Consider the following 72,089-nt stretch of genomic DNA (forward strand, 5'->3'; position numbering starts at 1 on the left):
ATTCTGAATTTGGTAGTGCTTTTTAAAGTTCTTCCACTTATAAGGTAGTTTTGTAAAATAAACATGATATAAGGTAGTTTTTTAAAAAAAAGTGTCTTTAATGGGTAGTTTCTAACAATTTTTCCTTATTATTATTATTATTATTATTATTATTATTATTATTATTATTGTTGTTGTTGTTGTTGTTTGTTGTTGTTGTTGTTGTTGCACTTTGTTGAGAGGGTATTCGAGTGACTGTCTTTTTGCAAGGTCAACTAAGGTTGATCTAAGGAAAACATATTATACTGTGAAATGGGATCATATGAGCTGATTATATGGTGGGTTTTGAGAGGTTCTATTTATCATGTACTGGGATGAGGGATCCTATTCTTAAGTTTTATGGTGCATTTAAATTGCTTTTGGCATATTAAAAGCTAGAACATGTATGTTTTTATTTATTTATTTGGTTCTGCTGGGGCACAGAAACTTGTTGGATTCCTGTCTAATGTCTAAACAGCTTCTGTTTAAGGAGGACTTGCCTAAATTTTGGTTGTCCAATCAAAAGTGTGGTGGTCAAGACTTTGTTGATCAGTTTTTGTTTCCTTGAATACAAATGTGCAGATTATATATCAGATTATTTGTGATACAATGCTATGGAAATCGAACATTGACAGCTAGAAAATTCTTCGGAAAATAAACAACTTGGTCCAACTTCCAAGGCACCAAATAATATTGTTATTTATAATGTAATACCTCAGTTTGTATGTGATATGGGTAATATGATTTTACTTGGGATTGAGGAAATTATGGTCTTGGATAAGGGGGAGTGGAGGGAGAGAATTTATGCCGATGACACGACCTGATTTTGTTTTTCACCATATTGGTTTCTTGTATGTTTTTTCCTTGTATTTCACAAACTTTTTCCTCAAAACAATTTATCGATCTTCCTCTAAGGGTTTTAGTCTTTCAATTTCCTTTTTTCACATTTGTTTTTCTCTTTACCTCTTGTATAAAACTTTTCTGAAATTTTATTTTTATATTCGTTTTATTTTTTCTTTTAATATCTCAATTGGTGTTTTTGGTTCCTTATGTTTTCTCTCATCTTAATCCTCTCACTTTTACTCCCTCATTTTTCTTGATTTAATTATTTTTATACTTTTATCGTTTCTTCTATCACATAAACTATTTCTCATGACAATTCATGTCAAACGACCCCAAACCATTTTCGGATTGAGGCAATCACTTGAGTATTCTCTTAACAATTCCACTGACAAAAGTTGAATGGAAGACTTTATTAGCATTCATTATGCATTATGAGCTTTATCAGGTAAGAGTTTTTTAATAGCATTGAAACATATCTTTTCTTACTTCAGGCACTGTCTGAAATTGAGAGTCCAATCCATGAAGAACTGAACTCTGCATTATCTGGGAAAATGGGTATTGCATGCAAATCTGTTCATTCAGAGTTTATGGAGTTGGTTTCTATGTTTGCAGGCCCTAATGAGCAGATGAGAGCTAATTACTTGGTCGAGCTTCTTAAGTAAGCTTTTTCCTTACCCGTGCTCTCTGCAACGTGATGCAGTATACTATTTTCTTGATTTATTGGTCCTCTGCTTGTCTTTTGGTTGTTAAATTTTTATTTGCTTTTTCTTTTAGTTTATTCTTTTTTTTTATTGAATTGCAATAGTGCAAAGTTGAAAATTTGTTCATCAAGACTTTCACTTTATACATGTCATAGAGCAATGCAATTATATTTGTAGCACTACTTGAAAACTTATGAAAATATCAATTTTTGGCGAGAACTTGGTCCGGGAAAGCCCAAGTTCTGTTAGAAGATTGTAGAGACCAGAGACGTGAAATTTAACCTCAAAGACTGATTGATCAATGGAAGGTATTATATAATACTTGAAAATCGAGGATTGGTCTACACTCTGGAGTAAAGTGCTCTCCTTAATTGCATGTTGGGTCTTTGCTACTCGTGTATCTCTATGGATGGTGGTCACTTTCAACTATTCAATGACTCTAAAGGCATTATCTTATCCTTCAGTTGCTTATCTTAGCTTTCTATGGCTACCTGGGTGTTTTAGCCTTCTTGCTAGTTCTTCCTCTTTTATGGAATCCCTGTTATTTTTTTTTTTTTCCTTATCGTACTAGAAGGATGAAGTTTTCTCATTGATGCACAAAAGTTGGTTAAAGGGAGCAGGGGAATTTTACCATCTTTTCTTTGTTTTCCCTGGTTATGAATGCACAAATAATCTGAATGCAGTTATGAATTTCACCATTTCAGAAGTGAACTCAGTACTCACTTCACCCAGGTAGATATTGCTTTTTGTGGAGGTTGGCTCCTAGACCAGAAATTTGTGAGAAAATAGAGAAGGCTTGAAGCATAAGCTGAATAGAAGAGGCATCAGCTCTAGAAAACATCAACAGGTCATCTGCAAACTGAGTAATGTGAAGTCTTTCACATCTTGGATGGTAATTAAAGTTAGGATTGATCTTTAAAGTAGCAAGATATCTTGACAAATATTCTGTCCTAATAGCGAAAAGGAAGCGTAGATATGATCTCCTTGTCTGAGGCCTTTCTTTGCCTGAATAGGCTCACAAGGCTTGCCATTAATCAAAATGGAGTAAGAAACTGCCAACACAAAAGCCATAATCGATGTCCACAGAGTTCAGGGAATCCTAATTCAAGTAGTAACTTTGAAGAAAAGGCCACTAAATGGAGTCATAGGCTTTTCTGAGATCCACTTTGATAATGCATCTAGAAGAAGTCATGACAAGTAGGGTTTCTCCCCACCTTCTATCTACTGCATCAATTCCTCCTGGTTCTTCACTTTCTTCCTCATTTTCTTCAAGAATGAATTCAGAGGTATCTTCTTCACATGGCAACAATTACCCTCTTGCCCTTGTTTTTCCTTGTAACCATCTCCCACTCATTGATTTGTATAGGTTGCACAGGAGTGTTAATGAAACTTGGAAGATTTGAACTAACTGGACCAGTTTTACCACTCTCCTTAGTTGTATTGTTAGTCAACACATCATCAATAGGGATAGTGGCTTGGGTGCTTTAGACAATTTGAACAGTCTTTTGGCACCCATTTTTAACCACCTTAGGAGGCTTCTTCTGTTGTCGGGGGATAGTTTTTCTTCAGAGCACAGTCATGCCCCACTTTCTGACAAGAGTTGCAATTAGGAGGCATCCGATCATAAGTGACTGCTTGCTTAATTGTAGTACTATTAGAGTCTTCAAACAGGACATACTCTGGCAACTCCTTAGTCACATCAATTTCAGTGAGAATTCTTGCAAAGGAGATTCTCAACTGCCTTGAAATACATTCATCAGTAAATAAAGGCACCCCCAAAAGACTTCCAAGTCTGCTAAGAGAATTGGCAGTCAACAGTTGAGTGGCAGATTAGGAAGTCTAACCCAAATAGGAATTACTTTCAGAACTTCCTCATTGAAGTTAATAGTTGGAGTCCATGGTTTGATGATCAATGGTCTACTTTTGTAACTATGTGGACCAGCATATAGCACGTCATTTCTGTCATCAACGGAAGTAAACTTCACAATAAAGAAGCCATCATCATGCAAGAAGATTTGAGGCTCTCAAACAAAATTCCTCTCTGTTGCAATATACGAGTAAGAGTTCCAATAGATGGGGTGTCACCAACCACATATATCACCAAGGATGTTGCCCAGATTTCGGATAACTTGTCAATTTCAGATTGCTCTAAACAAGCTACTGATTCACCATTTTTAACCACAGGCGCTACAAACGTGACGTACCTTTGGCTGCAAGTCTACTGCCAGTGAAGAGATTATTCCATGGATTCTCCTTAGTAGAGTTGTTATGATGCTGCTCCTTGTTACTATCATCGATTGTAGGAGTCAATGATAAAGGTTGATCTGGATGAGGCATATGACTGCTATATGCATCGCATTAATGGCAGCTTGAAGTTCTGGAGAAAGTGGTCCTGCACTAGGGTGGGGAGAAATACACTTTGAAATGATAGCTACAGAAGCCTGTTGTGACGATGAAGCCATAATCGACTGATTCTCGGTCGAAATGAAGGTTCTTCGTCTTTCGTGCCATGGACGTCAATTATGGTAGCAAACCCCAACCATCGGTAAATTGCCATGTCAAGAGAGAACTTGTTGGAGACTTGGAGGAGATTTCTTTATTAATGTGGTTTAATTGGGGTTTCATATTGCCTTTGATGTTGCCTTCTATGATGTCCTAAGCTTCTGATTGTTTTACTTCTTTTGTGAGCCTCTCTCGGAATTCCATATCTCTCTGGGGTCGTCTATGTTAAGTCGTTACAGGAACAATTGAGTTGAAAGTGATGTTAAATCAGTTTTGGAAAGTTAGGGTCCAGATAATTACTAAATATTTAGGGTGCAGGTCAGGAAAACTGGATTTAAAAGCTCCTCAAATGTCTGGATCGTGGGAACCATTTTAATGTCTATTGTCTATAGTAATTCTCCTTTAGAGGTCAAAAACAGGAAGGGGGGGGGGGGTTGAATAGGGTACTTGTATATCTTAATGGAGCTAAAAGACGTCAAGGTCCTTAATTGTTGTTTTAACTGTGATTGAAAAAAAAAAGGAACACATAAGTTCAACTTCTTTTTAATTGTAAGCTTCTTGTAACTTGTAAAAAATTTTCCATCACGTAGCTATCTTTTGTTGCGGTAGACTGGCATTACATTTGTGTTTTCATGATAAGGACCAGTATGTTCAATTTTATATAAGTTCCAATGAGCTCAGAAAACCAAATATGCATTAAGTTTGATTTGGATTAGTTCCAAAGAATTAGGAGAGAAGAATGCATTCACTACCTGGGTAGGGTGGAACATAGCTGAACTCTGTTTTTCTTTGATGTTTGTTGTACTTTTATTGATAGTCGGTAATGGTCTTCACAGGGTTGTCCCTGATAATCCTTCACCACGTATGATGTCCCTCCCAGTCACCAGGAAGCTAGCGATCAAGAACAAGGTTGCTTTCGGCACTGGAGATTCCTGGGGTGCTCCAACTTTTACAGCCAACATGGGATTTGTGAGAGCCGTCTCCCAAACAGGGATGTCCCTATTCACTATTGAACACAGACCACGGGCGCTTGTTGGTGACTAGAACTTTCATAGCTATATGGGAGAATATTGTCAGATAATGTTCATTTGCCATCTGCTATCAGAAGCCTGGTGATAAGATCCACACTCCTGTAAAGTATCAGTGCTTGGCACTTGGGAATTACCAGATTTTTGAGCACAAATGCACGTAGGTGTGACTTGTGAGTGTGACCTCCATCTAGTCATTGCTGCTAAGCCTGTCAGAGAGAGAGAGAGAGAGGGGGAGGAGAGTTCTTGTTTGTATAGTCTAGGAAAGAGATGGAAGTATCATCTTTCATAGCATAGGGCCTAGGGGTATTTCTTTTTTTTTTTTTTTTTTTTTTTTTTTTGACAACGAGGAAATTTGCATTAATGAAAATTTGGAGTACAACCTAATGGTAATACTACCAAACGAAACAAAAACAAGAAACAACTAACGCTATGAAAAACAACACTAACTCTTACAAACAACTTAACATAAACACTAACTAATAACAGTCCAGTCCGAATAAAGTTTGTCCTGAGCGATAAGGAGTGAAGTAGGATATGATAGGAAATCTGTTGAAATACACAACTCTGACGATCTTCATAAAGAGATTGTAGTACAAACCCTAGTAGATCCCAATGTCCACTAGGCACGAAATCCCAAGGTCCTTGACGAGCCTCCTGGGATTCTCCTGATTCGACGAACAAAGAAGTCACGTTTGAGAGTGACTTCGAGCCCTGCTGCGAGGGTATTCGAAAATCAGTCACATTAGACTGAAACCCGAAAAACGAGGTGGAGGTCTTAACATGCCCCAAATCAAGTTGGGGGGCCTCCCACAAGATGCGTTTTTTAGGTGTGATGACACATGAAGGCATCACGAGAATTTTGGGCGAATGAACTACGCCCCACTGACAGAAAGATCCAAAATGACAATCCCAAAGCCAGAAGACCGACGAGCAACAGATCGGAAATAAACAAACATGAAAATAATGAAAACAGAAATACCACCCGACACATAGAGCGACGCCGGCAAAACACACCGTCAAAGAACCTGCACCGCATGCTTCCTTGGTACGCTAAGAAACTGACACCAACTAACACTAGCGGGGGGACGGGAAGGGGACACTCGACTACTCCTAATCCTATCCAGGGGACGGGGAGGGGAAATGAGCCTAAACTACCTTGAGAGGGGGGACCGGGGAGGGAGAACCTTGACCAGGGAAGCTGGGGGTTGACCACGCAGACGAGCCAAAACGGGTGGGTGGAAGACACAGAAGGCAGAAGAAACAAACCACGAAAAAAAAAAGGGGAAAAAGGAATTAAGACTCACCAACCAGGGGGGAAACGCTCGGACACGACGACGGACTGGGAAACTACGACGGACCGGGGAAAACAAAAAACAACGACGCTTGATTACCTACTGTGGCGGACCGACCACCGCGACCCCAACACCAAAGCAACCCGAGACCACGAAACAGGGGGGGAGGGGAAGATGATGGCGCTATGAAGGGAAGGTGCGTCCGCGAGATGGTGGCGGAGAGGAGGCTGGAGGGAGCAGCAACAACCGGAAAAACCTCGACGGCGAGGCGTTGAGGCCGACGAAAACGAAGAAAATCGACAAAAGCGAAGAAAACCGGCGAAAATCGACGGAAAAGGAACAAAACCGACAGAAAAACGAAGGAAAACAAACGAAGAAACTCGCCGGAGACCCGCCGGAAACCTTCGCGGCGCCGGATCTCCGGCGAGCGTTAGGTTACAGGGAGTGTTTTTAGAGAGAAGGCAGAGAATATGAGTAGAGAGAGAAAGATGGTGTTTTAGAGCAAGAGAGATATGGCCTTGGGGTATTTCAAGAATTTGTTTGGTATTAGTAGTTTTCTGGAGTAAATCTTGGTTTTAATTAGTAGCTGTTGGTCTACCATTTAGTTATTACCGAAATTGGTCATTGAAGTTGTTTACAAAAAAATACTGGGCAAAACTTGCATTTGAATTGGAGAAAGTTTACGATTTGTACAAATTGGTGGAAATGAAGGGACTTTCATGAGGTTTAATGGTAAATAAATACTCCTTCCGTCTCAAAATATAGTTCCTATTTCCATTTTGGGTGCCCTAAAATAGTTCTCATTTTCATATTTAGTTTCATATTTTTCCGTAATTTGTCTAGAAAAACCATGTCTCGTCATTTATTTGCTTCTTGAATTTTGTTTTTTCCTTTATTTATTCAACCAAAATGTTACAATCAATGCTCTTTCACCAATTATTCTCCACTATCTCTCCTAAAATCATCTTTTCTCATACAACATTTATTTAAATAAACAAAAAATCTTTACTATTCCTCTTATATTCTACTTGCATAAATTATCGTGAAAAAAGAAAAATAGGAACTATATTTTGGGACAGAGGGGGTACTATTCTCTATGTCATTCTTCAGTTCGCTTGCTTTTTAAACCACTTTTAATGTGCATCTTTGATAATTATATTTTTAAATACACCTCGAAACGAATTGATCAATATTTCACAAGAAATTAATATTTTATAGTTCCTCAATTCTTTTAATTACATCATTTTAATTTTTTAACTACAATTCATTTACTTAACTTTTACCAAAACTTTTGCCTTATACAAAAATGAAAATTAATATCTAACATGTTAAGTATATCTCAATGTATTTTTTCAAAAGTTTACTCCAATTTGTTTATTTATATTAATTGATAATAAAAGATATATCATATATTATTGGTTCAAGTTGTGTGTTGTTCCCCTCAAAAAAAAAAAAAAAACGTTGTGTGTTGTCAAATTTGTAAGGCAAAATGTTCCTTTCTCCGTTTTTTTTTACTTGCAACACTTTTCTAAAAGAGAAATAATTAATTACTTGCACACTTTCTACTTTTGTTTTTCCTTTCTCTCTATCTCTCCCAATCACATGGGATCCTCTTTTTTCCTTTCTCCTACCCAAATTTTGCATTGGAGTTGATGAAAAAATGTTGCAAGTAAAAAAAAAATGTTGCAAGTAAAAAAAAAATGTTGCAAGTAAAAAAAAAGGAAAAATTGTTTTAAATAAGTCAACCTTTGCGTGGTCTTCCAATTTCAAGTCTAACTTTTGATTATTCCTAGTCAAGTTAGGCTTGTAGGGCTATTTTCTTCAATTGATTTTTAACCTGTTTGTGACCTATTTAACAGATTACATGTGCCATGTGTCGCCAACTGATTGGTTTGCTATTTTTTTGTTTTATTTTCTCACTAATTCCCTCCTCCTGTCATCTTTCTCTTCCCTCTTCCTTAGACCACCTCCCACCCAACGCCCACCCCTCCCCTCCCCTGCCCCAGCACCCCCATCAGCAGCCTCCCCCACCCACTCTTCCCCTCCCCTGCCCTTGCTGACTTTCCACCAGCAGCACCCCCACCCCACCCCTCCCCTCCCCTCCCCCCACCTCGCCCACCAACACTATTCCTCCTCCCCACGCACCCCATCCCCACCACTCCCCCACCTCGCCCACCAGCACCCTTCATCCTCCCCACACAGCCCCCCGCGCCTCCCCCTCTCTCACCCTCGCCGGCACACTCCTCTCCGTCGTCCTCCCTCACTCTCGCCGGAAGTCCGCAATCGTAGTTCTTTAGATTAACCGCCTCCTCCATTTCTTTCTGGGCAGAAACAAGGGTGGGAGTGGGGGAGGCGCGGGATTTCATTCAAAGGGGTGAGGAGGGGGAGGCGTGGTCGGAGGGGTGGGGGAGAGGAAGCGATTTTCCGGCAAAGGAAGGGGAGGCGCGGGATTCGAAGGGGGAAGGGGAGGGAGAACGATTTTCCGGCAGGGGAGGGGTAGGCGCGGGATTCGAAGGAGGAAGGGGATGGGGAGCGATTATTCCGGCGGGGGAGGGGGACGGGGTGGGGGAGCGATTTTCCGGCAAGGGAGGGGGTGGCGTGGGATTCGAAGGGGGAAGGGGAGGGGGTGGTTGGGCTGTTGTTGTTGTGGGTGGGGTGGGGATGGTGTTGTTATAGGTTAATGGGTGATTTTCAATTTTGGGTGGGTTAATGGGTGGGTTTTCAGTTTGGGTGGGTTAATGGGTAGGTTATCAGTTTTTGGGTGGGTTAATTGGTAAACTTTTTTATTTACCAATTTATCAGGTTACCGGTCATTTATCCTAATTAAAGTTAATGGTTTTACAAAGTTGACTTGACTAGGAATAATCAAAAGTTAGACTTGAAATTGGAAGACCACGCAAAGGTTGACTTATTTAAAACAATTTTTCCAAAAAAAATGGAGGAAGTACAATTTTTTTTTATAAAAGCTGTACTTTGTAGGAATTAAAACCGCTAAGAACATAAATTTAACTTATCTGGAAAACCGTGGCGTGAAGAATTCACTGCCCTAAAGTTGAATTTGCCCCGCTACAACACACGGCCTCATAGCAATCAACCTCCAGGGGTATACGGTCTCTGCATTTCCAGTGTAGATGGAAAAACAGATTGAAAACGATCTTGAATATTGCCCAGAAAGAGAATTTAGAGAGAGGAAGAAGAAAGTGTTTATGATTCTTTTTTTGTGTGTTTAATGAGAACAGTAACCTCGGTATGAGGCCGTGTAGAAAGTGGGGAAAAACGTGGTTACCAACAAACACTTAGTAAAAACTAACAGATTTTTGACCCAAAACTATAGTTAAGTTAAGTTTATTCCCCAAAGCCCAACAGACACTTAGTAAAAACTAACAAATTTTTGGCCCAAGGCCCAAGCCAGGCACGTGCGTGGTAACCACACATCACCACAAGCCTACTAAAATCCTCATTGCTACTCAACTCAAAGAGTAGTGGAAGTGCAAAGGTTATAAACCTTTCCTCTCTCTATTATATTTCCAATGTGGGACAAGAGACTTCAAGAAACCCACATTGACTCTTCACTTCTTTTGAAGCAAAAACATTATAAACTCCAACATACTTTAGCACTGCTATAAAATACAGTGGAACCAAGACATAAAAAATCAGGTGATTATTACATATATGATTTATGATAGTGACGTTTCTCTTCGAAACTAATATAAGTTTCAACGTCAAAAAAGTTAACATGAAACATCACAATATAAACATCTAATTTTTTTCACTTGTGTCAAATTAGGTCAATGATTGTAATCTGTGTTGAGTCTGTTGACTGCAGTTGGATTGGGTATACTTGGGTCGGGATCTTATTATGACAGGTCCAATTTACCCATTGACTCAACCAGATCAGTTTGCATCCAACCGGGGTCAGCATATGGAATTGGGTGGGTAAGCTCTTTTTCGGGTCAAGCCTAATTGATTCAGATGGGTTTGTGCGGGTCAAATTTGGTTCAGGTGCACTTTGGTGAGTTTGCTCGGGTCGATTATGTTCGAATCATCTTAGTATGGATTGAAATCTCAGATCATCTCAGTATTAAGTTTACATCATTTGACATATTTACTGCTATACTGAATTATCTTTGAAAAAAATAAATATAATGGATTCATTATCGAATGATTTTAGAATCATTACACTAATATTAAGAAATGGCTAACTCAGAACTTTAAAACTTGAAACTCAAAAGTGCACCGTCCAAAGATTAAGAAAATAAAAACTCTAGGTTCTCAAGGCAGGAAATATCTCTATTATATAAGCTAAGGGAGGAGGTGTGGCCGTGTGATGTCCTTTTTTGAAGTGACTAAAATACCCTTTAATTAATAATTTAAAATAATATTTTTTTTTTTATAAAAAATTGAAAATGAGAATCAATGAAACTTGCCATATGAGTAGGTCATAAATGGAATATACAATAGCATTAATAACTTGACAAACTAGATTGATACAATCAATTCATGAAATCAATTAGAAACTTCAATCAAAAAAAGTTAGCAACATACATATCGTGATAACATAATATTTCATATTTACAAAGTTCAAACAATATGGTTTATTAACATCTATACATGTTAAAGAACTTTGTCAAAAAAAAAATTATAATTGTTAAATAACTATACTAAAGTCGCTGAAAAGAAAATTATTAAATCATCGACCAAAATTTACAGTGATGGTATTGAACAGTTAAAAATCATTCACCTTTAATTTAAAAAGATAATAACATCTACAAAAGAATCTCAATAATTTACATCACTATCAAAATAATTTTGTAATCCCTCGTAATTTTATGAATTTTATGGAACGCCCATAGTTGGGACTGTTCCTATCAATTTTTCCTTTATAATATTCCTGAGTTTGCCTACCTTAAAGTTTTGAAAGAGAGTTTTCTTAAAAGTTTTGGTTTTCGTGCCCAAAGTTTCGGGACGAAACTTCTTTTAAGAGGGGTAGACTGTAATCCCCCGTAATTTTATAAATTTTGTAAGTATATTTAAAGTATATTTATAAATAATTTTAATATTATATAAGCCGAATTATATTAATGTTAGACTATTTTGAGGAGTTAAAAGAGTTTTATGGTTTTTATTTCTTTAATTAATTAAATATTTCATTAAGTGGAACTTTAATTATTTAAAGAGTAGTATTTAAATAAAGTATATTTAATTATTAAATTAAGCTTATAGGTTGAGACCGGAACCCAATTTGTAGCCTTTTGAGCCCATTTAAAAGCCCAAAGGAGTAATCCTTTTCCTAATTGTTAGTCTTGGACGAACACTTAAGCAACTCCAAGAGGGGGGGGGGTGAATTGTAGTTGGAGAGATTTTCAAACTTTTTGCGGAAATAAAAGAATGATTAAGTAAGAAAGAAATAATTGCATGAATTAAGAAAGAACTAGGAACACGAGAATTTTTACAAGGAAAACTTCCTAGGCCCAATAGGAAGAAAAACCTTAACCACGAGGGATTTTGACTCAATTTTCTTTAATAACTTTTAGGCCAAAAGACTCTCTTTTGTACAACCTAAACTTGGACCAACTCTGTTCCTCTAGGAACTGGTTCCCTGTCAGCCTGTTCCCCCTGAACAGTTGACTTCTCCCTTGACTTTACTCAAAGTCTTTTCTCTTTCTCTCTTCTCTTTCTCTTTCTCTTTCTCTTTTTCTCTCAAAATGGTTACAGACTTAGATTCACTCAACCCAATCTATAATACATCAATTTCTAAGAAGAAGAAAACCGAATGTACTTTCTCTAAGAATATTACATAAAATTCTAAAAGTATATTTTGAGACCATTACAAAAACTCTATTTGTAGGGATCTTTTTGTTCTCCGTCTTCTCCACGATCTTCTCCATTATCCCACGTAGCTTCAGCCACTTCTCCACAATATGTCCGTTGATAATTCCGTTGCAGTTGGCTTCCTTAACGTAGCCACTTATCCACGTTCACACGCCTTAAAAATAGAGTGGTTGTTGTGGTTCCTAAAATGTAGGAACTACCTCAACGTTTTTTTTAAGCGCACCTTAGGTTAGTGATTTGCGGCTCCTAGATTGTAGGCAACCGAAAGATGCTGCACACACACTAACTCAACACAATATTATGGAACCTTAATATATTCAATTTTGTTACATCCATAATATTAACCGGATATCACAAATAAGTTATAAACAACTTAATTTTGATTAAACACTTAATCAATTCTTCATAAGTTATTTAACATGTTATTTGTGAAATCTAAAGATAACTAAGCTAATTAAAACTAGAAAGAATAAATCATACAAAATAGAATGAACAAAAATAGAAAAACAAATCTAAGACATATAAATATTACTTCTAACATAATAAACTAAAAACCGAATAAATAAACAAAAATCATGTAAAAGTTAATTATTTGTCATTATCAAAATAGTGAAATAACACTAATAAGACTCCTATTCTTATGTACTCCTAATTTTAATAGAATTAGAAAAAGGGAACCTATAAATACTTCATTAAATCTCCCATGATTCATATTTTCAGATTTGGCTTTTGTTTTCCACTAATTCTTCTTTCATCTTTCCCTCTCTTCACTCGTTTTTTTCTCACCCGAATCTGATTATCCAGATTTCTCATAGTTTCGTTTATTTTTAGCCAAATATTCCTTCTGAGAAATTGTAGATCTCGAAAAGTTATTGAACTTAGGATCAAGAATCACTCGATTCCGATTATTATTCTATCAGTTATGACCTCTGGAAGTTTCACAATTTGCTGCCATATTCCACTCGCGATTTCTGTATTTCACTCTTTTCCCCCTTTTTCTTTTGATTCTTTTCCTCGTTTTCTTATATATTGATTTCATATATATCGATTTAATATTCCAAGTACTATTTTGTTAAATTATTATTTAAAGATTGTATCTTTAATTATTTCAGATTATATGTTTCATATTATTAAGCAAAAAAATTTCAGATTTAATATTTTATGTTCAAGGAGAGATTTAAATGTTAAAGTCTTGATTTTTGAGGTTTTAAAAGCCTATTTTAGTAGTACCATATTTTAGGGTTTGAAATATTTAATCTTTGGTATCAAAAGAATTTTAGAAAAGGTTTTGATACGTTTTTAAGTAAAGTTTTATTGCTGTAAATTTATTGGTATATTGATATACCAATGTTTTGTATTTTGTTATTACGCGGAGATTATTCCCTAGGCAACTTTTAGAGTTGAAAAGTGGCATTTCATTTCATACAAACATAACAATCTTTAACTAATAATAAATCTCATAATTAACATGCTTGCACACAGGTATAAAACATGTAAAATTCAATCATACTAGAAATCACATATGAACTTATAAAGTTCCTATACATTATACTACAATTTTCTTCTTAAATCATGATACTATATCACATAGCACATAGGTATGTACGTACCTTGTGTAGACAAACTGAAAGGCCACTTTTCAACTCTAAAAGTTGCATAGGGAATAATCTCCGCCTAACAAAATACAAAATATTGGTATATCAATATACCAATAAATTTACAGCAATAAAACTTTACTTAAAAACGTGTCAAAACCTTTTCTAAAATTCTTTTGACACCAAAGATTAAATATTTCAAACCCTAAAATATGGTACTACTAAAATAGGCTTTTAAAACCTCAAAAATCAAGACTTTAACATTTAAATCTCTCCTTGAACATAAAATATTAAATCTGAAATTTTTTTGCTTAATGATATGAAACATATAATCTGAAATACTTAAAGATACAATCTTTAAATAATAATTTAACAAAATAGTACTTAGAAATATTAAATCAATATATATGAAATCAATATATAAGAAAACGAGGAAAAGAATCAAAAGAAAAAGGGATAAAAAGAGTGAAATACCGAAATCGCGAGTGAAATATGGCAACAAAGTTGCGAAACTTGCAGAGGCTATCACTGATAGAATAATAATCGGAATCGAATGATTCTTGAGCCTAAGTTCAATAACTTTTCGAGATCTACAATTTCTCAGAAGGAATTATTCGCTAAAAATAAACGGAACTATGAGAAAACTGGACAATCAGATTCGGGTGAGAGAAAAAAGAGTGAAGGGAGGGAAAGAGGAAAGAAGAATTAGTGGAAAACAAAAGCCAAATATGAAAATATGAATCATGGGAGGTTTAATGAAGTATTTATAGGCTCCCTCTTCCTAATCCTAGTAGAATTAAGAAAGATTGAGATTAAAATAAAGTAATATTGGATTGTAAGTTTTGTGATCACTTATTAAATCATAAGATAAAAGAGAAGTTTAGTTGTGAATGTTTGATTTAATATTCATGTGTTAATTGTGTGTGTGTGTGTCATAACAAGTAATAAAATGTAAGTCATGTAAAGTGTAACGAGGATAGTCATAGACTTTAGACTGATGCACGTCTAAAGTTGGACATTAGGAGTTGGGGTACATGGTGAGCGAGCCATAACTTTTTACGGAAGATGGATTGATCACCTCACTATTATTTTTCAAAGGTTCTTCGACATCGCAGGTCATTTTGAAATGCGTGGTAGCTCCCGTATTTCGTCTTCTTAGGTGAAGACATTAGTAGATAAGACAACTCAAGTCCAATAAATATTCTATTAAAGTAATAAAAAGATGTTTAGAGTTTAGTTCAATATAAGTTATCTGCAGGATGTTATATGATTATATTATTATTTTCCCTGCATGTTATTTATTTAGTATCATGTTAGGAATGTTTATTTATAAGTATGTAGTACTCATCTTTGCTGATTACGTGCTTTATGTGTGATTGTTGATCATGGCTTTGCCTCATTGATCATGTGGTGACCCAATTTTGGTGAGCAGATCCTTTAAAGCATTGACATATACAAGTTTGCAGATGTGCGTTATTGGGAATCTGAGAACGTACTTTAATAAGTTTGTTCGAGTATACTTATTTAGAATGTTTGGTTTTAAAGTACTTATTTATTTATTTATTTATAATAATAAAGTATGAAGTTCAATTAGATGTTTTCCGCTGCAAAATTCTGAATAAGCCGATACGTTATCACACGGGCGATCGTACTTGGGTAATTCTCTTAGTTTTATATTAAAAAATTATTTCTGAAAAGAGAGAATTATCGGGGTGTTACAAATTTTAGATAAAAAAAACACATCCATTTGTATATAAATACATAAGATTGTCGACGCACGCATCGCGTGAATATGCAACTAGTATGACATGAGCAATCCACAATCCGTGTGATGGTGAATCCAGTAGTGTCAGCAAATCTCCACCTTACATTAACTTCATCATCAACGGTCCCTTCTCTCCTTACCCCTGTGTATAAAACCCCATTCTCCTCCAAACATCTTAGGGGACGTTTGTTTCATTTAGTGGTATGAATTTGGAATTAGGAATGAAATCAAAGTGGTATAGGTTTGGAACTTCATACCTAATACTATGTGTTTGGTTTTATTTGAGAATGAATTTTTTTTTTTCTATTTAATATCTAGAGGTAATGGTATGAGTCAAACCCACCTACCCCATTGGGTTTCTAAATCTCATACTTTATGGATTTGAGGTATGAGTTTTAAATCTACCATCAAACACTAGTTATAGGTTTTAAATCTATCATCAAATACTAGGTATGGGTTTTATTCATTCTAAACCCATACCTCATACCAGAATGATATGAATCAAACACTCCTAAACTAAAAACTTCAAAAATTCCCTCTCAATATTTCTCCCTCCTATATTTGAATTTCGGAAGGCCCCCCATAAAGCAGTTGTAGCCTTGGATTAGCCATTGCTCTTTTTTTAGATCTTACAGTTAAGAATATTTATTACATATACGTTTAGTAACTATTCACAACCGGGTGCCCGGTTTTTGGGATACCTGTACATGCGGATACCCGCATTCGCGGGTAGTTAAAAGAGCGGCCCACGACCCGTCCCGTAAAAACTGAGTACCCGCATATCGAATACCCGCTTTTTCGAGTCGGGTCAAGGTTACCCGCTTTTATTTGCCTGCTTGCTGCCCTGTTAAGTGTTAAGTCCCCTGCTTAATTCAACTTATACAAAAGAATCATAAACCCATTGCCCTTATGCAAATTCACTCAAAACAAAAGTTTATGATTCCAAACATTTTCACCTAAAAAAGAAATTGCAAACATTTTGAACAGAGACGACAAACACATCTTGAACAGATCATCAATTCAACAAATTAAATAGTAAATGAAAATTAACAAAATCAATCATATTTTGGCACTTTGCGTTGTACCACATGAGTAAAATGAAAATTTGAGGTAAGTAATATCATTTTTGGTTACAAAAACCAAATCATTCATGAAAAGTAAAGATTACAAGAAAACTGAAAATTGAAGAAGAGAGAGAGTATAAGGGACTATGGAGGTGCACCAAGCAGTTGGCTCTTCAATGTTGTGTTAATCAGGCGTGATTATAGTGGTGTCAAAACAGGTTCTCAAACAGGTTATGGGTATACCCATGGTGAACCAGGTCAGATACGGACAGGTCAGGATTCTGATTGTCAGTGTCCCAGGTCATGATTGGTCAGGTTTTGTTCAACTGGGTCCAACACATTTGAATCATTGGATTCGCGGGTGCCGAACATGTCTGAGCGTTCCATTTACAAGTCGATCCATTCCCGGATATGATCACCCATTGACATTTTTTTTACCGGGTTTATGCAGGTCATATTTAGGTTTCATGTACGGTTGCATTAAGTCAAATGTATTCAGGTTGAATTAGTAATGACCTTAGTTCGATCATTATGAAACATCGGGTCCATTCGCTATTGAACGTCAATTCAACTTCGGGTAACTCTTGATCGGGCCATCTTGATTTTGTTATGGATTTTGTAAACGAATCATATTAATAGAAGTATTAAGATCGACATATATATATACATATGTGTGTGTACGATAAATATATGGATGACAACGAAAAACCAATAAAAACACGATATCGATTACTGTGGTGTTTAGTGTATTCTCTTGGTCAACTCTTATTTCGAATAATTAACTGCGTAAAATCACTCTAATGAGTAAAGGAGTAGAACGACTCTTCATCATATGTTTTAATATTATATATTATAACTAACGACAATAATAACGAGTAGACGATTAATTCCAAACTTTATATAAATGATTTATTATTATAAGCATTATGATTGATATATAAGTTTGTAAATAGCTATGATGGTAATGAGAATAATAATATTAATAAACATAAAGCGACAATGATAATAGGTAAAAATAAAAATAATAACAATAATAGTAACGAGGCTAACAATAGCAATAGTAATATAAATAAGAAACAAGAATACTAACAATAAAACTAACAATATAAATACTAATATGTTGAATCATTTTAAATGAGATTGATATTAAAATAATTGTAAAACCAATCTAATACTTTATTGATTATAAATTAGTATAACGACTCTTAATATGTTATAATACTATAACAAATGACAATCATACATTCATATGTTACAACGACGGTTCATATGAGGCCTAAGTGATTATAACGAGGTCGGGTTCATAAGTTGCACAACCATATAGTAACTTAACAATTAGTCAGTTACTTAGTTATTTCCTTGTCCATAAACACTATCATTTCTTAAATCTCATATCATAAAGCAAAAAGCAATACGAGTATAATGTGATCATAATTGGTGATAATGATGATTAAAGTCGATCAACACAAGCTAATACGAGTATAATGTGACAGAAGCCAGTGTAGGGGGTAATCACTAGGGTAAACTAGATTAGTATATAGATTAATGTATTGCATTTCGACTATATGTCAATGTATCGATAGTCTATAGATCAATGTATTACATTTCTAGCTAGTATACATTAGTATAAACACAAAGTAATACAAATGGATTAGTGTATAGATTAGTCAATGCAAGTGGGTAATCATTATGATAATCGTCCTCTAGTGTAATGCGTTTCATGAACAAAAAAATCTACTTGAATGCTTTAAATTACATATTATACTAAATGAATGTGTCAATGGTAGTTGATAGGCTAATTAAGATAACAATACAATATTTGAGTTAATCATTTTTATAAGAAACACATTTTGAAACAAAAAACATCTACTTGAGCTATATGTCTTAACTTTGTATATAGTGACTATAAACAAACTATTTTATCAGTAGACTTAAATACTTTAGTACGATATAATAATATTGGAATCATTATAACTAATACGCGATTGATTATTAATGAGTATAGACTCTTAATATGCTTTAATAGTATAACTAACGATAATAATAATGAGTATTATATATTAACTACAAATATACGATCAATTAGTGGATATGAGATTACTACTATAAATAATTATATTATTATTTGAAAATGGGGTTATAAGGTATGAGATTTGGATTTAGGGATGTGGAGCATGGAGATTAGTTGTTATGAATAATATTTTGGTAGGATGATTTGTTTTCTTAAGGCAAAATCCAAAATCATCTAATGGGCAAAATCTAAACCGTTAGATCATCATAATCAATGGCACACAAGAAAGTAATACAAAGCACACGGATCATGAATATTAGCCGTTGATACATGTCGTAAAACAATTTGAACCGTTAGATCGTCTCTTACCCTATTACCTTCTCCCATCTCTCCTCCAAACCTAAAACTCTTATTTCTTTGCTCCTTGCATTGCTTTTCTCTGCGCCGCTCCTTCCTTCCGTTTCTCTGTCCTTGCCGGAATTCGACCACCACCAACCGTTCCTCCCTTTTTCGCTGCTCTTTCTCTCTCATCTCTCGGTCTCGTCTGCTAGCGTCTCTCATCCTCCACAACCAATGTGTTCGTTCGCCTCTCATCATCCTCGATGAACATCAATGTCATTCTCGCTGCACATTGACGAAATCTTGGTAGAAAAATGGTAGAAAAATGAGGAAATTTTGGTAGAATATTAACTCTCTGTTTAATTTCAAATTCTCTCTCTTCAACCTCTCATTTTCGTCGATTAAATCTCCTCTATTGTTATTGTTGCTATAATTATGATTGTTGATGTTATTGGTGTGAACTGAGGTCGAAATTCCTAATGGCGGAGAATTGGAATTCGATATCACCTGTTCTTCGCCGGAATCTTCGCCGGAAATCTGCTTCTATTACGCCACTGTTACAACCGCCGTCGTTTTCCGGCGTTGAATTTCACACAACAATTGTTTTCTCCTCGTCGAAACGCGTCGTCTGACTACCTTGCGAAATCCCTAAAAAATCGAAATTTAACATTTGAATTCAATTTAAACGAATTTAAATGATCCTAGTTAAAAAAAATTTAAAAAATTAGTCAGTTATATTTTAATATTATTTGAAAATCGAGACATTAGGTAATTAAATGAAAATATAAACAAGTACATGATATTTAAAGTTTAACCCTTAAATTAAATATAATTTATTTATTTATTTAATTAATTATTAAATATAAGAAAATTTATAAATTTATATATTTAAATGATTTTATAAATATAAAAAATAATTGAATTTTAGTATATCTGGTTGAGTACGGTCGGGTTCGAGTTTGAATGCATGTCTCTCTGATCAGGTCAGCATATAATCTTGCCAGCTGCCGGTCAGGTTTGGGTAATCCTAGGTTAGGTTTCGGTATGGTCTGAGGACTGACCCTCACAGGTCGAATCAGGTTCAAGCCAGGTCAGAATCAGGTTGACCCAGCGGTCAGATCTATTTCTGACACCACTAGGTGTGAATGGCAGTGTAAGAGGGCCAGAGCCCAGATGGGAGAGTTCTGTTATTTCATTATTTTGATAATGACAAATAATTAAAGTTTATTTGTTTTTAGTCCGTTTTATTTTCTTTTGTTAGATTTAATTTCGTATGTTTTAGATTTATTATTTCTGTTTTTATTATTTTATTTTGTTAGATTTATTCTTTCCGTTTTAATTAGTTTATTTATTTTTAGACTTCACAAATAACATGTTAAATAACTTATGAAGAATTGATTAGGAGTTTAATCAAGATTAAGTTGTTAAACCTTGTTTGTGACAAACTGTTAATATTATGGAGGTAAAAATTTGATATATTAAGATTCCATAATATTCTGTTTAGTTAGTTTGTGTGCAGCATTTTTGTTTTCCTATAAACGAGGAGCCGCCAAAAACTAACCTAAGCAAGCGCCGCAAAATCGATCGTTGAAGTAGTTCCTACAATTTAGAAACCACAACAACCAACCTATTTACAAGGCGTGTGAACATGGAGGTGCGTGTGTGTTAGTGGCTGAGATTATGGAAGCCTAACTAACCAACTACTAACGGTAAAAATTGCAACGGACATATTATGGGAGAAGTGGCTGAAGCTACGTGTGATCATGGAGAAGATCATGGAGAAGATCTTGGAGAAGATCGTGGAGAAGAATTCGAGAAGATAGGTCTCTACAAATAGATGTTTGTAACGATCTTTTTAAATATACTTTCAGAATTTTCTATGTAATAATTTTAGTGAAAGTACATTTGGTTTTCTTCTTCTTAGAAATTGATGTATTATAGATTGGGTTGAGTGAATCTAAGTCTGTAATCATTTTGAGAGAAAAAGAGAAAGAGAAAGAGAAAGAGAAAGAGAAAAGACTTCGAGTGAAGTCAAGGGAGAAAGTCAACTTTCAGGGGGAACAGCTGACTGGGAACCAGTTCCTAGTGGAACAGAGTTGGTCCAAGTTTAGGTTGTACAAAAGAGAGTCTTTTGGCCTAAAGTTATTAAAGAGAATTGAGTCAAAATCCCTCGTGGTCAAGGTTTTTTTCTTATTGGGCCTAGGAAGTTTTCCTTGTAAAAGTCTCTTGTTCCTAGTTCTTTCTTATTCATGCAATTATGTCTTTCTTATTCAATCATTCATTTATTTTCGCAAAATGTTTGAAAACTCTCCAACTACAATTCACCCCCCTCTTGTAGTTGTTAAGTGTTCGTACAAGACTAACAATTGGTATCAAAGCCTAGTTCCTCCAAAATCAGTTAACACTGAGGAGCTAGTTCCTGGAAATGATGAACACATCAGGAGAAAGATTGGAAGAAGGTTACTCAACTCAGCGTCCACCCATGTTTAATGGCAAGTATTATCCATACTGGAAGAATCGTATGGAAATTTTTATCAAGGCCGAAAATTATCAAGTTTGGAGAGTAATAGAGATTGGTGACTTCGAAGTCACAAAGAAAAATGAAAAAGGTGAAGACATCCCCAAGCCTCTCTCCAAATATGATAAAGATGACTTCGACAAGATGGAGATGAATAACTTGGCCAAAAAGATTCTCCACTGTGGTCTTGGTCCCCATGAACACAATCGAATCATGGGATGCAAATCAGCCAAGCAAATGTGGGAACTTCTTCAAGTTACTCACGAAGGAACAAACGAAGTCAAGAGATCAAAGATTGACATGCTCATGCACAAATATGAGCTATTTCAAATGAAGCCTAAGGAGTCTGTTCAAGAGATGCTCACAAGGTTCTCCAACATCATAATGAACTTGAATCTCTAGGAAAGATCATCACTCCGAGGAACAAGTACGAAAATTCTACGAAGTCTTCCTCAGGATGAAAAATGGATGGCAAAGGTCATGCCTGCTTGAAACAAAAGATTTCACCACATTCAATATCGAGCAACTTTCCGGTTCCTTGTTGACTCATGAAATCCATCTAGGAACTCATGAAGTTGACTCTAATAGCCTAAGGCTTTGGCTCTCAAGTCCGATGATATGGAGTTCAGAAACTGATGATGAAGAGGCAGCACTGATCGTGAAAAGATTCAAAAAGTTCTTCAACAAGAATACAAAGGAAAGAACTTGAAAAAGCCAGGAAGCTAAGCTGTCACAAGTGTGGAAGTCCGGATCACTTCATAAAGGAATGCCTCTCTGGGAAAATGAAAAGAGCAAAGGAAAATACAAGGAGAAGGGAAAGGAACAACAAAAACCTTTCTCAAAAGTTGATATGAGAAGGGCCATGGTTGCTGGGGAGAATCGATTCAGACGAGGAGCAGGAACAACCAGAAGAGGAGACAACTCATTTATGTCTCATGGCAAAAACAGACGAGGAAGAAGACTTGCCAAACAACAAGGTACGCATAAATGTTAGAAGAGTTAAAAGAACTTTCAAAGAATCAATTAATAAAACTACTTTTGGAAACTTTGGATGACTACAAGGCCATTTGTGTTAGAGAAGAAAATTTAGAAAAAGCCTTAGAAGTCACCAAAGGACATTCAAATTGGTTTAAAACAGTAAATGCAAACATTGAGGAAAGATTCTTTGAAGTCTTTGATGAAAACCGACGTATTCGAGAAGCTTTTGAAAATGCTAAAAATGAAAATTATTTCTTGAATATGGAAATGGCTGAATTGAAACTATTCGTTCCTGAAGGAACCAGTTCCTCTATAAATACCAGATCCGAGTTCGAAAAGTTAAAATTCGAACATGAAAAGTTTTAAGTAAATATCTGGTACTTAAAGAGAAAATGGAATCTTCAAGAACGAACTTCCTGATCCAGTAGTTGGATACAAAAATATAAAAATGAAGGAAGAAGTGGGTTAGGTTTCAATCACAAGAAGAAAAACAAAATGAAAAAATATGTTGATCTTCCAAGCAGCCGAATATGCTCTTACTGTGGGAACAGTGGACACTTAGTGTCTGACTGTTCCTCCGAGAAGAACATATTGAAATGAACACCCACTTAGTTAACAAGTTGGAAAGTTAAGAGAAATACTAGCCCGACAGAGGAACCCAAGTCAAACTGGGTTCCTACCACTGACTGATTGCTTTGATACAGGCTAAAGTGAGGGGGAACAACCTGTGGTACCTCGATAGCGGTTGTTCTAAACACATGACAGGAGATAAAGAGAAATTTCTCTCGCTTTCAGCCTATGATGGAGGAACTGTGACCTTCGGAGACAATCTTACCGGTAACTATGTTGCTAAGGGAAGGTAGGAAAGTCTAAGTCACATTCCATAGACAATGTATTTTTGGTCGAGGGTTTAAAACAAATCTGCTTAGTATTTCTCAATTTTGCGACAAAGGGAACAGTGTAAATTTTACTGATGAATGTTGCGTAGTAAGTAATGCAGGAACAGGTACCAAAATTCTGGAAGGAACAAGGAAAGGGAACACCTACGTTGTTGATCTCAACCTTGTTCCTAGGAACAATCTAACTTGTTTAAGTGCCGTCGACAATGAACCACTTCTTTGGCATAAAAGATGTGGTCACGCAAGTATGGCATTGCTCCAGAAGCTAAGTGGTAAGGACTTGGTGTTGGATTACCAACTATCAAAGTCTCAAACATGAAGTTTGTGGACCATGTGCAAAAGGTAAACAAGTTAGATCCTCGTTCAAATCAAAGAAAATGGTAAGACACAAATCCTTGAATTGATTCATATGGACTTATGTGGCCCTGTTCGAATCCAAAGTCGATCTGGTAAGAGATATGTGCTTGTATAGTTGATGATTTTTCAAGATACACTTGGTTATTTTTCTCATAGCAAAGATGAGACATTTGATGAATTTGTTAACTTTGCAAAAAGAACTCAAAGAATAAGTGGTTTTAAAATTAAGCACTTGCGTTCTGATCATGGTAAGGAGTTTGAAAACTCCAAATTTGATGAGTTTTGCAGAAAGAAAGGTCTTGATCACAACTTCTCAGCTCCTAGAACTCCACAACAAAATGGCGTGGTAGAACGGAAGAATCGCACTTTGGAGGACATGCAAGAACAATGATCATAGCAAGCAATCTTCCGAAAATTTCTGGGCTGAAGCAGTGAATACGGCATGCTACATAATCAATAGAGTCATGCTAAGACCTATTGTCTTGAAGACCCCTTATGAGCTTCTCAAAGGAAGAAAACCCAATATCTCGTATCTTTGGCTGTAAATGCTTTGTACATAACAATGGTAAAGACAATTTAGGAAAGATTGATGCTAGAAGCGATGAGGCTGTTTTTATTGGATATGCTTTAAGTAGTAAAGCATATAGAGTTTACAACAAAGAACAATGTGTGTTGAGGAAAGTGTCCATGTTATTTTGATGAAACTAACTCTCTGCAGGAACTAAGTCATGAAAATGACTTTGAAATAGGACTGACTCGTATTGAGGAGTCAGTAAACATTGATGAGGAACTAACACCTGCAGGAACCGACAAAAACATATTCTGAAGAAGAGATAGTGTTCCTGATCCTGTTATACAGGAGGAACAGCACCAGAAATTCATCCAGTAGAGAGACGAATGAAGCTCCTCAACTGGAGGAGCAGAGACAAGAGATTTGAACCAAGACCTGGAAACACTGAAATCCCATCCATTGGATTTAATAGTAAGTGATATTGAAAAGGGAACTCAAACGAGATCCCAACTGAAAAATTCTGTGCTTTCCATGCCTTTTTGTCTATGACAGAACCACGAGATCACAATGATGCCCTACTGGAGTCTAACTGGATAAAGCCATGCAAGAGGAACTGAATGAGTTCCAGAGGAACAAGGTCTGGCATCTTGAGACCAAGCCTAAAAACCAAAAGGTGATTGGACTAAAATGGGTCTTCAGGAACAAGCTAACGAACATGGAACAGTCATAAGAAACAAAGCCAGACTCGTAGCCAAAGGGTAAATCAACAAGAAGGTATTGACTTTGATGAAACCTTTGCTCCTGTAGCTAGAATAGAAGCAATAAGAATTTTGATTGCCTTTGCATCATTCATGGGTTTTAGGTTGTACCAAATGGACGTCAAATGTGCCTTTTTAAATGGATATTTGATTGAAGACGTCTATGTGGAACAACCTCCTGGTTTTGAAAACCCGGATCTTCCAATCATGTCTATAAGCTAGATAAAGCTCTTTATGGGCTTAAGCAAGCTCCTAGATCATGGTATGAAAGACTTTCAAAATTCTTACTTTCTAATGATTTATACGAGGAAAGTTGATAGGACCCTGTTCCTTCGATCCAAAGGAACAGACATCCTAGTGGTTCAGATTTATGTGGATGATATAATTTTTGGTGCAACTAACGAATCTCTTTGTAAAGAATTTGCTGAGTTAATGCGTAGTGAATTTGAAATGAGATGATGGAGAATTAAACTTCTTTCTGGTTTGCAAATCAAGCAAACTGAAAAGGAACAATGATCCATCAACAAAAATACGTAAAGGAGTTATTGAAAAAATATGGACTGGATCAAGCAAAAACAAACCATACTCCTATAGGAACAGGTACAAGGTTAGATGAGGATCAAAGTGGTAAGTCCGTAGATCAGAAACTCTATAGAGGTATGATTGGTTCCTTACTTTATCTAACTGCTAGTAGGCCTGATATATCCTTTAGTGTTGGTTTATGTGCTAGATTCCAATCAAATCCTAAGGAATCTCATTTGACAGCTGTTAAAAGGATTCTTAGATATTTGAAAGGAAGTGATGATCTTTGTTTGTTCTATCCTCGAAGTGACATCTTTGATCTAGTAAGCTATTCCGATGCTGACTATGCTGGAGACTTGGTGAATCGCAAAAAGTACTCGGGTATTATCCAGTTCCTAGGATCAAGCTTGGTTTCTTGGAGCTCAAAGAAACAAAACACTGTTGCTCTTTCCACAGCGAAGCTGAATACGTGGCAGCTGCTGCTGCTGCTCTCAGGTATTATGGATCAAGCAACAGGTACGTGACTTTGGCATAAAATTTAAGTGTGTTCCTATATTTGTGATAATACTAGTGCATTTGCATTTCCAAGGATCCAGTTCATCACTCTAGAGTCAAGCATATTCACATTAGACATCATTTCCTAAAAGACAATGTAGAAAGAAGGGATTAGTCAAAGTTGATTTTTGTCCAACTGAAAATCAAATAGCTGACATATTGACTAAACCTCTATCTAGGGACAGGTTTGAAAAGATACGCTTGGAACTAGGAATGATAAAAATTGTTTAAATGTACACATGATGTTGATTCCCCCAAATTGTTTCTTACTAAGTATGTCCTGCAACTTCATGAATTAAATTTCATACACCTAGGGTCAAGTATAAGGACTCACATATGTCTTTCAATATTACCCTTAGTGTCCTTGCACATATTTGGTACGTATGTAGTTTGCACTTTATGGACAAAATTTTATCATATGCAAGAGTAAATTTTTTTTCTATTTCCTATTTTCCCTCAATTTCTGTTTCTTTTTTCACACCTTTCCGTCCAAAAATTAAAACATTAATCTGAATTATGCACAATTACGCGTTCAATTAATCTAAGTTAAATGAAGAAACTTCATTAATGCCTTCCAAAACCCATAAACCGTTTCATTAAACCTAACTCTCCATTTCTTTTCACACGGAATCATGATTACTTTATAACCCAACCATCACATCACTGACCCCTCATAATTTCCCTCTCACATCAACTCATCTCTCTCTCTCTCTCTTCTTTCTCATCTTCAACCTCACTCCAAAACACTTTCACCATGTCTTCCAAAACCCAAAATTCCGGTGATCATGAAAATTTCCCAAGAGAGAAAAACCATCCCATGATGAATAATGCTCAAGAATCATCCAAGAATGAAGCAGATTCTACGGGTCAAAATCGGCATCCTCTGCTCCTGTTTCTCTCTCTCCGAAAAAGAAGATGGTGAAAACGAGTTGAAAGCGATCAAGAAAAGAGATTACATACCTACAAAGCGAGGTAAGAAAACAAAATCTTCACAATTTCTTGTGGGCTTTTGTGTGATGTTCATGGTGCAAAAAGTCAAGTGGAATGAGTTATTGAAAATTTTAAAATTTCAGAATGGTTAAAAATTGTTCAGTGTGATGAGGGTCTTTATGAAAAGAAATGAAAGCTTTTGTTCTGGGTTTACCATAACGAGGGGTTGTTGTGTCAGTTAATGGGTCTGTGTTACTTAACTGAGAAAAACTGGGGAATGGTTTGATGTTCCCAATGAGGGTTACAAGGATACATTAAGGGAGGGCTAAGCTAACATAAATGGAGTTCAAATGCTCAAATTCTTGCTTTCTTTAACGGCAATTCAATGCTTTATCTTTAGATCAAAAAGAATTGTCTCCATTTCATAAGTTGTTATTCATTGTTTGGCGTTTATTTTACCCCGTTCCTCAAAAAGAACCCAGCAAGTCTAATGGATCTTTCGTACTGCCTGCAAAACATAAAAATCAACCTTCCCTCCTTGATAATTTCACATCTCTCTCACTGCATTACCCATAACACCAAAGTGGGTTATGGAAATCTTCTCTCCTCGTTTTCAAACAATGCAAAGTTAAACTGCCTCCAGTCCCTCTTTTCTCTTGAGCCAGAAAATTATCTTACAAAGAAACTCTGACAGGCTAGTTTGAGGTTGGTAAATGGGAAGATAGATTTGGAGAGAAAAACTCCGTAAGGTTGAGTGGGAAGAAGAGAAAGTTGGATGAAGAGGGGTTCCAAGTGGTCTGTGAGGGAGTCAAAGGTTGGCTGGGTCCAAGTCCTGAAGGAGCAGGATCAAGGTGACACAATGTTTTTCACCTAGATTCTGATCCAGTTCCTTCTACTGCTGTGGATTTTCCGTTGCTGTACAACTGGGCTAACAAGCTACTCCGGGAAATTCAGGACTCCTTGACCCTTCTGCACACCAGGATCAATGCCATTAAGCACTGTCAATGTTCTGGACTCTCAGCAGCAATAACAAATGTTGCCATCAAGAATGCTGATACTGGGATCAGGAACAAGGTGGATGGTGTGCTCTCCAAGATTGATTTGTGGTCTCCTCTCTCTTCAAACGCTCAACCCTAACTTCTCTTAACTTTGGAAACATTAACAAGTTTTTTTTGTGCTGTAATTATTAAACAATCTTTTGGATTTCTCTTCTGTGTCCTTCTGAGACACATGAAGTACTTTTAATTTCTCTTTAATTTCTTACTTCTTCTGCTTACTCTGCATATTGCTATATATCTGTTGTCTATAATGTTGCTTTTGCATGCCTATTTTGTTTTGTGTTTGGATGGCTAATATTATGAGATCTATGTTTGAGCAACTTGCTTGTGCCTAGACTGTTGACTCTCTAGTGCTGCAGGTACATTCCTTGGTTTTGATAATGACAAAGGGGGAAGAGATATAGTGTCTAATTTTTTTTTAATCTTAGTTCCTAATTTTTTTAGTTCCTATGCATGTTTTTCTCATTCCTGTTCCCAGTCAAGTCTCATCCTGTTACCAGTCTCAGTAGAGTTTTACTTAATATAGTTGTGTATTATATTTTTTAGTTTGTGAGTTATAGTCTTAGTCTTTAGATTTTCTTTCAAAACATAAAAACATAATTTTTTTTAAATTATTTGTCATAATCAAAAAGGGGGAATATTGTTATTTCATTATTTTGATAATGACAAATAATTAAAGTTTTTTTGTTTTTAGTCCGTTTTATTTTCTTTTGTTAGATTTAATTTTGTATGTTTAGATTATTTTTTCTGTTTGATTATTTTATTTTGTTAGATTTATTCTTTCGTTTTAATTAGTTTATTTATTTTAGATTCACAAATAACATGTTAAATAACTTATGAAGAATTATTAGGAGTTTAATCAAGATTAATTGTTAAACTTATTTGTGACAACGTTAATATTATGGAGTAAAAATTTGAATATATTAAGATTCCATAATATTTGTTTAGTTAGTTGTGTGCAGCATTTTTGTTTCCTAAAATAGGAGCCGCCAAAAACTAACCTAAGCAAGCGCAAAAATAGATGTTGAGGTAGTTCCTACAATTTTAGGAACCACAACAACCAACCTATTTAAAGGCGTGTGAACGTGGAGGTGCGTGTGTAGTGACTGAATTAGGAAGCCACTAACCAACTACTAACGGTAAAATTACAACGGACATATTATGGAGAATGGCTGAAGCTACGTGTGATCATGGAGAAGTCATGGAGAAGATCTGGAGAAGATCGTGGAGAAGAATTCGAGAAAGATAGGTCCTACAAATAGAGTTTGTAATGATCTTTTAAATATACTTTCAGAATTTTATGTAATATTTTAGTGAAAGTACATTCGGTTTTCTTCTTCTTTAGAAATTGATGTATTATAGATTGGTTGAGTGAATCTAAGTCTGTAATCATTTTGAGAAAAAAGAAAAGAGAAAGAGAAGAGAGAAAGAGAAAGACTTCGAGTGAAGTCAAGGGAGAAGTCAACTGTTCAGGGGAACAGCTGACAGGGAACCAGTTCCTAGAGGAACAGAGTTGGTCCAAGTTTAGGTTGTACAAAAGAGAGTCTTTTGGCCTAAAGTTATTAAAGAGAATTGAGTCAAAATCCCTCGTGGTCAAGGTTTTTCTTCCTATTGGGCCTAGGAAGTTTTCCTTGTAAAAATCTCGTGTTCCTAGTTCTTTCTTATTCATGCAATTATTTCTTTCTTATTCAATCATTCATTTATTTCCGCAAAATGTTTGAAAATCTCTCCAACTACAATTCACCCCCCCTCTTGTAGTTGTTTAAGTGTTCATCCAAGACTAACAAGTTCAAAGGCTTGGAGAGAGATTAAGAAATATTATGGCTGCAAAACTAAAGTAAGGGAAATTGGAGTAAACAAAAAAAATTTGTTTTTAATAAGTCAATCTTTAGTTGATCTTCTCAAAATAAGTCAATCTTTTGATTATCTCAGAATAAATTAACCTTGTATCTAGTTCTGCTGTAAACAAGATAACGATGTTGAAATTAAGATTTGTGTCACATTTTAATAATATGACATTGTGATTTAACTCATTTATAGCAAAAGTGGATACAAGGTTAACTTATTCATAGTTAATCAAAAGATTGACTTAAATGTTAACTTATTTAAAATAATTTTTTATTTAAAAAAACGATCGGGGAACTTTGCAATATTTCTAATAGCCCACTAATTTATATACTAGTGAGTAGTGAGTTACTAAATCTTATTTCCTATGAACACGTCGAAGTTGAAACAACTTATATATGTGACACTCCATCTCTAGTTCTACTAAATTTAGGGAAAAAAAGATATTTCTCTATATATAATTTTTGCAATAAAAATACAAAATAAAGTCTCCTTCTTTTAAGGGGTACAAAATAAAGTCGAGTTTGTCTTGTAAGAAACTGCCTATTTTTAAATTAAAATTAGGCAACGGTAAGCTCAATACTAAAAAAAGAATTAGCCCAATAGTGACTAGGTTAATTTATTTCGATGATTAGTTTAATCCATCTAGTTACTAGGTCTACTTTTATATTAAAATTAGACTGTCTCTTTTGATAGCTTTTCAATAACGTCTGCTTCATCTAATAACATTCAGAGTTTTGGACGCTTGCCGAAGTCTCAATAAATAGACCCTTCTTCGTTCCTATAAATTAAAAACATCCCGTGTTGTTTCTCCATACTTGCAATCCTTTCCATTCATCAAAGTCATATTCTTATAAGGCGAGTCTAAAAACATCATAATCTCAATGAACATACCATTCTTCACTCCCATACTTATCAGGGGCGGTTCAATTATCAAAAAGGGCCTGTGCATTTAAGATTATATTGGACACTTTATTAATATATTAAAATTACATACATGTTTCAATTTTTATTTAATAATATAAAATATAAAAATGTTCATATATTTAGGCCGATTAAGTTATCAAACAGGTCATGTACATATTAAAAGTACAATATGCGTCAAATTTAAAATTTTCGATTATAAAATAAAAAAAATATTCACACATTAACATCATTGATATAATATAACATCAAAGTCGCCTTTTCAATAAGTTCTCTTTTTAATATTGGTCTTCATTGACTTTAATTGATTTGCATCTGGACAACAGTTTATATTTTGTATTAGTTGTCTTAGAGAATAGCCATGTGTTATAATCTTATCTTATGTACTATATATTTTAATAGTTAATACACTCATGATTTTACCATTACCCTTAAGTTAATGTAAGTTGGGCTTGTTTAAAATCCAATGAGTTATATTCAACATATGATTTAGTTTGTTATTAGTATAAACAAAAGGTGTCTAACCTCATTAAGGGTCCCATAAAAAAAATCTCATTCAAGGTTAAAAATTGTAAAACATATTCTTTTGAAATGTTTGAGAGGTGACACAAATCTTTCATTCAAGGAGTATTAAAATTATTGCTTGATTACTTAAATTAGAAGATGTTTAAGTGAACTAAAACCGTAATATGATGATCATGAATGATGTTTGGACTAGTTTACTATCCAGTTACATATCTATCATATTTCTCCAATAAAGACGGTGCGTATATGATATATGAGTCCGACACCAACAATTCAATATATTTTATACAATTAATTAATCAATATATATCCATACCTATTAAAAAGTGGGAAGTGAAGTTACTGTAGCTTAGTAACAGTAAAATGACATTTCTGCCCTACCAACTTCCTCAAATTACTAGCCTGCCATTAATCCACACGTGACTTCTTCATCACCGGGAAGTTTTCATGTCACCTTTGCCATCTCCATTTCCATTCCTCTGCTTCCTTCTGCCTTCGCCATCTTCATTTTCATTCTCTAACTTCCTGGTACCGGCGATCCACCATCGTCACCTTCCAAAAATCGCTGGCAAATCACCCCCACCATCATTCGCACATATTTCTTCTGTCAAACAAAAAAAAAGGGCAGCGATTCGCACATATTTCTCATGTCAAACAAAAAAAAAAAACAGCGAAAATTAAAATTGCGCGTGTGGTTTAACACAACCATGGGTTCTGCCATGCTCAGCTGTCCTCGGAAAATTAATTGCACAGTTGAATACTTTGAAGCCAGTTCTGGATGTGAATACAATCGAAAAAAGGTATCTTCTTCAAATCAAATTGCAAAATTAATTCCTTTTGTTGATGGCTTCTAATTGCAAATTTAGTACCAGTTGAATGCTTAGTTGGCTAAATATTGAACATTCTGAATTTTACAAATTGCGAAATCAAATACTGTTCAATTGTAATAGATTAGTTGTTACTGTTTGTTCTTCAAATCAAATTGCACAATTAATTCCTTCTCTTGATGGCTTCTAATTGCAAATTTAGTACCAGTTGAATGCTTAGTTGCGTTAATATTGAACATCCTGAATTTTAATAATTGAGAAATCAAACACTGTTCACATTGCCTTAGTGAGGCGTTACTGTTTGTTACTAAAATTATTGTGGCTTTTATGTATTTCCCAGAAAATGTACTCCCGTCTATGCCTCCTTGCCACAATTACACACTATAGGAATGCTCTATTAGTACTATTAGTACTTTAAAACTACTCTTAGAAAGAAACAAAAAAAACGTCTTTTATGTAGAACTTCCTCATTTCTTTGTTCTACCAACTCCAAAAGCCTAAGGTGGGGTGATCATATTAACCCTTGGTTTCCTTACTCTTTGTTTTGTGGTTGAAACTAAACTATTTTTTTGGTGGAAATGGTAAAATTAAGTAGCTTTGATTAGTAAAAAGTATAAGCATCTAAACTTTGCTTTATTTGGTAGATTACTAAAATTAACAATGTCTTTTGTATATTTGATTAGAAAAAAGTATAAGTATGTAAGCTTTTTTGCAAAAAGAAAATACATGATAGTTTAATGCTCTTGTTAAGAGTTAAGCTTCATAATTTTAATTTTTACAAAATTAAATACATGATATTTAAATGATTCTGTTAAGAATTATGCTTGATTATTTAGATTTATTGCTTCTTGATGCTGTCATTCATGTTAGCTTTACTTTGGTAGATTTCGAAGTGCAATAATCATGTTACTATGCCTTACTTGCTGTAGATTTGTTGTCTTTTGTTGCTGTCCTTATACTGTTTAAAGTATTAAAGTCTTACCTCAAGGTTTCCTTAAAGGGGAATGCCATAGTTGATATTAATGCCATTTTTGAAAGAGCAACTTATGCTTTTAGTGCATCATCTGTTGGAAAAAGTGGAGATCAACTACTTTGGTTTGTTTGTGAAGTACATATAGCTGTTTGTCTATGCTTACATGTCTTAGAAAAGTTATTCTTCATACTTTTACCTTTTGGATGATTATTTATTTTATTTCTCTAATGTTCTTACACATTTGTAGGCCTTTTTAGTACTTGGTTCTGATCTAAAATGTGGTGCAGAAAGAAACGTCATAACTTGTCTTCTTGCTTTTTTTGGAAAAAAGAAATGCTGCCTTCTCTTATTTGTATTAGTATTTTCAATGCTACTTTTGTATTTTCACAGAGAAGGAGGGTGGTGGGGTGTAATATATATATAGTGGATGCTTAAATGGTTAGAGGGTTACGCAATTCTAAATGAATAGGGCCTTAATATGCATAAGAAACACTACCCTTTACTAGATATGAAAATGCACATTTGTGCCTTAATTTGCTTTATGAAAATGTTACATAGGCAGCCCACCGATGGCTACCTACTACAACAGTTCGATTTACTACATTCTTATCATCTTTTATGCACCCCCATACCTCGAGCGTGACAAGAAGAACTCTAAAACAAATATGATTTTATAGCTGCTCACCTAATCTGCTTGCTAAGATTTTCTCAATAGAAAAATGTTTTAGTTTTTTTGCGTGTGCTTGACCACTTTCTGCCTTCTCCAATTTATTAGCTAGATATTAGTTTATGGCCTATTATTGTACGTAGGGTCTACTGTTTTTTGCATAGGCTTATCATGCTTAAGTTACCGTGTATCCACTTGTTCTTGTCAAACCAATAATTAGCCTTTCCACCGTTACAGGTTATGGATCCAGTGCCTACACAAGTAGTCATCCCCTTCCACCCTTTATTGGAGCAAATAACCACAACTTTGCACTTTCCTGATCCGATTTATTAGTTTGTAGATGCTTCTAAGAACAATTTATGTGTGTCTGTTAAGGCAGATTGTGCTCCAATAACCTACCTTTATGTTGGCGGGGAGGATGGGAAGGTGGAAGAGTCGTGCGAAAAGGCCGCACAATGAATGGGGTGATTCTAAGTATGTGTGCGTTGATTTCATGTCAATTTTGCGAGTTGTGTTTAGAATAGTCGCTATTCGATGCACTACTATCGAGACAATCGACCACATCCCTGAACAATACATTTCCTAGCTTATAGTGACACCCCCAAAAAGTGAATTTGGATATGAATGCATCTTTGGTGATTGTTGCTGTACACTTGCTGCAGCAAAATAAACTCTTGCAAAGAAGGCGCTTTTACTTGCTCAGTGCTTACAACTTGGAAATTGCTGATGCAAATTACAGTCCTACAACTAATAAGTTTGATGCTCTGGTGTGCACCCTTGCAAGGGAAAGTTATTTGGCCCAGAAGGAGCGTGTTTTGGGAATCAAAGGAAGTCTAGAACCCTCTCTACTACTTGTAGAGCAGGATTGCCTCACTCCTCGAGGTGTTGCGTTCCAAATACCCTCCACTATATCTCCTCCACTCCCTCCTAAAAAACGCAAACCACATCCAATAATTGCAAATCCATCTGTTGTTGCTGCCTCTAGAACTGAACTCCCACTTGACTTCATGACTCTACCAGAGCTTGATACTGTTTTCAAGCGTTCTAAGTTTGTCTAAGATGTATATATAACCCACTCTTATCCTATTAGGAACTAACCTTTTGCATTTATGTAGTTCCCTTTTGTCATACCTAGGGTATAAATCCTCTACCAGCGTGTAAGAGTGCTTACATTATAATGTCGTGTACTAAGTTCTTGTAAAATAGGGTTGTTAGCTGTTTGTCGTTGGCAATAATAGTTGTGAATGTTGCCTTTTATGTTTTCTACCTATGTGAGCGCACTGTCGCGACTTTTTGGGCCTATGTACTGTAGCCTAAGCTGTATTTCTCCACAACTTATGAAATGCCATTACTTTTGCACTTTGCTTGTACCTTTTGTTTTTCTAAATCTACTTTTCATCTGTGTGCGTTTATTTATCCACGATTCCTGTATGACAATGGTCTTGTGCTGTGATGGATATATCTAATGGCTAACATCTTTGCTTTACCTTCTTTTTCTTGTAAACATATCAGATCCTATTCTAATGTCTGTCTTTGTGACATTGTAAACACAGAAAGATGATCTCTATACTACAGTCTGCACAACAAGTATCATTCAGATCCAGTTGAGGTAATTTTTTTTAAAAAAATATCTGTTAATTCCATTTTCTATAGGTATTTGCTCCATTTTCTGTTTAGCTAAATGAAATGGTTGTGCTTCTATCCGTTCAGAAAATCATATGACCTAATTACCATATTATGACTCCCTAATTTTCATAAATTAATAGTTAATGTTCCCAAATTTGCAGTCCAGTAAGAGAAAACAATCCATATGTGGTTTAGCTAAATGGAAGGGTTTTATGCCCTTACCTTTCAGCATGATAATTGGTTGATTTAAATAATACATTTGCTAACTTTGATCACTATATATGTGATATAGGTACAACACTACACTTAAGGTTCAACGCTTGACCACAAATACAACCTATTCAACAATAGCATGGGTAATTTGCTTTTACGCTACCACTTCTCTTGTCCATAGGACCTTTTCTACCTTACTTTGCATATCTCTAAGGTTCCATCTTCATCTTTATGTGCACTAATTGAACCCTGTCATCATAAATGGTAGATAAATTTACAAGTTATTCGCTTGCTAACAAACGCATGAGAGCTGTTCATGCTCTCTCTCAAATTGGTTCTACTAGGTAATGTCAGATTAGTGAGCTTGTTCTGTTTATGAAAAACCATTGTGAAAAAATTACACCTAGGTGTGCATTCCATAGTTGTACAGGAGAAGTTAGGACTCAACAAGCTAACTTACCATGGACAAGGCATCCCATAACAAGCCCCGAAAGTAATTATGCGTACATCCCAAAATTAAATTCAATGCACACCCTAAGATGATCTGCTTCTAATTATTGTTGCATAAACATCAGAAGTCCCTGCTGCAGTAATTGGGCAACCATTATCAATAGAACCATTCAAATTGCCTCAAACTCAGTACTGCCCAAAATGTAGTGCTAAAAAATTTGCATATGAATCGTTGCATTTCTGTTGTGGTGATGGAGAAATTGATTTGGTTTCTAATGAATATCCCCCCGAACTTGTAAGGCTTTTCACTTCATTGGAAGAAGATGCCTTACATTTCAGGAAATATGCGCGCATATACAATAACATGTTTGCTTTTAGCTCACTTGGGGGGGGGGGGGGGCTACGGTGCAGAAACATAAAAAGGAATATATGTCTTTAAATTGCATGGACAACTGTATCACTTTGTACCTAATTTACTGCCTAATGATGAAAATCCCAAGTATTTACAATTATATTTTATGATGCCCAACATGAAGCTGAATATCGTGCTGGTTGTTTCCCAGAATTGAGACAAGATATTATAGATATCCTCATTAATATCACCCAAAAAAACCCTTACGCCCATTTTTTTCGATCTTTGAAGGAAATCCAAATTAATGAAGACACTGAAATACTTATAAACAAAAATACCGTGCTTGACCAACACACTTTATAATGCCCCTACATCTGATGAAGTGGATACCATATGGTTAGAGAGCACCTCCTCGAGCCAGTCTAACAATCCATATATAGTTGTATCTGGAAGATCTAATACCTCGCATAGGATCATGCACTATTATGGGTGCTATGATCCACTTCAATATCCCTTTTTGTTCCCATGTGGGGATTGTGGGTGGAGCCAAGGACTGAAAAGAATGTCAAATGGAGGTCGGAGCCAAATAGCTACTCAATAAGACCCCGTTGCCTCTTGTGCTGTGCACACTGCTGAGGCCTTGCTAATGGAAGAAGCTTCACGTATGCCCTTTGTGTTCTTTATTTCCTTCATTTTTAATGTATCCATGCTAAGTATTAATCAAGTACCAACCTCTCTTATAAGTTTTATTAAATAGGTGCGTCTCAAGGCCGATCTAGGCTTCAAAAGCAAATTTCATGCATAGAATATTATGCGTATAAGCTCCAACATTGACCTAATAACATGCTTCTAAGAGCTGGGAGATGCCTGCAGCAGTATATTGTGGACATGTATGTCAAAATTGAAAACACGTGATTGGATTTTTTCTGCTACAATCAAGAAACCATCAGAGAAGATCTATACCAAGGCATACTTGATACACTGGAAAGCGGAGAAAACAGTGCAGCTAATGTTGGCAACAGAGTCATATTGCCACCTTTCCTCGGAGGACCTAGAGACATGAAAAAAAGATATTTAAATGCAATGTCTTTGGTGCAGCCCTATGGAAAGCCTGATTTGTTCATCACAATGACATGCAATGTAAATTGGCCAGAGATCAAGAATGAGTTGGCTGTTGGAGAAGAAACTCAGAATCGTCCAGATTTGGTTGCAAAAATTTTTTGTGCCAAGCTACTAGCATTGAAGAAACATATTATGGAAAAACAAGTGTTCGGAGATGTTGCTGCAATTGTTTATATTGTTGAATTTCAGAAGTGGGGTCTACCACATGCCCATATGCTCATCATTTTGAAGCCCGCTTTCAAGATTAAATGTCCGACACACTTTGATAGGTAATCTACTTATATACTAACCTAATAATTGTGATGAGCATTAGTTTAATGGTTATTAAATTATGTTGCTTATTTAATACTAATAAAGAACGTTAATAGAAATGCCTGTCAATAGGATAATTAAATTTGAAAAAGCGCATACATACTTAGCTCGTGCTCTTTCTTTGACAAAAACACAAACAAAACCATTTTCCCGATTTCCTTTCATCTTTCATACGTTCACTGCATATTTAGCACAGAAATGCTTCTTAATCAAGTGTTCTGTTTCCAATTCTATTAAACACCTTAATCCAATAAATGACAAAATCTAATTGATTGTGATAGATTCATTTGTGCTGAAATCCCAACACAAGATAATCCTCACCTCAGGAAGAGTATTCTTAAGCACATGATGCATGGTCCGTGTGGCCACCTGAACCCTAGATGTCCGTGTATGAAGCATCTAAAGAGCAAGGGGTCTTGCAAGTATGTATATCCAAAACAGTTTCGCATTGAGACGACAAACAATGGTGATGGTTATCCGATGTACAAGAGACGGTATATTGGTGACAGTGCTTCTATACGCAAAGCAACATTAGATAACAGATGGGTAATACCATATAACCCTTGTCTTTCATCCCTGTTTGATTGTCACTTAAACGTAGAAGTATGCTCGACAATTGAAGCAGTGAAGTACTTATATAAGTACGTTTACAAGGGGCATGACAAGATCTCCTTCAATGTTGTGCATAAAGGCGAGGTTGACACTATTGATGAGATAGAGCATTACCAGTCAGGGAGGTGGGTTTCTGCTTGTGAAGCTTCATGGCGCATTTTTAGATTCAACCTTTTTGAAATGCACCCATCTGTCATGCCCCTCCTATTGCATTTATCTAATATGCAAACAGTCCAAATAAGGCCTTATGAACAACTTGATAACGTTGTTTTGAATGACAAGCGCTCGCGAACTCCCCTCACAACTTTTTTAAAGCTAATGCCACAATTGAAGGTGCACAAAGTTATTTATACGGCGAATTCACAGAGCACATAGGTGGGATCTTTCTTCAAAGGAATGGGTTAAGAGGAAAAATAAGGTGATTGTCATTGGTAGGCTCACATTTGTAGCTCCAACAGAGGGAGAAAGATATTTTTTGAGGTTATTGCTTCTGAATATACGAGGGCCGCGGTCATTTGAAGACCTTTTAACAGTATATGGGTGTAGATGTGCATCCTTTCAAGAAGCAGCTATTAAGCTCAGGTTGCTAGAAGAAGATGATGCAATTGATAAGTGCTTAGCTAAGGCATGTGAAGTACAAATGCCTCCTGCTATCCGTCGCCTTTTCTCAACTGTCCTGATTTTTTGCCAACCAAGTGAGCCAAATGCATTGTTTATGCTGCCCTCTTAGAAGATTTTAGCCACAAATTTCCTAATTTCCTAGAGAAGGTTAGGCATCTTACCGATAGAGCAATTGAGCAATATTTGGAAGCCATGGGTAAGTCGCTTAAAGCATTTGGCTTGGAACACTTACAAGGTCGAGAAGATGATGAGTTACGGAGGACAAAGGATATTGTCGATGCATTAGATGCACTAATACCCCAAGATTGCATTGATTATCGTTCAAAACTCAACTCAGCACAACAAAAAGCATTTGATGCGATAATCCACCATGTTAAACAGGGCAAGCCTGGTGCATTTTTCATAGATGGCCCTTGTGGAACAGGCAAAACGTTCTTACTGAGTTTATAAACAGGCTTTGTCTTGGTGGGATGAGCCCACACGAACTTGTGTTGAAGGAAAATTGCCCAGTCATATTACTCCGTAATATCTTACCTTATGTTGGGTTATGCAATGGAACACGTCTTATATGCAAGCGTTTCTTCCCCAACTTAATTGAATGTGTTATAACAATCGGCCACCACAAAGGAGAACACGTCCTTATACCACGGAGTAATTGCGGCTAGCAGTCTCAGCAAACTATCCATTCCAATTTCAAAGGAAACAATTTCCTATCAAACTCAGCTTTGCAATGACAATTAACAAGTCCCAAGGGCAAACACTATCACAAGTTGTCGTCTATCTCCCTCGACCATGTTTTTCACATGGCCAACTATATGTTGCACTGTCACGTGCTAGGCGAGCGGCCAACGTTAAGGTCATTTCAAAAAATGATCCACAACAACATTCTCAAACCTATGTAAAGAACATGATATCCCATGACATTCTCAAAATGGTTGGCATTATATGATGTTCAACATATACAGGTATGTCCTCTCTTAAATCCTGTTTACTGAGTTCTGCATTTTAATTATATTCGACAACTGCTCAAATGTAACCTGCAATAAATCTTGGATAGTCTCTCGAGATTAACAACCAACTAGGAATTTCAAACCTCTTCCATAATTTAATCTGTAAACTAAACAAACTTATGGTCACATGGTCAGTCAAATGCTTACTTGCCTTTGTGGTTTTTGCAGATGCCAGTAAGCATAAACGAGACTCACAGGATCACCTAAATGATAAAGGGTATGCTTTTGGTACATTTCCTCTGTAATGCTAAATGTGGTTGTACATGCACCTTTTGATAATGTTACCATCATTACTTTTGTTATAATAGATGAGCTATTAATCTGTGTTGTAGCTTATGCAACCACAAAGAACAAAATCTATGATATTTTGCATTGTTTTTGCCATGGTATTGATACATGTGTCATGGTTTCATTAACTACCTATATTTTTGAGGTTATAACCTGTTCCACCCATGTTTCTGTGCACTAACTCACATAAAAAATGATGTAATGTCCCCTTCTCTCAAATAGAAATGTGTTACTCTGTAACTGACTGGTCTAGGTGCAACTGAACTATGCACACACAGAATAAACACATTACATAAAATGTTCCTTAGAATAGATTCACACAAAGGTGGGTCATTCAGATAATTAACTAAGATAAGTAGCTTATTAATCAGGTTCCTTTTACTGTTTATTGCCTTTTGATTTTCTCAATTTAGGCTACGTATATGAACAGTGTAGACACAAAAGATGGCTTTTGATTTTCTAAATTGCTCAAAAATTCAGAATTTGCAGGTATCTTTGACTCATTCTTGCCTTCACTTGTTGATGTTACGCTTTTATTTGTTGTATCTTGATTATTTTTTTCGTTTGAAGGAAGCCTAAGAAATTGAGAAGAATGCCAGATAAAGATTAAAGGCGAATTGCTCAAAAAAGTAAGCCCAATTTCTCACTCTTGTGAATTGTGATTGTTTTGGTTGTGGTTGTTATGGATTTTGTTCCTAATTCTAGGTTCATTATTGTAGGCTGTGGTTTATTTTATGTTTTGATTTGTTTCAGTGTCTCAATTTATATTATTAATGCGGTATATCATTGATTTTCAAATTGTGATTGTTAATAAGTTTAATTATATTAGTTCTGAACAGTTAAAATGTCGTCATAATTTATTTAAGTGCACAATAAGATTATTTATGTGCACAATAAGATTATTTATGTGCACAATGAGACAGAATCTTCTGTTTTAAGGTCAAAATCTCGTCATAACTAACTAGAACAAGCACTCCTCTCCTTAGTTAATTATGTTCTTCCTTAAGAGTTTAAATTTCTTCTGCCATTTAAAATGCTTGCTGTCAGAGTTTTAGTCCTATTATATTTTTGTGTGGTTTTAACCACTTCTGCTTATTCCACTTGTACACTTCATCAATCTATATCTTACAAGAAGCAGTTCATAATTCACTATTTCTATCCAAAATCCCTAACAACAACTTATTACAAATTTACAACAGTAGAAAATATACACCTATAAATTAACAAGCTATGATATATGGTCTGGACTATGAACATTAAGTGGGTGCAATTTTAAAGCATTACCTTGACAGTTGTGTACTTTCCATGGCCCTAAAAGTAACTTCCACTACCCCTAGAAATCCGGATAGTCCTTCAAAAGAAGAAATCCACAAAAATCTTTGAAGGACAGTCACATGGTAATATCTAAGAAGTTGATTGACTACCCTACTAACTATGGTATGGCTGTAGCAGGTAAAGAGTATGCTCATCCTTTTTTCCAGCTTTACAAGTACTCAACAAACTGCTCATGTACTATTCTTTGTTGCATTGTAACCCACTAAATCTAGTTGTTTTAATACCACAACTTAACCTGTACAAACATATCTACAGCTTGGAGAAGCCTTTATCACCCTAGGAGTTGAACTTCTCCATCCTTAAACAACATTAAAGGCTGCTCAACAGCTTTTATTTTCTCCACCAAACTCATCCTATCTGACAGTTACACGAGCTCAAAAGGTATATTCACTTACATTCTTCTTTCTTGCCTTATGTTTTGTAGATATGCTCAAATTTTCTATGTTTGTTTGCCGCACACATTCTTCGCATCACATCATAGAATCTATTAAATGCCCTCATGATCTTGCTTTGAGTACAATAACAAATAGTATGCCATGCATCTGATGCACAGGTTGCCTAAAATATATTCCTAACTGACAACTTAAATAATCTTTGATGCCTCCTTCTTGTGCTTTGCTTTAAAACTCCTTATTGTAGTGATACATGCTATAATTAATTAATACATGTTATTGTTAACTGTAAAAAGTTCACTCTCTCTTTTGATGTATATAAAATTATAAAACAAACTAATCAAGGACCTTGAACAACTACTATAAGATTAACAAAATTAAAGTGTTTTAAAGGTAATTAAACACATTTGCAACGTGAACATTATTTTTCAGCATTTTAAATAATGTTTACTATATCAATATAGACACTAATGTTACTCTTAAAGATATATCTACCAGATGTCTAGGTGATAAATGATAGTTACGCTTCATAATCTCACTAATACAAAACTCACAGTTTATACTATATGAGGTAATTATTCTTAATGGTACAATGGTTAAATAGTAGATTAACTAACTAATAAATGTATTATGCCTTTCACTAGACCTATTTCATACTTAGCATTTAGCCACCATTCTCTTGAAAAATAGTCATGCAAATAATACGCAAATTTCCCCCCTAATACTATATTCACTCTTTACATGTTCATTTTATTAGGAATTACAAGATGAAGCCTGAACGTGTTTATTTAGATGAACTAAACAGTAGCAGCAAGGCTTACAAAGTCAAAGTCAAGGTAATTGAAAAAGGTCTGGCTAAGGTCTCTCCTAAAAAAGGCATACTTTACCAAAATCTTGTTCTAGAAGATGATAAGGTATTGACACTCTTACTTCTTTGTTATCTTTCTTATCCAATAATGCACAACCATTCATTTTGATTACTCATTGATATCATCCACCCCAAGTTTAATTCATAGTAAGTCCCACCTAGAAAATGTCACAATATCATTATTTGTAGCATGCCTCATTCAAAAGGAACACTTAAACTTACTTATACATATAAATCTGATAATACATAAGCACCTTTAGAGGGCCATCTTCTATGCCCAATACATCAGCTATTACACAACAAAATGTGATGTTCCCTTTGAAGCAAAACCCTTTAACATGCGAAACTACCCAAATGCGTTTTGTTCACAGGGAAATCGAATGAGAGGAGCACTATTTGGAGATCAAGTGGAAGGCTACAAAGAAGCTTTTGTGTACAAGGGGGAGTACAAAATAGCCAACGCTCCAATAAAACCCGTAGAAGAGCAGTTCAAATCCTCCTCCTCTAAACTTGATTACCAAACGAGCTTTGGAAGACAGACAATAATTCAACCAATAAATTCTGAAGCTAATCCTATACTGCCAGAGTACCAGACCATATCTTCGATTCCAAAAACCTATGATCCTTCTGAGAAATTTGGTAAGTCTTGCATACAGTTGTTGTTAATGGTATCTAGAATACATCTATGCTTTTCGCGTCACAGCCAACCTGACCTTTATGCATCATTGTTTAGATATACTTGGTGTGGTGCTTTATGTTGAAGAAGAAGCAAGGACTATTTCAATGCCCCAAGGACATGATAATCTTGTCCGCGAGATTGTTATAACCGACCACAGGTAAAATAACCAATATATTTATACTTCCTTAATCGTCCATAACCCTCATTATGCTAATCCTTACTTGGTAGGCATACCACTTTCTCAGCACTCAACAACCACTTATCATTTCTGCTTGGAATGATCTCACCGGGGCAGATTGTGATCGCTTCTCAACTTGGGCTGCAAAATTCAATATAATTGGATTCACGACCTTAAAAGTCACATCTCATAAAGGTTATGCGTTATATATTACTAAAATGCCAATCATTTATTAACTACCTTAAAGCTAAGTTTGGCAAATAATGGATTCAAAATAAGTTCATCAATCATTTATTAACTAATATGCCATTTGCTATAAGATTCTCACTTGCATCAACCATGTCTACTACGATTATTCATGAGCCTAACGGAGACAGAGCAGCTGCCCTTGCGCAATGGTAATCAATATTTGTGTTTTGTGAAGACATCCTTTTATCAAAATGTCCCATAAATTCTCTCTCTTTTCAAATTTTATGTTGTTTGAATTTTAAGTGTTTTGTTAGTTGATTTTGTGATGTTGTTGAGTTTAATTGTGTTGTTGTTAAGGTCTTTTGGTTCATCATAACTAATTATATATATTATTATTGTTATATCAAATTTATGGATGCTAATTAGATCTTACCCTACAAAATGATGGACCATGGACCATGCAAATTTTTATATGATGTTTCAAATTCACATATTTGACGTTTCATTGGTACATATGCTTATATCATGATGGGCCTAAGTTGTAAATGGCTCATTACATACGCAACCAATGAAAGAAAGTGCAAATTACATGCAGGAAAGACAGACTTCTTTAGTAATCATGTGACAGACCACTTTGGTATATCAATATAAATGCGTGGCTAAGAAAAAGCATCAACGAATGTAGTACTCTAACTTGACTGTGCTTTTCAGGGCATTGCGCCACAGGGACACCCTGGCTGATAGGCAAGCAAGAGTCTTAGATGTAAGGAACACATCAAAAGAAAGGCAGGTCATGACAATCTGTGCACTAAAGGAAAAAAGGTCAGATATATTACTTACCACATTAGTAATTTAAACATTCACTTGCCATTATTATTATTATTTGATAGCATCATAACATAATATAATAGCCTTAAAAATGACCGGCCTATTGTAGTCCGAAAACAATACATAATAGGAACACTTAATTAATTTGAATACCCATTCTTAACGTGGTTATGTGTGTCATTTAAACTAGGCTGTTAACACACTCCAAGACGAACGACAATTCCTGAGAGTAGTGGTCCCCGAACCTAGCTTTTGAAAAATTGCACGCAATACCTAGGTTGCTCTAACTGTAACAAGCGAACCGATGTGCCAGCAGGGGAGACACACACATGCCTTAATTGTGGACAAAAAATGTATTTCCTAGCTAAGTTCTGCTCTAAACACAAACTAACAACTACTCCTACTACATGTTCCTTCAACATTTTAAAATGTAAATGGTGAATGTAGAGTTACTTTCAACTACAACGTCTCTGATGGAAATGCCACGCTCCCAGTTTCAATATTCAGGAAGGATTTGGAAAAGCTTTTCAAATTACGGACATCTTTCGGATGAGGCATTCTGTATGTAATTTGCAGTTCTTTTGTTGGTTATGTTCATACAAGTTTCAGTATAATATGTATGCTTTCCCTTGGTTTTACACAGCCTGTTAATGATGCCTCAATTAGCTTACCCATATAGCATACAAAACTACCTCCACTATAAGCTTAGGTTGCATATACCTACAAACATGCAAAAAGAACAAAAAACTAAATAGGTAGATGCTTCCAAATATACACGTGTTCATCCTTAGGATTAAACAGACCTTTAATATCAAATAAGTAGATGCTTTCAAATATGCATAACCTAACATCACTATTGTCGAATTGAAGTGGGCCCAAAAACAACCCTCTCCTTGAACAATGTGTTGCAGTGGATTCTCAAAAGAGTCGTGCTTGAAGATGAAGCCGATGAGGTCAATCTGAAACCGAAGACTATCACACAACCCATGGATTACCAAAGTGCTCAGCCTGATGAATCAAATCCAAAACGAAAGCTTTCTGTTAAATCCACATATCATGGCACAGAGGCAGCTCAAAAACCTACACATGAAGCTGCTCATGTATATGCCGATGAAGATGCTCTTGGGTCTACCGACTAACCACTGTATCGGCCACTTAGAACCCCCTTTTGCTTGCTATCATAGAATAATGCTACATGTTTATAACTTACCCCTGGGACCTAATCATGCTTCTTTCTAATTACTCACTTTTGCATATAGGCATAAATGATTTCTTGTAATATACATGCCAAGGACCTAAGGAATCTTGCAATAGGCCTAGTTATCTCAACATCTTTTGTATTATGCAAGCTAATGAAAATATGTTCGCTCAAATCATGTTCTAATAAGAACAAGAGCTTTTTGTATTATAAGATAACATGGAGTCAAAGGTGTTTTTTTTAAGAACTCTGTGAAGTAATGTGAGAAATTTATTATCTCTTCTATCTTGTTCCATCTTCTATCTTCACAGTGGTCATTGCCTAACGATGTGGGGAAATTAACAGAATTAGTTAATTTTTCATTGAACTCCTTTCAAACAAAGTGTTAAAGCAAACTATTTATACAAATTGACAACTTCAAAAGACCTAAAATACAAAAGAGTGCTTATTTGCAAATTGAGTTAAGTTACTATACTATTATTTGCAAATGCCTATTTAGAATAACTTAAGTTTGTAAACTACAGGTAACTACACTTTCATATTCGCAACTCAACACAACTTTAATGAAATCATTATACTCATTTTTAACAAATAGTAAAGAAAAATTGACATTTCATTGTTTGCGTTCAAATTCAATCAAACTCAAATTACTAACATTCTTAACCCTTGCAAAACCCATTTGATACCAAAACTATTGCAATAAGCAATTACCTTACGATTTTAAAATGATCTATTCAAAGCCTCTATATATTGCTTCATTTAAATATCATTCAACTATACCGATAAATATCTCAAAATCTTTCAAAGTTTGTTTCACAAACATACACAAGTGTTTATTAAACGCACCAGTTACGATATATCAAATTTGTTTAACAATTATACTCTAATATACTACCTAAGTCGGCACACTGTTATCTATTACGGGCCTGTTCTCTTCGACATAAAACAGCTGAACTGAACTGAACTGAACTGAACTAAACTGAATTGAATTAAATTAAATTAAATTTAATAAATATGATTGAATGTAATAAATATATAAATAATGTTATGGCTGAGTTTTTGTAGGACGACATTGACTTGATGACATGATAACATGATGGCATGACAACTGTGACATAAAGACGTGCTGGAAAGATACGAGGATAAAGTTAGTTGAAGTACAGTAACGGATTTGCTGAAAAAGGAAGGAGCAATAAGGCATTAAATCAGCCGTGAAAGCCGTTGGAGAGAATTAATTGTGCAAAGGAGCAAAAAGGATTGTGACGTTGAAGTGTAAGGAGCAAGATCTCCTATGATCAAGGGACCGTTATTAATGTAATAATCATAGAATTTATTAGGGTATTCGTTGAAAAAAGCCAGGGAAAGAAAAAGGCATACAAAAGAAAAAGAAGGATCATTAGGAGTGGACTATGGAACATTTTTTGTACTTAGCGAAAAGAAAAACATACTCTGTAACGATTGTCACTAGACTATAGCGACAATCAACCATAGTAGATTGGTGGATCTCCATCCACCCGCGGTTTTTACCCACCTTCTTTGGGGTTTTTCGCGTCACCATCTTTGTGTGTTCATCCCCGATCCCCATTGCATTCATTCTTTGCATTCTTAGCATTCTTAGCATTGTCATATACAATATCTGGTTAAAATCGTCCCGAACTTTAATTCTGTCGTAGTAGACAAATTTTAGCATAAATAATTTGGCGTCCACTGTGGGGCATAACCAGACCAACTATTGTTCAAAATCCATCAAATGGGGGAAACACTGAATCTCGATGAAATGCAGAGGCAATATGAGCAAATGAGAGTAGAATTGCTCGAAATGCAGCAAGCTAATGAGCGATTAGCCACTGACTTTACGACGTCGCAAGAAAGGATTCAAAAGTTGCAAGAAGAGTTAGCATCGTCCAAAGCTTCGAAGGTTCGACGTCGCACCAATCTGAACGACATTCCTTACATGAGGGACGTCTCTGAGTCAGACGATGAGGAGCCTGAAAATGACGAAGAACTCGAAGATGAAGAGCCCTTGAATAATGAAGAGAACGACCAAGGCGAAGGAGAAGCAAATCTTATGGCAAAGCGCATGGTCCAGAACGAAAAGCAGAATAGGCGCTTAATGAAGCTCCTCTCCCAGCTCCCCGGGGCCCCGACGCCAAGCATCGTAGAGCATCCAGATGGTTATGCAGAGTCACCGTTCGTAGAGAGGATCGCGAGGGCTGTGCTCCCCAAAAAGCTCAACTTGCCTACCTTCACTGCTAATTATGACGGTTCGACTGATCTAGGCGAGCATGTCACCCAATACAAGCAGCGGATGTGGCAAACGTCAATCCCCTGACATCTGGTAGAAGCTTGTATGTGCAAATCTTTTGGAGCCATGCTCACCGGCTCTGCTCTCAAATGGCTCGGATCCCTCAAGCCAGGAAGCATTGGTAATTTTTCCACCCTAGTCATCAAGTTCTATGAGAAGTTTGAAGGCAGTCGTAGCCTGGAAAAGCAGACGAGCAACCTATATGGCGTCGTCCAAGGGCCTAAAGAATCTGTTCGCGATTATTATAATCGCTTTAATAAAGAAATGCTTAGGATTAAGTCTGACGAAGTACCCTTGTCAAACGTTCGAGGAGGTCAAGTCACGAGCGTTGGCACAGATGAGACTGGAAGAGGACGATGCCATCCTTAACTACATCTCAACGCGTCGTGCACCAGAAGCTACCAACGATCGGAAGATCTTCGTCCCCACAAAGAATAATTGGCAAAACCACCCGTATGGTCGCTCAAACCAGGTAAACAATGTTGCTGACGTTGTCGATAATGCAGGTAATGACACGAGGACGGAGTCTCCAACCTTCCTAGATCTAGACTCCTATGGATTCTCCGTCAATGTCGGAGGCGTCGTAAATGCCTTGACCAAAATCGGAGCACCCGTCCGTTGGCCAAAGAAGAGTGACCGATCGGAGGCGCAAAAAGATTAGACAAGGTGGTGTCATGGCCATAAGACGGAGGAGTGCGACGTGAGGTCGCGTTCATGCTTAATAAAGGGCATCTCAAGGATCTCTTAAGCGACAAAGGTAAAGCGTCTTTCCAGAGGAATCCTGCGCAGTCCATCCCTCCTGCGTCACCCACGCACGTAAAGGTAATTAATGTTATTTCTGGTGGGTCTGATGTATGTGGACTAACGTATTCCGCAGCCAAAAGGCTAGCAAGAGAGCGCACCCCCTCGTACGCCGTTTTTAAATCTTGCAGATCAGCGGAAGAACGCAAGCTGGAAGCGATGGCAATTACCTTTGACGACGACAACGTCTGCGACGTAGAACATCATGATGGACTAGTCATATCCTTGACAGTCAGTAATTGCTTGTTGAAGCGAGTGTTAGTCGATGGGGGCAGCTCAACCAATATCATTTTCAAAAGCGCCCTCGAAGGTATGGGATTGTGTGATAAAGATATTACTAAAAAGTCTACTGTTTTGGTTGGATTCAGTGGAGAGGCCCAACACACTGTCAGAGAGGTCACGTTGCCAACATTAGCCAAAGGCGTCAACCTATCAACCAGATTCAACGTTGTGGATTGCCCGTCTACATATAACATCATTCTCGGCACCCCCTGGATACACAAGATGAAAGCCGTCCCATCAACCTATCATCAAACGCTGAAGTTTCCAACCAAGTGGAGCGTCCAAAAAATAAAGGGCGAGCAGAATTCTGCAAGAGAATGTTATAGCTCGTCGCTTAAGCCCCCAAAGGCAGCATCTAGCAAGTAAAGGATGGGTCAGCGCCCGACGCGCCCAGTGAGCAGGACGTGGATGAAGTGATGCTCGATCCATTCATCCCCGATCATGTCGTTCGATCGGAGCGACGCTGTCACAGGAAATACGAGGTCGGTTAATCGATTTTTTAAAGGCTAATCAAGATTGTTTTGCTTGGTCCCATGAGGATATGACAGGAATCAGTCCCGACATCATAAGCATAAACTCAACGTCGACCCCGAGCACAAGCCCGGAAAGCAAAAAAGACGCAAATTCGTGCCTGAAAGGAACCAAATCATCAACGACGAAGTTCAAAAGCTGATCGACACTGGAAAAATCCGCGAGGTAAAATACCCAGATTGGCTAGCCAATGTCGTGGTCGTGAGCAAGAAGAACGGGAAGTGGAGAGTCTGCATAGACTTCACGGATTTGAACAAGGCGTTTCCCAAAGATCCGTTCCCTCTACCCCATATCGACGCAATGGTCGATGCGATGGCCGGCTACGAGCTCCTGACGTTCATGGACGCATACTCTGGGTACAACCAAATACTGACGCACCCGGACGATCAGGAAAAGACCGCGTTCGTCACTGACAAAGGTATATATTGTTATAAGGTTATGCCTTTTGGTCTGAAAAATGCAGGTGCCACCTATCAACGCTTGGTCAACCAAATGTTCAAAGACCAATTGTGCGACACCATGGAAGTATATATAGACGATATGCTCGTCAAATCCAAGCAAGGAGGCGATCACGTCCAACACTTGTCGGAGGCTTTCGACGTCCTGCGAAGGTATGACATGAAATTAAATCCCACTAAATGTACATTTGGAGTGTCTGCAGGAAAGTTCCTAGGATATGTCGTTACGCAACGAGGGATTGAAGCTAGCCCGGATCAAATAAAAGCTCTTATCAACATCCAATCGCCAAGGATTGCAAAGAGGTGCAGAAATTGACCGGTCGTGTAGCCGCGTTGAATCGTTTCATATCCAGGTCGTTCGAAATATGTCATCTATTTTATGACGTCATGACAAAGAATAAAGGCTTCAACTGGTCGCAGCAACATGAAGACGCGTTGCAAGAACTCAAAAGGTACTTAGCGTCACCGCTGTTGCTGTCAAAGCCAAGTGACGGAGAGACGCTGCAGCTTTATCTTGCGATTCTGTCTTGTCAATTCTGTCTTGCAACACATAATGTTATTGTTATGACTAACGTGTCAATTCTGTCTTGCAACACCCCGAATTAATAGGACGCATGAGTAAGTGGGCAATAGCACTCAGTGCGTATGACATCCAGTTCCGTCCGAGAACAGCCATTAAGTCGCAAGCTTTGGCAGATTTTGTGGCGGACTTTAGCCCAGAATTAGAAAAGCTTGCAAATGATGAAGTCGCAAAGATTAACCAAGTAAATAACGAGTCTTGGGTATTGGTTGTTGATGGATCTTCCAATTTTCGTGGTGCAGGTCTTGGTGTTGTGCTAAAGTCGCCACAAGGGGGCAAGGTAGTACGTGCCATTTGTTGCGAGTTTAGAGCGACGAACAACAAAGTCGAGTACGAAGCGCTCATAGCAGGAATGACGTTAGCAGAAGACATGGGTGGAAAAGCTTTAAAAGTCTTCAGCGACTCCTTGCTGATAGTTTGCCAAGTTAAGGGCGAATTCGCTGCAAAAGACTCTAAAATGGCTATGTACTTAGAAATAGCTCATCGTAAGAGTAAAGTGTTTGACCCGTTTGACATTTTGCAGATACCAAGGGACCAGAATACGTAGGCGGATGCGTTGGCTAATCTCGGATCCTCTTTAAGGGACATTTCATTTACTTCCGTCCCTATAGTTCATCTAGCAAATCCTGCAGTCGCTAGGGGTGTTAGAGACACCGTCGCGGCAACGACTGAACGGCTCCAAGACAATCAAGAGGTCGTTGATAACGTCGGCAACCTCGTGGCCACAAGCGACCTTGACGCTGAGGAGGTAAGTGTCAGTTGGACAAAACTGCTTTATGATTATCTTGTTAACGATGTGCTTCCAGCAGACAAGGTAGAGGCGCGCAGAATCCGGTTTAAAGCATCACGGTACGTGCTCATTCAAGGAGTACTGTTGAAAAAATCTGCCGCAGGCCCCTACCTGCGTTGCTTAGAAAAGGATCAATGGGGGTAAGTCTTAAAAGACATGCATGAAGGAACTTGTGGAAATCATTCAGGAGGACGTAGCTTGTCCAATAGAGCCTTACGCATGGGATACTATTGGCCCATAATGAAGAAAGAAGCAATAAGGTATGTTGCCAAGTGCGATAGTTGCCAACGACACGCAGGTATGACGCATAAACCTTGTGAGATTTTGCATCCTACTTTAACACCTTGGCCTTTTATGAAATGGGGCATGGACATAGTTGGCAAATTACCTCCTGCCCCAGGTTAGAAGGTCTTTATGTTGGCACTAACTGATTACTTTTCTAAGTGGATAAAAGCAGGTTCTTTTCAACAGGTACGTGACAAAGAAGTGATTTCATTTAGATATACTAACATTATTTGCAGGTTTGGTGTTCCGTCCGAAATGATATGCGACAATGGGTCGCAATTTATCAGCAATAAGACAAGACGTTTCTGTGACGAATGGAGCATAATGTTGTTAACATCAAAGGCAAGATATCCGCAGGCCAACGGACAGACTGAGTCCAGTAACAAGACGATCATTGACACTTTAAAGAAACGACTTACAGCCAAAAAGGGTAAATGGGCGGAGGCGTTGCCTTCCATCTTATGGGCTAATCGCACGACACCACACACTACGACAAGTCAAACACCGTTCTCACTAGTATATGGTTGTGAGGCTGTCTTGCCTTTTGAAGTGAACGTCCCGACTGCGAGATGTAGTCTAGCAACGGAGTAGCAGAACTGTGAGGAGCTCATAAGGGACCTGATACCATTGAAGAGCTGCGCGACGCAGCATTAGTACGCATGGCGGCTCAGCAGCAAGTAGTCGCAAGGAGCTTCAACAAAAACGTCCAAGCCAAGTCCTTTGTGGAAGGTGATTGGGTCCTAAGAAAAGTATTTCAAAACACACAAGAAGCTAACACTGGTAAGCTAGGGCCTAAATGGGAAGGACCATACCAAATTGTTAAGGTAGTAGGCAATGGAGCCTACCAATTGGTCCGACGCGACGGAAGCTCCGTGCCACGTAGCTGGAACGCTACACATCTCAAACAATACTTCTTCTAGATAAGTGATGTACTTTGCTTTCCCATCATTATGTAAGAAGTAGATGATACTATTATTATGACTGCGTCGCTAGCTGTTAGCGACCGTAGTGTTCTCTCACTGTGTGTTGTTGACTTTCAGGGAAGTCACTCCCGTCTATTCTAATAACGCTGCGACGATCTTTACAATGCGACAAGTAAACTCACATCTTACTATGTAATAAAACAAGAGGGGCACTGCCATTTCAAAGCCATAACTGATTGTGACATTCCACCTATTTTTCTGACAATCGCACGTAAGTATTTATATATTTCCTATGTGTATTCTAAGTTACTAAGTCCAAACGTTACGTCTAAACGACCAATGAAGGCTTACTAAGCGCCTGGCTATTCTTGTGAAACGTCAGAATAACGACTGAGACACATGCATATCGCACAAAGTGAAAACATAAGATTAAATTCGCTAAAGAACAAAAGCACAATTGTCAAAGTTATGGCCACCCCAATGGGCGACCCAAAAAGTGCAAACGTCAGAAGTTATGGTCATCCTCGTAGGTGACCCAAAAAGTACAAGACAAAGAGTCACTCCCTTGAGTGACCCAAAACAAAGTTTAATTTGATTGAAGTTTAATGAAAAAGGACATAATATAGAATGATTAAAAAACTAAGCGACAGAGGCCTTAGCTTCTTTCTCCGGCGACGTGACAGTTGGCGAAGCAATGGCTGGAACCTCCTTTTCGGTCTCTGGGTCAGGCGGCATGTCCGACACAATAAATCCGGCGCAAGACGGAGCATTCTCATCCACCTTTGATGAATCCGCCGTCGCAACCAAGTCTTCTTCTTCCATCAGATCCTTCATCGACCCCATGTACTGAAGGTACAGGTCGATATCCTTCTGTGGCATCCAAAACGCCGTCTTCTTCATCAAGAACTGGTACATTAGCTTAGCCCTGACCCTGGTTGTCACTTCAGCCTCGAGAAGGTCCAGTTCATTCTTTTGTGCGTCAACGCTCGCTTAGATAGCCTCGATCTCCCGACGCGGGGATTCTTCTAACTTAGTCGCCTTCTTCCTAGTCTCCTCCAGCTCTTCTCCATTTTTCTTTAGAGTTGCCTCCATGTCCTCCACGGTCTTCTTGTAAGACTCCATTTCAGTCTCTTGGGACTTCGCGTCCGACTCAGCCTTCTCCATCCTTTGCTTCATGGTCAGATGACCCTTCAATAGGGATGAGATCTCCCTCTTCGCCATAAGGAGATGTTGAGAGGACTGCACAAAGAAGAGAGAGTGTGTGTCATTTGGCTGTTATAAGTTATTGTCATAATAGTATATCGTCTTAAAGTGAGTTGAGTATCTATACCTGGAATAGGAGCTCTAATCCATCCGACATCATACGGGGAAGAATGTGTTCCTTAATCCTTTCCAAACCACTAGGAAAAAGGAACCTGTCCGCCTCAGGCCATATGGACCTCTCCAAACCATAAAGTCGTTGGGAACGGTCATAGTGTACGAAGGCCCACTCTTGTCTGGAGGGGCCAGAAAGTCGGTTTTGCGCGTATTAGATGCGACATCTTGCTCGTCGTCCAAGTGGACGACGATCGTTACGTCCTTCTTTGTCGACGACGTCGACAGGGACACAGTGCCAGCAGAGGATTCCCTCTTGCGTTTGCGTAACATTTCAGCCAGTGCTTGGCTGTCCAGACTCCCCCTAGGGGCGCGATTGTGATGAACCTGTCCAGTAGCATTTAGTCAGTAAAGTGAATTTTTCTGGTAAAAGTTGTACCCTAAGACAGAAAGAATAAATAAACTTACCAGATGCCATAGATGAACAACTGTCTTGAGAAGCGAATAGAATTCTTCTAAATTGCCTGTCTTCTTCTGGTACTTTTAAAAATTTGTTGCACAGACTCTGAAACTCGTCGCGATGCGAACGCAATTTAGGGTTAAGACCTGCAGTAGAAACGATGTAAGAGTAGTGTGAACGACGCGACACGAATATAAAAAGACTAAAAATAAACACACCTTCAGTGTTCCAGCTGCTAATCAGGGACTTCCGAGCTTCCCCTAGTGATGACCTCTTCACAAACACTAATCTGTTCTTCCAACCTCTGTCGTTCGACTGAACTCCCCCAACCAGAGGTTCTAACCTCGCCTTTGCGTGTAGGGCTATTCTATTCTTGGCTTTGACCCTAATTTCGTAATACAGCAGTAGGTCGTGAAGAGTGAAGGCTTCTTCCCATGATGCCGTCACTCTGTCGATGATGCTCAGAATCCGGCAAACTTGGGGAATAATCTGCCCAGGGCTCATCTGGTAAATCTGCATCAGGTCTCTTGCTAGGGGGGTGAAGGGAAGTCTCAAGCCTATTTTGAAAGGGTGCTCATAGAGCACCACCCAGTTGGCAGGGCATGTCTCTGGTGGTTCGTCAGACCTGGCATTTCTAATAACAGTATTGTCGGGCAAATTCCCTAAATATTAAAACCTTATCATGTCTTCCTTTGACATCATTGACAGTTCGTCCTCATTTGCATTCCTCTGTTCTACGACTTTTTCTTTACGTCTCGATTTTTCTGGGTCTTTTACGAACGTTCTAATACTACGTCTACTAGGTGCCATAAGTGCAATTAAGGAGGAGGAGAAAACAGTGCGAATGAAAGGAATTTCCGAACGGAAAGTATAAAATTACCTGGTTTTAGTGATCGTTTTTCCGGCGGAGAAAATGATGAGAGTTATGGAAACTATCTTGCTTAAGGAGAGAGAAAGATTTGGTGAATTAAAATCCTTAACCGCCCACGATATTTAAGCCTTCAAAAACAATCATGACTTTGGGCCAATGGTGAGAATTAAAACGACTATTTAAATAAAAAACTACCTTTTCGTTTTTGAGATCTTTGGGTTGCCTAATGTAAACCGCTTCAAGTGGATTTTCCTTCCTTCCTTATGTTTTTCCATTAGATATTTTCTTTATTTGTCATATGAGATTTTCTCTATGCTTTTTTACTAAAGTGTTTTTGATTACATTGAAGATATTCCGCTTGGTTTATTCATTTTTTAAACAATTGTCTCATGGTTTACTATATTACCCCGATTCAACAATTGGGGGCAAACTGTTATGGCTGAGTTTTGCAGGACGACATTGACTTGATGACATGATGACGTGATGACATGACAACCGTGACATAAAGACGTGCTGGAAAGATACGAGGATAAAGCTAGTTGAAGTACAATAACGGATTTGCTGAAAAAGGAAGGAGCTTAATAAGGCATTAAATCAGTCGTGAAAGCCGTTGGAGAGAATGAATTGTGCAAAGGAGCAAAAAGGATTGCGATGTTGAAGTGTAAGGAGGAAGATCTCCTATGATCAAGGGACCGTTATTAATGTAATAATCATAGGATTTATTAGGGTATTCGTTGAAAAAAGCTAGGGAAAGAAAAAGGCATACAAAAGAAAAAGAAGGTTCATTAGGAGTGGACTATGGAACATTTTTTGTTCTAAGCGAAAAGAAAAACATAATCTGTAACGATTGTCACTAGACTATAGCGACAGTCAACCATAGTAGATTGGTGGATCTCCATCCACCCGCGGTTTTTACCCACCTTCTTTGGGGTTTTCTGCGTCACCATCTTTGTGTGTTCATCCCCTTTGATCCCCATTGCATTCATTATTTGCATTCTTAGCATTGTCATATACAAAATCTGGTTAAAATCGTCCCGAACTTTAATTCTGTCGTAGTAGATTAATTTTAGCATAAACAAAGAATATTTAAACAATAATAATATGAATATTACATAATAATTATATTGATAAGTAATAATAATGAATAATAATAATATTAATAGTATTTTGGATATTTTTAAATGATAGTTATAAATATATATTATTAATAATCATAAATTATTATTAATAATAATTAATGATAATAATGATAATTAATAATTATTATTTTTTATTATTTGTCATAATAATATTTAACAAATTGGTTATAAAAGAATAGAACTGAACTGAACTGAACTGAACTAAACTAAACTGAACTGCACTACACTAAACTAAACTAAACTAAACTGAACTGAACTGAACAAAACTGAACTGAAAATAAACTGGCGAAAACAAGCCCTAATTCCTTAATACTAAACTGCACTATCTAGACAAGTCAATACATAAATGTACCTCCAAATAACCCTTTTCTTTTTTACAATATATTACATAATTATCAAACAATATATTACATAATTATACATAAGGTACTTATCCTTTTTGCTAAAATAATATATTACATAATTATAAATCACAAAAATAACACATACTTCCCACCCCCAAAACAAGTATCTCTCAAATGAACAATTACCCAAAGTCCCACTTGAAAATCGAAGTCACTTAATACTCCTTCCTTCTAACTTGTAACTCTTATATCAAGCACCTTTCCTTAAAACCCAATTAAAAACCGAATTCACTTAAAACCCTCATCTCCAAACACCTTTCCTTCTTCTCCCTTCATCTTCTACACCTTCCTTCCATTCTTCTTTTTCCTCAAATTCTCCACCTAAAATGTCATCTTTCATAAACACCCACCCACTCAAGAAAGCAGCCACTGCTGCTGGAATAGAGCAAGAAGCTTACCTTTGTAGACTTCTTGCAAACTCAATTTCCGACGGCAGCCCTTTTGCCTGGAAAATGTTCTACTCCGGCGAAGCAAGTGAAAAACTGAGTAAGAAATCGTACGAGGCATTAGAAAAAGTCATGGAAGAAGCTGAAAAAATGTTCGCCACTCCTCCTTGTAGGTCCCCTTTACCCCGACTTGCAAAATCAAATTCTACCACCCAAAAAAACAACAAAAGGCATTAGCATTTGTGAACCGAAATCTGAAAAAGGGAAAGGGAAAGGGCAAAAAACAACACCCATAGGTAAAGGGAAAGCAAAACAGTTTGAAATGCCGATAGAAATCACGAAGATCCAGTTAGAAACCCAAAATTGCCATCGGAAAGCCGACACATTGGGAGTGGTTCATACGAGGAAGCAAGCAAAACGCATGATATGTTTATTGAGGGTAGTGATGGGGAATTACATCCTTGCCATGCCGTTAATTACTATACCGACGATTCCTATGATACCGAATATTCTGATGAAGAAGACTCTGATGATGAAGACTCCGACATGCCCTGCTTCCTTGTATACAAAAAGGCAAATTAGCCTTAGGTATGAGTATAATCCCATATAATAAATACATATGTGCTTGAGTTTTAAGTATTTAGCATATTTAACAGTTGATCTTTCTGTGACTTTTGTTGGTATATGGTATTTAGTAGGTATTGGTGAGTCGTAGACTCTTGCTTCTTGTGTATGAGATAATAGTTGCAATATGGCATGTACTTATTCCTAATCATCAAATGATGTTAACTAAAACGCGATTAAAATCTAACAAGTGACATTTAAATAAAAACAAACTGTGACATTTAAATCTTGCTTATGGTTTGGATACAATTATATATAGAGTAAAGGCCCATCCTTATCTCATTTAGTATTATGGTTTTTCTTGCACTGTGTTTGGTACACTTTAATTGGAAGAATAGGGCCACAACGCTGTGTCCCCTGAAGATAAAATACCATGCTATTAAAGAAAATTTAGATGATCATGACCACTTAAAAGTCGCTTTTTATTTGATTAAAGAGGGGGGGGGGGGGGGAGGAGGGAGTGTTGAAGCCAGAATTTAGCATCATAGGGTGCTAAAGGCGTTATTGACATTGAGTATATTATGGTCACACTCAGATATGAGTTGGCAAAAACTAATAATATTGAATAATAAGCTGATTTATCATATCTACTGACCAAAAAGGGAAATGTAAGAATACGAAACAAGTAATGGATGGACAAAGAGAAGTGCATTTATAAGATACTGACACTCAATCTAGAATATGCATATTCAATAGGAGAAAGAAAAAGAAAAAAGGACCTTCAATAGTAGCACACTAAACCTTCCAAAGAATTAAATGAACTGATAAAATCTAGCAAACAACATAAATTATTCAGAATCAGAAGAAAGATTTCCAAATGCATATAATAATTATGACTCAACTTTGTGATCAAAAGAGTTGCAGAATGAAACAAAAAAAGATGAGAAAAGTTTTGTGGTTCTGGTTTGTTTTGTGATGATTCTGTAGTTATGTATTGTTTGAGGATTTTGGGGAGCCGAGAGTTTATCTATCTTCCTTCAAAAAAGATTGCTTAGTAAAGGTTTCTAAGACTTGCAAAAGATTATTGTTAAGCTTAAACAGCATTAGACTTTTATGCTATTTTTGGTTGGCTGTACAATTTGAGGACAGAGAAGGAGGTGAGTATGAGATTGACTATTGAACCTCGCATCTGGAAATTCATGTAAGAGAAACTTTTCCGTTACAACATTGGCATTTGGTACTATCATTCCCTTTCTTACTAATTCACATATAGATATCTGCATAACCTATGATCTTTAGGTACACCAGGAAGCCGGGAGGGGATAGTGAACATATTTGATTTGGATGGGTAGGTGGGTGGTGGATGGGTGTAAAGGAGTGTTGGAGGAGCATTCTTCATTAGGAAATGTTCAAGTATCACCTTATTACGATTATTGGCTGTCAGGCAAAGTGCTAATGCACCAGTGCTTTCGTAATGTAATGTCCAGCTTTTGCCACCGGTACCTGATTGACAGCTCGAGATAGTCTTTATGAACCCATCAAAACTTCAGGAGAGGGGGTGGTGATGATATGTGGGTATCTTGTCTGGAGTTTCTTGAGAATGATGGATTAGTGTACTGCATCATTTCTTGTTACATAGCATTTCCGCTTTTTATAATCGCTCCAAGTTGTTCTACTTCATCGGTCATTTCTTCTTTCTAATTTTCTATATCTTCTTGTAGCTTTCAAACAAACCCCAATAGTAGCTGTTCAACAAAGAGAACGCAGGATCGTCAACTTCTCCATCATGCTGAACAAAAGCATAATTTCCTTTTTTTTTTTTGGGGGACTATGAAGACAAACGTACAACTCTTAATTTAGTATGGAAGTGTGTATGCAGTTGCTAGGTGAAAGTGCATTTTTTTTGGGCAAACAATAGAACACTCAAATGTAGGAAGAGGAGGAGTTGGAAACCGTTTTGCTGGTTTGTAAATAATTATGTAAGTGATTGCCTTTAAAACTCGGGCTTATTAACTATGCAGACAAAAAATTCCCCATGTCGCTTTTTCAATTAGCCAGTTATTACAAATGCAAAACCATAAATGCCACGTTTAACCGTGCCTTTCACCGGTTCGATTGTCGTACCATAAAACCTTTTACAATAAGAACAATTGGCACCTATATGGACCATTTTATCAGTTGTGTTTCTGTACGCGCACCCTTGCCTAATGTTTACCGTTTAGTTGAACGTCGATATGGTTGCTATCGCGCGTGGACCAACAACTAGTTAATATATATATATGGTATATGTGGTCCTAAATTTTTGGTGACCTTATGCGGTTGCCTATATCGCACGTGCTCAGTGCCACCCCTGGTTATTTCTCGATTGATTCGTTGTTTCTCGATTGATTCTTGTGTCAAATTATTTTTCTCTCTTTCTCGATTGATTTTTAATTTACGTCATTCATAAATTCATTTATTTAGTTTCAAATCTTGAAAATTTCTCAAATCGCATGTTATTGCTTTGCTCGCTTCTTGATTGCTCGTTTTGTTCCATTTGCTCATTTGTTCGATTTGCTTAGTTTGATTTGCTTGTAAATTTCACTTTGATTCCATCATATTTTTGTGTGTTGATTAGCTTCCTAGTTCGATTCTTGGGATCTTCTTTATTTTCTCCAACATTATTTCTCAAATATTCTTTTCTGATTCAAAAAATTTCTCACAGTTCATTTTTTAAGATCTTTAGTTTATTATTTAACTTTCTCATCCATTCGTTAAGTTATTATCCTAAGTTTTCATTTTGTATTTAGTTGTTTTTCCCGGATTCTGAGTTTTGTTTAATTAGGGTTCTGGAATTAATTAAATTGGGGAAAATTTCTGTTATACATTTTTTTTTGTAATTGGTTCATGTTTGATGTTTGATTTGATTTAGTTAACATATTTTCTGGTTTGATTTGCATAATTATTTGTTCTGAAATTTACTCCAAATTTTTTGTTATGTTGGATTATTTTTTAGTTCACTAGCAGTGGAGGAGCCATTAAGTCACTTATGATCGTGTATAATATTATTATAATAAATGTTATAAACATTGCTAATATGTTCTTTTAGGAACTTTGCTGTTTTGGGGTTTGCATACTTGGGTTTTCAGTTTTGTAAATTTTCAACAACAATTCTTCTTTAACCTACTGCCACTCTTCTGTTACATTGTTCATATTTTGTAATACATATTAACTATTTTTTTCTCTTAGTACTAGATTATATATTGGCCCTGGTGATTTTGAATATGTGTGATGCCTTGGTACAAACCTAAGGACATTGTCACCCATCATAAATAGTCCCGTTTCGCATCCCATGTTAGATTTTCTATTTTTCAGCTTTTTAGAAATATTGTAATATAACTTTTCACATTTAGGATGTTCCTTATCGCTGGAAGATGTCTAAGGAAGGATTGCTCATTTGTGTTCAAAAAAAGGCAAAAGCATGTCCAGCTATGATTACTTATAGAATTTTCTATTCACGAAAATCATACAAGGTTAACCTAAGAAAAGCATAATATCAGAATTCATACAAAACATTAATATTACCCAACATTCACTTATAGCTCCAACAAACCCTTGAGCTCTACTCCGCCAAATTTACCCTAAACCAAATGAAGCTTTACGTAGTATCACACCCTCTTGATTACTATCATGGCGAATCCACAACATCGACGGGGCGACTCATTGGAGCACACTAGGCCTTTCCAAAGATATCTCCCACTGTCGGTTTTGAACCACACAATACTTCTTCATGGGCAAATCTTCGTTTCTATCTTTAATTTTGTCTAGGACTTAATTCTAAGGATGAAGAAATGGATAAGAAACATAAGGACTTCATTATAAACGAAGGTTACAATAATATTTATTCTATGAAAATTAAAACCAAAGCTGTGGGAATAAGAACCAATGATTGCTTATGATGCACTTATCTATGACCATTAATCATATTATAGTTGTGCATATTCGGGCAAAGGTGTGTGGCATCGCAGCTATGGATGACCCAGAGACGAGGTGGTCGAAGAGGGTGAAGGTTGACGAGGTGGTCGTGGATGGTAGTGGTGAGGAGTATTATTCTGTTTGTTTTGAGGAGTTAGCTAACGAAGAGCAATTGATGCGCTAGTCTTAGCTTGTGACCATATTTTTTACGAGGTTGTATTGTTAAGTGGCTTGGGAATAGCCTCTCTTGTCCACTTTGCCGCTTTAGGTTGCATGATGTTTCCTTTTGCTTATAGAGTTAATTTAGTGTAAGAATTTGTTAATTAATTTATTTTTGATTATGTTTCTTGACTTGTTAATTCAAGGATGATCAGTTAATTGTATGTTGGAAAATGATTGAGTACTTAGTAGCAATAAATAATAAAAATGTCATAAAGCATGGATTAGCTGCATTTTAATCCACTTTAAACCCTCTGATTTTCTTTATCAGTTGAGCTTTCTTTAATCATTGTTTTGCACTTTATTTATTTCTTACACTTTAAATACTTTGGTAATGCTAGTTGTAGCTTTAGAGTAGCCATCACTCCTTTTCTTAAATCTTACTTGATGTTAAGAATATTCAAACTCTAGGTCATAAAGGCCCTAGGGACTAGAAAGCAGCTGACCACTAAATCTACAAGAAAGTGAGCTGTAACACCCCGATAATTTTCTCTTTTTAGGAATACTTTTATAATATAAAACTTAGAGAATTATCAAAGCATTATCGCCCGTATGATAACGTATCGGCTTATTCAGAATTTTGCAGCGGAAAACATAGAACTAAACTTTAACCTTTTATTATAAATAAATAACTAATTATTTAGAAATCAAACAATCTAAATGAGTCTACTCAAACAAACTTAATAAAATACGTTCTTATTAATGCAGGAAAGTAAAATATACTAGTTACACATTCTCTCCATTCTAGATTGCCAATGATGTATATCTGAGAATCTGTAATGTCAATGCTTTACTGAATTTGCTCACCAAAATGGGTCATCACAGGATCAATAAGGCAAAGCCATGATCACAATCACAAACAAAGCACGTAATCAGCAAAGCTGAGTACTACATACTAAAACATAAGCATTCCTAACATGATACTAAATAAATAACATGCAGGGATAAATAATAATATAGTCATATAACATTCTACAGACAACTTTTACAGAACTAAACTCTAAACATCTTTTTATTACTTTAATGGAATAGTTATTTGGACTCGAGTTGTCTTATCTACTAATACCTTCACTAAGAAGACGAAATACGAGCACAAATCCATATTCCAGAATGACCTGCGATATCGAGGAACCATTTTGAAAAATAGGAATGGTGATCAATCCACCCCCAGGAAATCCATGGCACACTCACCGTGAACCCCAACTCCTAATGTCCAACGTTAGACGTGCACCAGTCTAGAGTCTATAACTATCATCGTTACACTTTACGTTATTTACATGTTATCACTTGTTATGACACACATACAAGCAATCACAGAAATACAAATCAATCATTCACAACTTACTTCTTTAAACTTAGGATTACATAAGTGATCACAACTTACAATCCCAAATTACTTTCTTTTAATCTCAAACTTTCTTATTTTGTTGAACTTAGCCAACAATAAATCTTACCTTTCAAAGGCATAATTTATCAACTTTTCAAATAAGGCCCACATTCCTCATAAAGTAGTGAAAATAATACTTGTAAGGAAACATATGAATAAACATGATTCAATCTCTATAACATATATTAATTCCCACATGTGAATAAATAAATAAAGTTCCCTTCCACATGCTTGCATCCATAATTCCATACAAACATGACAACCTTTAACTCATAAAAAATCTCATAATCAACATGCTTGCACACAGACATAAAACATGTAAACATCAATTATACTAAGAAATCACATACGAACTTATAAAGTTCCTATATATGATACTACAACCTTTCCTCCTTAAATCATGATACTAATCACATAGCACACAGGTATGTACGTACCTTGTGTAAACTAGTGGCAGATCACTTTTAATTCTTTAAAAGTCTCCTATAGAATATTCTCCGCCTATAAATCAATATAAACTAAAATCAATACTCTTAAATAAAAATACAGCAACTTTAAAATATTTAAAATCCCTTTTAAATATATCCAAAAGTTGATTTTACTATCAAAACTTCAATTACTTTTAATTCCTAGCATAGTACTACCTATTTAGTAATTAAAATTATTAAAACTCCATTAATAAAATCTTTTTTGAAATTCCAGCAACTTTTAAAATCATAAAACCCTCTTTAAACATATGTAAACATGATTAAATTCATAATCTAAACCAATCTCATAGTATACAACATGCTACTATTGTTTTCTAATAATTAACACCCTAAAAATCTATGCTTTAATGATTAAAACTTCAATTTAACAATAATAAACAAATTTGATTTTTTATTCTTATAATATATAATATATATGAATCAAGATTATTTATTAAAACAGTAAATAAAGATCAATAATCATGATTAACATTAAAATAAAGCATAAAAACATAGCCTTTAATGGAAACTTGAGGAATAAGAAACGAAATTAACCAACAAACGAAGAACCAAGAAAAAGGAAGGTGCGTCGGAAACATAAAGTGCACGGTAGCAGCAGTTCGGCGCCCAGCTTAATGTTTTGAACGTTTTGTGACGTTTCTTGTTGAAGAAAAAACGTTACTTAAATAAGAAGAAAGAACTTGAAAGAGAGAGAAAAAGAAAATGTGAGGAGAGGGAAGAATAAGGGTTGGCTGTGAGTCTTGGAGAGAGTAGAGAGAGAAAATAATCTTTGTGTGGGGTAAAATAATTGGGTAGTAAGATATTTATAAGGAGGCTTCCTTTTGGCTTTAGGAAAAAGGAAAATGTGCTCAATTAAAATTGATGATGAATAGGATAAATAAATTAGAACTCCTAATATCAATATGACTCCTCTTTCCTAATATACTTAGAATTTAAGTTCCACAAGTCCACTTAGACTTCTTTTCCAAATCAAATTAGTATTTCAAACCTTTTTCAAAACATGCCTAAATAAAATATTTTTAACTTTCTTAAATCCTTAAAATAATTTCATTTGACTTTTAAAGTAGTCCTCCCTTTTAAATAGTGAAATCATTTAAAACTAAATTATGTTTAAGTATAAATATATAAATACTAAAATATATTTATAAAATCTTTTAAAATTATGGGGGATTACATGAGCCCTGCAACTGGTGGAGTGAAAAAGCCACATCGTTTCAAGCTGGGAATTGTTGCGCTACGTGAAATTAGGAAGTACCAGAAGAGCACCGAGCTTCTCATCAGGAAGCTTCCATTCTAGAGGCTTGTCAGAGAAATTGCTCAGGATTTCAAGACTGAACTTCGCTTCCAGAGTTCCACCGTCGCTGCTCTCCAAGAGGCTGCTAAGGCCTATTAAATTGGTCTCTTTGAGGACACTAATCTGAGCGCTATTCATGCTAAGAGGGTTACTATTATGCCTATGGATATCTAACTTGCCAGGAGGATTAGTAGCGAGAGGGCTTAATTTTCCGGTTTTCATTTTCTAATCTGATGGCGTGATAACAATTCTTGGCCACATCATTTGGTATGATATACTGGATTTTATGATGAAAGTAGCTACTGATCTAGTATATTTCACATGTAGTGTGATGTTTAGTAAATGAAAAATTAATACTTAGTTTTACTAATGATTAGGTCTCTTTTCTATTTTGTTTTGATGTGTGTATATTAATTGAAGTTGGGACGAATTTGAATTTGCCTATTATGATTGGATGTCGATACTTATTATACTCATTACTTAGATTGCTTCGATGAATATCATGAGAATAGAACCTAGGCCACTTAACAGATGACTTGTTTGTTGGAAATATAAGTTAGATTAATATATTCATGAAGAACAAATAATATATAAACTATATTGATACACAATATAGAGAAGAAACTTTTTAGCAGATAACAATCAACTGAACTTGATTGAATTCCAAAAGAACAACGTTGCGCCGTGGTATGGAGGCCACTGCCTTAGAAATGAACTTCGCCATCTCTGGTGCGGATTCCTGATGACGTACGTCCCCCAAGGTTTACACAACATCCTCAACTCCGTGCACCAGGATCAAGGATTGGAGTTTCTCAAGAACTGCTCAAATCTCAAAGAGACTAGGTCGGCTTGTGTTTTTAGGGAATAATTAATGATCATCTCGGTTTTTAGGAGGTATTTATATAAAATATAAAAACAAGCAGCACAAAACGCGGAAATCCGAAAATCGCACAAAAAAGGATTCGTTAGGTAGGTCAGGCGGAGATCGCCTGGTCGGGCCCGCAAGGAAGAACCTGGGCGAAGAAGAAAAACTCGTCTTGGCCGGGCGAGCGGACCATCATCCAGTCGGGCGGAATAGACAAGAAAGATGACTCGTCTTGCCTGGTCGGTGCGTCGAACTAGATCTAAAAATCTCCGTGTTCAATTGGATGCTATCCAACAATCCCCCACAATCGCGAAGTTAGGAAAACAAGAAATGAGCAGTAAAAGAAAGGTTTGTTACTTACAAACTAGTGTCCAATGATTGAACTAGCATGTTAGTGAGATGGGGTGTCACTTCACCTACAAGTGTCCACTGAATTGAACTTGCGGGAGAGAGAAGGGACTCGATAACACATATCTTACCCTCAGAGCTTGAGACACTCCGCATTATCCATGAATTTCCTCTCGAACAACGTAAAACACTGTTGATCATACAATTCATCATATTCCCTATTAGACAAGTCACATGTTTTTTAAATGATTGTGAGCATACACACAGTTCAACGATCTTGGCCATCACCCTGGGATTCCAGTGAGCATTCTAGAGTGCCTACAAGTATTACATTTAACAGAAGGAGGCCATCCATTCACACTCAAATATGATGTTCTATTGCGTTCAAATAAATTTGAATCAGCCACGAAGGCCATAGAAACATCAAGTCCATTACGTTCAATTAAATTGAATCAACCATAAAGGCCATGGACTCTAACACAATCCCTGCCGGTTGCCACCGAGCACCATAAGCTCCATTTGTTAAACCACCATAAAGGCTATAGACTCTCACAATCCATTAGGTTTGAACTACGTACACCATCCCTTTTACAGGACTATGATACCGACCATATGAGATCATGCACAAGGCATCACGATGGTGTAACCATCAAGTCCATCCCAAGGACCACCCAAGCCTGTTGGGATATGAAAACATGAGTGGTCAAGCTCAACCTCACATACAATATCTCATTGTATGCCACATACAACATCACATTATATGCCACGGTGTGTCTATAAGTCCCGTCTTAGAACTATAGACACATTAAGGATAATCACTTTCCAACCTGATATCTATGAATCTACCAAGTTCAATTGTCAGTTGAACCACCCAAAGGTTATAGATTCATCAATCCATTAAACTCAAACAAATTAAGCCACCACAAAGGTAATGGATTGTCCTGTCACTAGACCATCAAGCTCACTATTCAAACCACCAAATATGGTAATGGATCCTCACACATCCATTAAGTTTGAACTAGCTAAGCCACCTAATTGGTTATGGTTATGTGACCCCACGTGAGCATGGAAAGTCCTAATAACACGGAACCTCAAAAGCATCCATCAGGTCCTCTTAGTGAACACAACACCAATCTGTGCATGCTCTTATCCGTATGTGCGTGCCTCCATTGCATTCACATGACAATCTACATAAGCATATGAAATATCACAAGTAAATAAATGAGTATTTCATTACCCCCACAATGGGAAACTTGTCAATGATTTCCTTATTAGTCTGTTTCTTGACTCAATCATTTCAACTCAATGAACTTATTCTTATGATTGACTCTGCAACACATTTTACTTTCCATTTGCTCAACAAAGAAACCAGCCAGGAACAATATGCCAACATATACACTTGTAAACATATAAGCATAATCATTTAGAAAATCACTTTCTAAAACTAGTTCATAAACATGTATATAGAACATAACAGTTCATGCTAACTATTCAACCTTCTAGTTGAACCTGTTTCAAACCATGTTGTCTGAACAAGATTGAGATTAAAGGTACCTTTACCAATCTTTGGCTTTTCATCCATGAACCACATGAATTAACTCATCTCCAAATTCCATCTTGACTTAAGAGTCGAAACCTTCAGTTTAAGACATCAAGAGTATGAACACCAAGTAAATAAGATAGTGGTATAAACCATAAACCACCTACAAACCATTCCAGTCTACTCACCAAGGATCCCTCACAGGTTAGCTCCAAATCTCGGAAGATCTAATGACTCTTCCTTCTCTAAGATGCCATTTAAGTATGCACTTTACGAATCAAATTGATACCCAATCAAATAACACGATTCCAATGCAACTACAACCACTAGCTTAGGCAAACTTAGTAGCAGGTGAGATCACTACATAGATCAATATCAAAACATTAATGAACCTCGTAATCATGTACCTTCACCATAGCTTTTCAAGCTTACAACTTTAGAGTCTATTGAAGGTCAACATACACCCAAAGTATCAACTATATGGTCCGACAAAGACATACACAATGAGTATGACAGGTCACTAATGAGTTATGTTCAAACTTTCTTTTCTCTAAGCACTAGTTCCAATCAGAAGTCATAAAATCCCCTTGTTAATTGATCATCACATCCAGATAATATCCCCAGACTTCACATAGTTGATCAACAATGTCAACTTTCTAACCACAGAGGTTACAAGCAAGACTGGACTTTGCTTGTAACACCCCCAAATTTCTTCGCTTTAAAAACTTATGCTTTCGTAAAATACTTGGAGAAACTTAAGGGTATTACCGCCACGTATAAATACATTTTGGCAATACTATAACTTGATACACAAAATATGCATCGGAAACATCTAACTTTATTTATAAAAATAATATTATTATCCAAAACCACAATACTAATATGAAAAGTCTAAAGACTACTAAAATAGTGATCTAGTTCAAGAGATCCCAAAAGGTTCCTCCCATGCATCATGAATCATCATAGGACCTGAAAGTACTCCCTGTAAGAAAAGTAGGGCAAAGCCAAAACAAATAGGAAATACGAGTCAAGTGAAATACTGAGTACAATGACATGCAAGACTTGTAAACTTTGTAAATATGTAATTCACATACTTTCATAAACATGCTTTATTTCACAATTCTAGTGATAACAAAAGATAAGATCAATCCATTATTAATTCACGTTACCACCAAAGAATGTAACTCCTTTAATAATTCCATTAAAAGTGGAAAATAATAATATAAGAACTTAACTTAAACCCCTTTCCTTGATCCGCGGATCCTAAGTGTGCACACCTCCCAAGCTACTATCCTTTTATGAATACAACGACATTGGAGTAACCTTGATGCCAATTAGTTGACTTGGAAGAACCCTTCTTGAACAAAACCAAGGGGTAATTGTAATAAGAATAACATATATATGGGTAAACCTTTCCTTTAATTCAAATAAAGAATTATGATAACAAACTTAATTATAGAAGAAAGATAATTTCAACTTTTGAAATTAAAACTTAGGCTTAATACCACTGATTTGTAAAAGTATATTATTTCCTATACTTTGAGTTAACCACATGCAACTGATATTTTTTTAAAACAAGTGAATCCATCTTTGGTTGTTATGAACAACATGTGTATACAATACACGAACTAACAAAGCAGGAGAGAAAAAAACAAGCTTTTAACTATAGCTTTAACTATAAGAAGATTTAATCAAGCTAACCACATATACCTATCTGTATAATTTGTACTAAAACATACATAACTAGTGTATACATAACAATTAAAGATCAAGCCATGTAAACGTATCGTGATAATTCGCGAAACAAGAAAATCAACTAATAAGGGAATGCTCACGAACGAAATCCTTCTATTAATTATAAACTAGTTCCAATCAAAACGATGAACAATATATGAGGTCTAAAAGAAAATTATATATAAACATGATTCATGCTCAAACAATAAAAACATGTTTTTAACAAACTCAAAAAGATCAAAAACTAGGAATTAAAACAACTTGAAAAACCTCCCGCTAAAACTCCTCGGTGAAAAACTAAAACTACTCAAAGAGACCACTTACTTTAGGGCAAACTTTATAAAGAACTATCAAGATTTTTGGTGAAGAGGAAGTGAAGGATTAGAGGGGTATTTATAGTGTAAACTAGGGTAGAAAATAGAGGTAAAACTTTCCTAAATCATTAAAATTAAGGCAAAAGAATTTTAAACTTTTATAACACAATACAAAGTTGCCATGCAGCTAGCTGTAGAATGCAACAAATTTTTTTTTCCTTATAAAAACTCTTTCCTAAAATCAATTTTGCTTGATTTTAAAGAGATTTTTAAATCTTCCCAAATCAATTAAAATCCCATAGTTTCTATCTCAATGTAAATCTCATAAAAATCTGATTTTATAAGACTTAAAAAAAAAAATTAAAATTTTTAAAGATTTCGATTTTATTTAAAAGAAACCGATTTTTCAAAACAACACTTATAAAAAAATCCGAAAATTACATACTAAAATGTGTACTATGATTTTATTACCCAAAAATGAATTTTGAATTTTATAAAATTATTTATCAAATATTTGTTTAAATAATTAATTAAATAAATAAGATAATAACAAGAGCAACTATTGTGAAAGAATTACTAAATAACCTTTAAAATTATTCAAACTATATTTCCCTCCAAATGAATCTCTACAATGTGATTTAAAAAATAGTTTAAAAAGAGTTTTGAAGATAAAATTTAGAATTATTTTAAATAATCTCAATAAATGCCTAAAAAATACTGGGTATTACAGTCTACCCCCCTTAAAAGAAGTTTCGTCCCGAAACTTAGAAAAATTTTCAAAAAAAAAAAAAAATTTGTTTTCATGCTAAAATTATGAATGCACATGTAAGATGCAATATATCGACTCTATATGCTCTAACAATGTAAAAGCGTGCGAAACTATATCGCATTCTACCCCCCTTAAAAAGGGAATTACGCCCCTATAACTCTACTAACCTCAATGAATAACTCAGGATACTTTCAACGCATTTCGTCCTCATCCTCCCAAGTAGCTTCATCGGTTTTGTGATTGGATCAAAGAACTTTCAATATCTTTACATCCTTGTTTCTCGTACTACGGACTTTGCTATCTAGGATCTTAGTCGGTATTTTTTCATAGGTTAAGGTCTCATCCAATTCGATAGATTCAGGCTGCAACACATGAGAAGAATCTGCAATATACTTCCTCAATTGTGACACATGAAAGACATTATATACCTTGCTTAACTCATTAGGTAACTCTAAACGATAAGCCACGCACCTTGCCAACCCTGGTCAAAATTTTATAGGATCCAATGTACTTTGGGCTTAGCTTGCCTCTCTTTCCAAACCTCATTACCCCTTTTGTCGGAGAAACTTTGAGTAAGACACTTTCTCCAACCTCGTTGTAACAACCCTTGCTAGTTAGCAGCTTAATTAAGACCAGCTCTAATTAATTAAAGGAATAAGCTACTAATTAGAGATGTTGTTAGTACAGATTCCTAACCACCCTACCTTTGGACGGTTAAGAATTTGCATATATCTGAGCTTAGTTTATGAAATCCACTTTAGAATACTAAATTATTACATCGTAGTCTAAATATTTAAGATTCGAGTTTTAAAATATAAGTTACATCACATAGTTAACTTATAATATAACATAACGCAGCAGCAGCACATATATCACGAACTTTCCAGACTAAGCAAATCTTTGACCTTCAGTTTACTCCTGCAAAACAACTGAATCTGACCCCACCAGGACAGGTTCAAAGGAACAAAAAC

The 72,089-nt window shown here is 36.2% G+C and overlaps 2 protein-coding genes and 1 pseudogene across 6 annotated transcripts in view; all 3 read left to right on the forward strand.

Moving 5' to 3' along the window:
• Positions 1-5,664, forward strand: part of LOC104901393 (hypothetical protein) — a 10,160-nt gene extending 4,496 nt beyond the window's left edge. Inside the window, exons 3-6 of one of the 5 annotated variants that reach the window (XR_007268801.2) lie at positions 1,353-1,519; positions 2,295-2,454; positions 2,576-2,848; positions 2,929-3,740. Coding sequence is in view for 1 of the 5 variants with exons in the window: in XM_010688962.4 (XP_010687264.1) it covers positions 1,353-1,519; positions 4,901-5,108 (375 nt within the window). In the remaining 4 variants the exon portion in view is untranslated. The other 4 variants (XR_007268798.2, XR_007268800.2, XR_007268799.2 and 1 more) reach the window with 4 other exon arrangements.
• A 31,900-nt stretch (positions 5,665-37,564) lies between these two features.
• On the forward strand, positions 37,565-39,257 carry LOC130589903 (uncharacterized). The gene is made up of 3 exons (XM_057391534.1): positions 37,565-37,872; positions 38,197-38,652; positions 38,861-39,257. Exons 1-3 carry the CDS (start codon positions 37,565-37,567, stop codon positions 39,255-39,257), a joined length of 1,161 nt encoding a protein of 386 aa, XP_057247517.1.
• Positions 39,258-39,340: 83 nt separating this feature from the next.
• Positions 39,341-46,054, forward strand: LOC130589904 (uncharacterized; annotated as a pseudogene).
• Positions 46,055-72,089: the final 26,035 nt, after the last annotated feature.

The sequence above is a fragment of the Beta vulgaris genome, chromosome 8 (assembly GCF_026745355.1).
Source record: "Beta vulgaris subsp. vulgaris cultivar EL10 chromosome 8, EL10.2, whole genome shotgun sequence".
Classification (NCBI taxonomy): Eukaryota; Viridiplantae; Streptophyta; class Magnoliopsida; order Caryophyllales; family Amaranthaceae; genus Beta; species Beta vulgaris.

What these genes read in the sequence shown, in the direction of transcription:
- LOC130589903 (XM_057391534.1), top strand. Translation starts at nt 37,565, where the DNA reads ATGTCTTTGGTGCAGCCCTATGGAAAGCCTGATTTGTTCATCACAATG. An exon ending in TGTCCGACACACTTTGATAG is followed by an intron (nt 37,873 to 38,196) that starts GTAATCTACTTA and finishes TGATTGTGATAG; the next exon opens with ATTCATTTGTGCTGAAATCC. An exon ending in GAGCATTACCAGTCAGGGAG is followed by an intron (nt 38,653 to 38,860) that starts GTGGGTTTCTGC and finishes CCACAATTGAAG; the next exon opens with GTGCACAAAGTTATTTATAC.